Genomic DNA, 72,089 nt, shown 5'->3' on the forward strand with positions numbered 1-72,089 from the left:
TATAATTTGGACAATAATTGACAGATTTTGAAATTTGTAAAAAAAAAACTTTCTCTCATCCTGACCGCGGAAATTAAAAAAATCTGAAAAGTACGAAAAAATCAGACCAATTTTTTTTCAAATTTTTTGCCATAGTTCATACATTTCACATGTCTAGATGTGAAATATAAATATAATTTGGACAATAATTGACAGATTTTGAAATCTGTAAAAAAAAAACTCTCTCATCCTGACCGCGGAAATTAAAAAAATCTGAAAAGTACGAAAAAATCAGACCAATTTTTTTTCAAATTTTTTGCCATAGTTCATACATTTCACATGTCTAGATGTGAAATATAAATATAATTTGGACAATAATTGACAGATTTTGAAATCTGTAAAAAAAAAAACTTTCTCTCATCCTGACCACGAAAATTAAAAAAATCGGAAAAGTACGAAAAAATCAGACCAATTTTTTTTTCACTTTTTTTGCCATAGTTCATACATTTCACATGTCTAGATGTGAAATAAAAATAATTTGGACAATAATTGACAGATTTTTAAATTTTTAAAAAATCTGTCTTTTTTCCTGACCACGGACCTTAAATGAAAACTAAGAAAATCTGAAAAGTACGAAAAAATCAAACCAATTTTTTTTCAAATTTTTTGCCATAGTTCATACCTTTCACATGTCTAGATGTGAAATATAAATATAATTTGGACAATAATTGACAGATTTTGAAATCTGTAAAAAAAAAACTCTCTCATCCTGACCGCGGAAATTAAAAAAATCTGAAAAGTACGAAAAAATCAGACCAATTTTTTTTCAAATTTTTTGCCATAGTTCATACATTTCACATGTCTAGATGTGAAATATAAATATAATTTGGACAATAATTGACAGATTTTGAAATTTGTAAAAAAAAAACTTTCTCTCATCCTGACCGCGGAAATTAAAAAAATCTGAAAAGTACGAAAAAATCAGACCAATTTTTTTTCCCCTTTTTTTTCCATAGTTCATACATTTCACATGTCTAGATGTGAAATATAAATATAATTTGGACAATAATTGACAGATTTTGAAATTTGTAAAAAAAAAACTTTCTCTCATCCTGACCGCGGAAATTAAAAAAATCTGAAAAGTACATAAAAATCAGACCAATTTTTTTTCCCCTTTTTTTTCCATAGTTCATACATTTCACATGTCTAGATGTGAAATATAAATATAATTTGGACAATAATTGACAGATTTTGAAATTTGTAAAAAAAAAACTTTCTCTCATCCTGACCGCGGAAATTAAAAAAATCTGAAAAGTACATAAAAATCAGACCAATTTTTTTTCCCCTTTTTTTTCCATAGTTCATACATTTCACATGTCTAGATGTGAAATATAAATATAATTTGGACAATAATTGACAGATTTTGAAATTTGTAAAAAAAAAACTTTCTCTCATCCTGACCACGAAAATTAAAAAAATCGGAAAAGTACGAAAAAATCAGACCAATTTTTTTTTCACTTTTTTTGCCATAGTTCATACATTTCACATGTCTAGATGTGAAATAAAAATAATTTGGACAATAATTGATAGATTTTTAAATTTTTCAAAAATCTGTCTTTTTTCCTGACCACGGACCTTAAATGAAAACTAAGAAAATCTGAAAAGTACGAAAAAATCAAACCAAATTTCTTTCACTTTTTTTGGCATAGTTCATACATTTCACATGTCTAGATGTGAAGTATAAATATAATTTGGACAATAATTGACAGATTTTGAAATTTGTAAAAAAAAAACTTTCTCTCATCCTGACCGCGGAAATTAAAAAAATCTGAAAAGTACGAAAAAATCAGACCAATTTTTTTTCCCCTTTTTTTTCCATAGTTCATACATTTCACATGTCTAGATGTGAAATATAAATATAATTTGGACAATAATTGACAGATTTTGAAATTTGTAAAAAAAAAACTTTCTCTCATCCTGACCGCGGAAATTAAAAAAATCTGAAAAGTACGAAAAAATCAGACCAATTTTTTTTCCCCTTTTTTTTCCATAGTTCATACATTTCACATGTCTAGATGTGAAATATAAATATAATTTGGACAATAATTGACAGATTTTGAAATTTGTAAAAAAAAAACTTTCTCTCATCCTGACCACGAAAATTAAAAAAATCGGAAAAGTACGAAAAAATCAGACCAATTTTTTTTTCACTTTTTTTGCCATAGTTCATACATTTCACATGTCTAGATGTGAAATAAAAATAATTTGGACAATAATTGATAGATTTTTAAATTTTTCAAAAATCTGTCTTTTTTCCTGACCACGGACCTTAAATGAAAACTAAGAAAATCTGAAAAGTACGAAAAAATCAAACCAAATTTCTTTCACTTTTTTTGGCATAGTTCATACATTTCACATGTCTAGATGTGAAATATAAATATAATTTGGACAATAATTGACAGATTTTGAAATTTGTAAAAAAAAAACTTTCTCTCATCCTGACCGCGGAAATTAAAAAAATCTGAAAAGTACGAAAAAATCAGACCAATTTTTTTTTCACTTTTTTTTCCATAGTTCATACATTTCACATGTCTAGATGTGAAATAAAAATAATTTGGACAATAATTGACAGATTTTTAAATTTTTCAAAAATCTGTCTTTTTTCCTGACCACGGACCTTAAATGAAAACTAAGAAAATCTGAAAAGTACGAAAAAATCAAACCAAATTTCTTTCACTTTTTTTGGCATAGTTCATACATTTCACATGTCTAGATGTGAAATATAAATATAATTTGGACAATAATTGAAAGATTTTGAAATTTGTAAAAAAAAAACTTTCTCTCATCCTGACCGCGGAAATTAAAAAAATCTGAAAAGTACGAAAAAATCAGACCAATTTTTTTTCAAATTTTTTGCCATAGTTCATACATTTCACATGTCTAGATGTGAAATATAAATATAATTTGGACAATAATTGACAGATTTTGAAATCTGTAAAAAAAAAACTCTCTCATCCTGACCGCGGAAATTAAAAAAATCTGAAAAGTACGAAAAAATCAGACCAATTTTTTTTCAAATTTTTTGCCATAGTTCATACATTTCACATGTCTAGATGTGAAATATAAATATAATTTGGACAATAATTGACAGATTTTGAAATCTGTAAAAAAAAAAACTTTCTCTCATCCTGACCACGAAAATTAAAAAAATCGGAAAAGTACGAAAAAATCAGACCAATTTTTTTTTCACTTTTTTTGCCATAGTTCATACATTTCACATGTCTAGATGTGAAATAAAAATAATTTGGACAATAATTGACAGATTTTTAAATTTTTAAAAAATCTGTCTTTTTTCCTGACCACGGACCTTAAATGAAAACTAAGAAAATCTGAAAAGTACGAAAAAATCAAACCAATTTTTTTTCAAATTTTTTGCCATAGTTCATACATTTCACATGTCTAGATGTGAAATATAAATATAATTTGGACAATAATTGACAGATTTTGAAATCTGTAAAAAAAAAACTCTCTCATCCTGACCGCGGAAATTAAAAAAATCTGAAAAGTACGAAAAAATCAGACCAATTTTTTTTCAAATTTTTTGCCATAGTTCATACATTTCACATGTCTAGATGTGAAATATAAATATAATTTGGACAATAATTGACAGATTTTGAAATCTGTAAAAAAACAACTTTCTCTCATCCTGACCGCGGAAATTAAAAAAATCTGAAATGTACGAAAAAATCAGACCAATTTTTTTTTCACTTTTTTTGCCATAGTTCATACATTTCACATGTCTAGATGTGAAATAAAAATAATTTGGACAATAATTGACAGATTTTTAAATTTTTCAAAAATCTGTCTTTTTTCCTGACCACGGACCTTAAATGAAAACTAAGAAAATCTGAAAAGTACGAAAAAATCAAACCAAATTTCTTTCACTTTTTTTGGCATAGTTCATACATTTCACATGTCTAGATGTGAAATATAAATATAATTTGGACAATAATTGACATTTTTTGAAATTTGTAAAAAAAAAAACTTTCTCTCATCCTGACCACGAAAATTAAAAAAATCGGAAAAGTATGAAAAAATCAGACCAATTTTTTTTTCACTTTTTTTGCCATAGTTCATACATTTCACATGTCTAGATGTGAAATAAAAATAATTTGGACAATAATTGACAGATTTTGAAATTTTTCAAAAATCTGTCTTTTTTCCTGACCACGGACCTTAAATGAAAACTAAGAAAATCTGAAAAGTACGAAAAAATCAAACCAAATTTCTTTCACTTTTTTTGGCATAGTTCATACATTTCACATGTCTAGATGTGAAGTATAAATATAATTTGGACAATAATTGACAGATTTTGAAATTTGTAAAAAAAAAACTTTCTCTCATCCTGACCGCGGAAATTAAAAAAATCTGAAAAGTACGAAAAAATCAGACCAATTTTTTTTCCCCTTTTTTTTCCATAGTTCATACATTTCACATGTCTAGATGTGAAATATAAATATAATTTGGACAATAATTGACAGATTTTGAAATTTGTAAAAAAAAAACTTTCTCTCATCCTGACCGCGGAAATTAAAAAAATCTGAAAAGTACATAAAAATCAGACCAATTTTTTTTCCCCTTTTTTTTCCATAGTTCATACATTTCACATGTCTAGATGTGAAATATAAATATAATTTGGACAATAATTGACAGATTTTGAAATTTGTAAAAAAAAAACTTTCTCTCATCCTGACCACGAAAATTAAAAAAATCGGAAAAGTACGAAAAAATCAGACCAATTTTTTTTTCACTTTTTTTGCCATAGTTCATACATTTCACATGTCTAGATGTGAAATAAAAATAATTTGGACAATAATTGATAGATTTTTAAATTTTTCAAAAATCTGTCTTTTTTCCTGACCACGGACCTTAAATGAAAACTAAGAAAATCTGAAAAGTACGAAAAAATCAAACCAAATTTCTTTCACTTTTTTTGGCATAGTTCATACATTTCACATGTCTAGATGTGAAATATAAATATAATTTGGACAATAATTGACAGATTTTGAAATTTGTAAAAAAAAAACTTTCTCTCATCCTGACCGCGGAAATTAAAAAAATCTGAAAAGTACGAAAAAATCAGACCAATTTTTTTTCAAATTTTTTGCCATAGTTCATACATTTCACATGTCTAGATGTGAAATATAAATATAATTTGGACAATAATTGACAGATTTTGAAATTTGTAAAAAAAAGCTTTCTCTCATCCTGACCGCGGAAATTAAAAAAATCTGAAAAGTACGAAAAAATCAGACCAATTTTTTTTCCCCATTTTTTTCCATAGTTCATACATTTCACATGTCTAGATGTGAAATATAAATAATTTGGACAATAATTGACAGATTTTTAAATTTTTCAAAAATCTGTCTTTTTTCCTGACCACGGACCTTAAATGAAAACTAAGAAAATCTGAAAAGTACGAAAAAATCAAACCAAATTTCTTTCACTTTTTTTGGCATAGTTCATACATTTCACATGTCTAGATGTGAAATATAAATATAATTTGGACAATAATTGACATTTTTTGAAATTTGTAAAAAAAAAAACTTTCTCTCATCCTGACCACGAAAATTAAAAAAATCGGAAAAGTACGAAAAAATCAGACCAATTTTTTTTTCACTTTTTTTGCCATAGTTCATACATTTCACATGTCTAGATGTGAAATAAAAATAATTTGGACAATAATTGACAGATTTTTAAATTTTTAAAAAATCTGTCTTTTTTCCTGACCACGGACCTTAAATGAAAACTAAGAAAATCTGAAAAGTACGAAAAAATCAAACCAATTTTTTTTCAAATTTTTTGCCATAGTTCATACATTTCACATGTCTAGATGTGAAATATAAATATAATTTGGACAATAATTGACAGATTTTGAAATCTGTAAAAAAACAACTTTCTCTCATCCTGACCGCGGAAATTAAAAAAATCTGAAATGTACGAAAAAATCAGACCAATTTTTTTTTCACTTTTTTTGCCATAGTTCATACATTTCACATGTCTAGATGTGAAATAAAAATAATTTGGACAATAATTGACAGATTTTTAAATTTTTCAAAAATCTGTCTTTTTTCCTGACCACGGACCTTAAATGAAAACTAAGAAAATCTGAAAAGTACGAAAAAATCAAACCAAATTTCTTTCACTTTTTTTGGCATAGTTCGTACATTTCACATGTCTAGATGTGAAATATAAATATAATTTGGACAATAATTGACATTTTTTGAAATTTGTAAAAAAAAAAACTTTCTCTCATCCTGACCACGAAAATTAAAAAAATCGGAAAAGTATGAAAAAATCAGACCAATTTTTTTTTCACTTTTTTTGCCATAGTTCATACATTTCACATGTCTAGATGTGAAATAAAAATAATTTGGACAATAATTGACAGATTTTGAAATTTTTCAAAAATCTGTCTTTTTTCCTGACCACGGACCTTAAATGAAAACTAAGAAAATCTGAAAAGTACGAAAAAATCAAACCAAATTTCTTTCACTTTTTTTGGCATAGTTCATACATTTCACATGTCTAGATGTGAAGTATAAATATAATTTGGACAATAATTGACAGATTTTGAAATTTGTAAAAAAAAAACTTTCTCTCATCCTGACCGCGGAAATTAAAAAAATCTGAAAAGTACGAAAAAATCAGACCAATTTTTTTTCCCCTTTTTTTTCCATAGTTCATACATTTCACATGTCTAGATGTGAAATATAAATATAATTTGGACAATAATTGACAGATTTTGAAATTTGTAAAAAAAAAACTTTCTCTCATCCTGACCACGAAAATTAAAAAAATCGGAAAAGTACGAAAAAATCAGACCAATTTTTTTTTCACTTTTTTTGCCATAGTTCATACATTTCACATGTCTAGATGTGAAATAAAAATAATTTGGACAATAATTGATAGATTTTTAAATTTTTCAAAAATCTGTCTTTTTTCCTGACCACGGACCTTAAATGAAAACTAAGAAAATCTGAAAAGTACGAAAAAATCAAACCAAATTTCTTTCACTTTTTTTGGCATAGTTCATACATTTCACATGTCTAGATGTGAAATATAAATATAATTTGGACAATAATTGACAGATTTTGAAATCTGTAAAAAAAAAACTCTCTCATCCTGACCGCGGAAATTAAAAAAATCTGAAAAGTACGAAAAAATCAGACCAATTTTTTTTCACATTTTTTGCCATAGTTCATACATTTCACATGTCTAGATGTGAAATATAAATATAATTTGGACAATAATTGACAGATTTTGAAATCTGTAAAAAAACAACTTTCTCTCATCCTGACCGCGGAAATTAAAAAAATCTGAAATGTACGAAAAAATCAGACCAATTTTTTTTTCACTTTTTTTGCCATAGTTCATACATTTCACATGTCTAGATGTGAAATAAAAATAATTTGGACAATAATTGACAGATTTTGAAATTTTTCAAAAATCTGTCTTTTTTCCTGACCACGGACCTTAAATGAAAACTAAGAAAATCTGAAAAGTACGAAAAAATCAAACCAAATTTCTTTCACTTTTTTTGGCATAGTTCATACATTTCACATGTCTAGATGTGAAGTATAAATATAATTTGGACAATAATTGACAGATTTTGAAATTTGTAAAAAAAAAACTTTCTCTCATCCTGACCGCGGAAATTAAAAAAATCTGAAAAGTACGAAAAAATCAGACCAATTTTTTTTCCCCTTTTTTTTCCATAGTTCATACATTTCACATGTCTAGATGTGAAATATAAATATAATTTGGACAATAATTGACAGATTTTGAAATTTGTAAAAAAAAAACTTTCTCTCATCCTGACCACGAAAATTAAAAAAATCGGAAAAGTACGAAAAAATCAGACCAATTTTTTTTTCACTTTTTTTGCCATAGTTCATACATTTCACATGTCTAGATGTGAAATAAAAATAATTTGGACAATAATTGATAGATTTTTAAATTTTTCAAAAATCTGTCTTTTTTCCTGACCACGGACCTTAAATGAAAACTAAGAAAATCTGAAAAGTACGAAAAAATCAAACCAAATTTCTTTCACTTTTTTTGGCATAGTTCATACATTTCACATGTCTAGATGTGAAATATAAATATAATTTGGACAATAATTGACAGATTTTGAAATTTGTAAAAAAAAAACTTTCTCTCATCCTGACCGCGGAAATTAAAAAAATCTGAAAAGTACGAAAAAATCAGACCAATTTTTTTTTCACTTTTTTTGCCATAGTTCATACATTTCACATGTCTAGATGTGAAATAAAAATAATTTGGACAATAATTGACAGATTTTTAAATTTTTCAAAAATCTGTCTTTTTTCCTGACCACGGACCTTAAATGAAAACTAAGAAAATCTGAAAAGTACGAAAAAATCAAACCAAATTTCTTTCACTTTTTTTGGCATAGTTCATACATTTCACATGTCTAGATGTGAAATATAAATATAATTTGGACAATAATTGACAGATTTTGAAATTCGTAAAAAAAAAACTTTCTCTCATCCTGACCGCGGAAATTAAAAAAATCTGAAAAGTACGAAAAAATCAGACCAATTTTTTTTCAAATTTTTTGCCATAGTTCATACATTTCACATGTCTAGATGTGAAATATAAATATAATTTGGACAATAATTGACAGATTTTGAAATCTGTAAAAAAAAACTTTCTCTCATCCTGACCGCGGAAATTAAAAAAATCTGAAAAGTACGAAAAAATCAGACCAATTTTTTTTTCACTTTTTTTGCCATAGTTCATACATTTCACATGTCTAGATGTGAAATAAAAATAATTTGGACAATAATTGATAGATTTTTAAATTTGTCAAAAATCTGTCTTTTTTCCTGACCACGGACCTTAAATGAAAACTAAGAAAATCTGAAAAGTACGAAAAAATCAAACCAAATTTCTTTCACTTTTTTTGGCATAGTTCATACATTTCACATGTCTAGATGTGAAATATAAATATAATTTGGACAATAATTGACATTTTTTGAAATTTGTAAAAAAAAAAACTTTCTCTCATCCTGACCACGAAAATTAAAAAAATCGGAAAAGTACGAAAAAATCAGACCAATTTTTTTTTCACTTTTTTTGCCATAGTTCATACATTTCACATGTCTAGATGTGAAATAAAAATAATTTGGACAATAATTGACAGATTTTTAAATTTTTAAAAAATCTGTCTTTTTTCCTGACCACGGACCTTAAATGAAAACTAAGAAAATCTGAAAAGTACGAAAAAATCAAACCAAATTTCTTTCACTTTTTTTGGCATAGTTCATACATTTCACATGTCTAGATGTGAAATATAAATATAATTTGGACAATAATTGACAGATTTTGAAATTTGTAAAAAAAAAACTTTCTCTCATCCTGACCGCGGAAATTAAAAAAATCTGAAAAGTACGAAAAAATCAGACCAATTTTTTTTCAAATTTTTTGCCATAGTTCATACATTTCACATGTCTAGATGTGAAATATAAATATAATTTGGACAATAATTGACAGATTTTGAAATCTGTAAAAAAAAACTTTCTCTCATCCTGACCGCGGAAATTAAAAAAATCTGAAAAGTACGAAAAAATCAGACCAATTTTTTTTTCACTTTTTTTGCCATAGTTCATACATTTCACATGTCTAGATGTGAAATAAAAATAATTTGGACAATAATTGACAGATTTTTAAATTTGTCAAAAATCTGTCTTTTTTCCTGACCACGGACCTTAAATGAAAACTAAGAAAATCTGAAAAGTACGAAAAAATCAAACCAAATTTCTTTCACTTTTTTTGGCATAGTTCATACATTTCACATGTCTAGATGTGAAATATAAATATAATTTGGACAATAATTGACATTTTTTGAAATTTGTAAAAAAAAAAACTTTCTCTCATCCTGACCACGAAAATTAAAAAAATCGGAAAAGTACGAAAAAATCAGACCAATTTTTTTTTCACTTTTTTTGCCATAGTTCATACATTTCACATGTCTAGATGTGAAATAAAAATAATTTGGACAATAATTGACAGATTTTTAAATTTTTAAAAAATCTGTCTTTTTTCCTGACCACGGACCTTAAATGAAAACTAAGAAAATCTGAAAAGTACGAAAAAATCAAACCAAATTTCTTTCACTTTTTTTGGCATAGTTCATACATTTCACATGTCTAGATGTGAAATATAAATATAATTTGGACAATAATTGACAGATTTTGAAATTTGTAAAAAAAAAACTTTCTCTCATCCTGACCGCGGAAATTAAAAAAATCTGAAAAGTACGAAAAAATCAGACCAATTTTTTTTCAAATTTTTTGCCATAGTTCATACATTTCACATGTCTAGATGTGAAATATAAATATAATTTGGACAATAATTGACAGATTTTGAAATCTGTAAAAAAAAAACTCTCTCATCCTGACCGCGGAAATTAAAAAAATCTGAAAAGTACGAAAAAATCAGACCAATTTTTTTTCAAATTTTTTGCCATAGTTCATACATTTCACATGTCTAGATGTGAAATATAAATATAATTTGGACAATAATTGACAGATTTTGAAATCTGTAAAAAAACAACTTTCTCTCATCCTGACCGCGGAAATTAAAAAAATCTGAAATGTACGAAAAAATCAGACCAATTTTTTTTTCACTTTTTTTGCCATAGTTCATACATTTCACATGTCTAGATGTGAAATAAAAATAATTTGGACAATAATTGACAGATTTTGAAATTTTTCAAAAATCTGTCTTTTTTCCTGACCACGGACCTTAAATGAAAACTAAGAAAATCTGAAAAGTACGAAAAAATCAAACCAAATTTCTTTCACTTTTTTTGGCATAGTTCATACATTTCACATGTCTAGATGTGAAGTATAAATATAATTTGGACAATAATTGACAGATTTTGAAATTTGTAAAAAAAAAACTTTCTCTCATCCTGACCGCGGAAATTAAAAAAATCTGAAAAGTACGAAAAAATCAGACCAATTTTTTTTCCCCTTTTTTTTCCATAGTTCATACATTTCACATGTCTAGATGTGAAATATAAATATAATTTGGACAATAATTGACAGATTTTGAAATTTGTAAAAAAAAAACTTTCTCTCATCCTGACCGCGGAAATTAAAAAAATCTGAAAAGTACGAAAAAATCAGACCAATTTTTTTTCCCCTTTTTTTTCCATAGTTCATACATTTCACATGTCTAGATGTGAAATATAAATATAATTTGGACAATAATTGACAGATTTTGAAATTTGTAAAAAAAAAACTTTCTCTCATCCTGACCACGAAAATTAAAAAAATCGGAAAAGTACGAAAAAATCAGACCAATTTTTTTTTCACTTTTTTTGCCATAGTTCATACATTTCACATGTCTAGATGTGAAATAAAAATAATTTGGACAATAATTGACAGATTTTTAAATTTTTAAAAAATCTGTCTTTTTTCCTGACCACGGACCTTAAATGAAAACTAAGAAAATCTGAAAAGTACGAAAAAATCAAACCAAATTTCTTTCACTTTTTTTGGCATAGTTCATACATTTCACATGTCTAGATGTGAAATATAAATATAATTTGGACAATAATTGACAGATTTTGAAATTTGTAAAAAAAAAACTTTCTCTCATCCTGACCGCGGAAATTAAAAAAATCTGAAAAGTACGAAAAAATCAGACCAATTTTTTTTCAAATTTTTTGCCATAGTTCATACATTTCACATGTCTAGATGTGAAATATAAATATAATTTGGACAATAATTGACAGATTTTGAAATCTGTAAAAAAAAAACTTTCTCTCATCCTGACCGCGGAAATTAAAAAAATCTGAAAAGTACGAAAAAATCAGACCAATTTTTTTTTCACTTTTTTTGCCATAGTTCATACATTTCACATGTCTAGATGTGAAATAAAAATAATTTGGACAATAATTGACAGATTTTTAAATTTTTCAAAAATCTGTCTTTTTTCCTGACCACGGACCTTAAATGAAAACTAAGAAAATCTGAAAAGTACGAAAAAATCAAACCAAATTTCTTTCACTTTTTTTGGCATAGTTCATACATTTCACATGTCTAGATGTGAAATATAAACATAATTTGGACAATAATTGACAGATTTTGAAATTTGTAAAAAAAAAACTTTCTCTCATCCTGACCGCGGAAATTAAAAAAATCTGAAAAGTACGAAAAAATCAGACCAATTTTTTTTTCACTTTTTTTGCCATAGTTCATACATTTCACATGTCTAGATGTGAAATAAAAATAATTTGGACAATAATTGACAGATTTTTAAATTTTTCAAAAATCTGTCTTTTTTCCTGACCACGGACCTTAAATGAAAACTAAGAAAATCTGAAAAGTACGAAAAAATCAAACCAAATTTCTTTCACTTTTTTTGGCATAGTTCATACATTTCACATGTCTAGATGTGAAATATAAATATAATTTGGACAATAATTGACAGATTTTGAAATTTGTAAAAAAAAAACTTTCTCTCATCCTGACCGCGGAAATTAAAAAAATCTGAAAAGTACGAAAAAATCAGACCAATTTTTTTTCAAATTTTTTGCCATAGTTCATACATTTCACATGTCTAGATGTGAAATATAAATATAATTTGGACAATAATTGACAGATTTTGAAATCTGTAAAAAAAAACTTTCTCTCATCCTGACCGCGGAAATTAAAAAAATCTGAAAAGTACGAAAAAATCAGACCAATTTTTTTTTCACTTTTTTTGCCATAGTTCATACATTTCACATGTCTAGATGTGAAATAAAAATAATTTGGACAATAATTGACAGATTTTTAAATTTGTCAAAAATCTGTCTTTTTTCCTGACCACGGACCTTAAATGAAAACTAAGAAAATCTGAAAAGTACGAAAAAATCAAACCAAATTTCTTTCACTTTTTTTGGCATAGTTCATACATTTCACATGTCTAGATGTGAAATATAAATATAATTTGGACAATAATTGACATTTTTTGAAATTTGTAAAAAAAAAAACTTTCTCTCATCCTGACCACGAAAATTAAAAAAATCGGAAAAGTACGAAAAAATCAGACCAATTTTTTTTTCACTTTTTTTGCCATAGTTCATACATTTCACATGTCTAGATGTGAAATAAAAATAATTTGGACAATAATTGACAGATTTTTAAATTTTTAAAAAATCTGTCTTTTTTCCTGACCACGGACCTTAAATGAAAACTAAGAAAATCTGAAAAGTACGAAAAAATCAAACCAAATTTCTTTCACTTTTTTTGGCATAGTTCATACATTTCACATGTCTAGATGTGAAATATAAATATAATTTGGACAATAATTGACAGATTTTGAAATTTGTAAAAAAAAAACTTTCTCTCATCCTGACCGCGGAAATTAAAAAAATCTGAAAAGTACGAAAAAATCAGACCAATTTTTTTTCAAATTTTTTGCCATAGTTCATACATTTCACATGTCTAGATGTGAAATATAAATATAATTTGGACAATAATTGACAGATTTTGAAATCTGTAAAAAAAAAACTTTCTCTCATCCTGACCGCGGAAATTAAAAAAATCTGAAAAGTACGAAAAAATCAGACCAATTTTTTTTCACTTTTTTTGCCATAGTTCATACATTTCACATGTCTAGATGTGAAATAAAAATAATTTGGACAATAATTGACAGATTTTTAAATTTTTCAAAAATCTGTCTTTTTTCCTGACCACGGACCTTAAATGAAAACTAAGAAAATCTGAAAAGTACGAAAAAATCAAACCAAATTTCTTTCACTTTTTTTGGCATAGTTCATACATTTCACATGTCTAGATGTGAAATATAAACATAATTTGGACAATAATTGACATTTTTTGAAATTTGTAAAAAAAAAAACTTTCTCTCATCCTGACCACGAAAATTAAAAAAATCGGAAAAGTATGAAAAAATCAGACCAATTTTTTTTTCACTTTTTTTGCCACAGTTCATACATTTCACATGTCTAGATGTGAAATAAAAATAATTTGGACAATAATTGACAGATTTTGAAATTTTTCAAAAATCTGTCTTTTTTCCTGACCACGGACCTTAAATGAAAACTAAGAAAATCTGAAAAGTACGAAAAAATCAAACCAAATTTCTTTCACTTTTTTTGGCATAGTTCATACATTTCACATGTCTAGATGTGAAGTATAAATATAATTTGGACAATAATTGACAGATTTTGAAATTTGTAAAAAAAAAACTTTCTCTCATCCTGACCGCGGAAATTAAAAAAATCTGAAAAGTACGAAAAAATCAGACCAATTTTTTTTCCCCTTTTTTTTCCATAGTTCATACATTTCACATGTCTAGATGTGAAATAAAAATAATTTGGACAATAATTGACAGATTTTTAAATTTTTCAAAAATCTGTCTTTTTTCCTGACCACGGACCTTAAATGAAAACTAAGAAAATCTGAAAAGTACGAAAAAATCAAACCAAATTTCTTTCACTTTTTTTGGCATAGTTCATACATTTCACATGTCTAGATGTGAAATATAAATATAATTTGGACAATAATTGACAGATTTTGAAATTTGTAAAAAAAAAACTTTCTCTCATCCTGACCGCGGAAATTAAAAAAATCTGAAATGTACGAAAAAATCAGACCAATTTTTTTTTCACTTTTTTTGCCATAGTTCATACATTTCACATGTCTAGATGTGAAATAAAAATAATTTGGACAATAATTGACAGATTTTTAAATTTTTCAAAAATCTGTCTTTTTTCCTGACCACGGACCTTAAATGAAAACTAAGAAAATCTGAAAAGTACGAAAAAATCAAACCAAATTTCTTTCACTTTTTTTGGCATAGTTCATACATTTCACATGTCTAGATGTGAAATATAAATATAATTTGGACAATAATTGACAGATTTTGAAATTTGTAAAAAAAAGCTTTCTCTCATCCTGACCGCGGAAATTAAAAAAATCTGAAAAGTACGAAAAAATCAGACCAATTTTTTTTCCCCTTTTTTTTCCATAGTTCATACATTTCACATGTCTAGATGTGAAATATAAATATAATTTGGACAATAATTGACAGATTTTGAAATCTGTAAAAAAAAAACTTTCTCTCATCCTGACCGCGGAAATTAAAAAAATCTGAAATGTACGAAAAAATCAGACCAATTTTTTTTTCACTTTTTTTGCCATAGTTCATACATTTCACATGTCTAGATGTGAAATAAAAATAATTTGGACAATAATTGACAGATTTTTAAATTTTTCAAAAATCTGTCTTTTTTCCTGACCACGGACCTTAAATGAAAACTAAGAAAATCTGAAAAGTACGAAAAAATCAAACCAAATTTCTTTCACTTTTTTTGGCATAGTTCATACATTTCACATGTCTAGATGTGAAATATAAATATAATTTGGACAATAATTGACAGATTTTGAAATTTGTAAAAAAAAGCTTTCTCTCATCCTGACCGCGGAAATTAAAAAAATCTGAAAAGTACGAAAAAATCAGACCAATTTTTTTTCCCCTTTTTTTTCCATAGTTCATACATTTCACATGTCTAGATGTGAAATATAAATATAATTTGGACAATAATTGACAGATTTTGAAATCTGTAAAAAAAAAACTTTCTCTCATCCTGACCGCGGAAATTAAAAAAATCTGAAATGTACGAAAAAATCAGACCAATTTTTTTTTCACTTTTTTTGCCATAGTTCATACATTTCACATGTCTAGATGTGAAATAAAAATAATTTGGACAATAATTGACAGATTTTGAAATTTGTAAAAAAAAGCTTTCTCTCATCCTGACCGCGGAAATTAAAAAAATCTGAAAAGTACGAAAAAATCAGACCAATTTTTTTTCCCCTTTTTTTTCCATAGTTCATACATTTCACATGTCTAGATGTGAAATATAAATATAATTTGGACAATAATTGACAGATTTTGAAATTTGTAAAAAAAAAACTTTCTCTCATCCTGACCACGAAAATTAAAAAAATCGGAAAAGTACGAAAAAATCAGACCAATTTTTTTTTCACTTTTTTTGCCATAGTTCATACATTTCACATGTCTAGATGTGAAATAAAAATAATTTGGACAATAATTGATAGATTTTTAAATTTTTCAAAAATCTGTCTTTTTTCCTGACCACGGACCTTAAATGAAAACTAAGAAAATCTGAAAAGTACGAAAAAATCAAACCAATTTTTTTTCAAATTTTTTGCCATAGTTCATACATTTCACATGTCTAGATGTGAAATATAAATATAATTTGGACAATAATTGACAGATTTTGAAATCTGTAAAAAAAAAACTTTCTCTCATCCTGACCGCGGAAATTAAAAAAATCTGAAATGTACGAAAAAATCAGACCAATTTTTTTTTCACTTTTTTTGCCATAGTTCATACATTTCACATGTCTAGATGTGAAATAAAAATAATTTGGACAATAATTGACAGATTTTTAAATTTTTCAAAAATCTGTCTTTTTTCCTGACCACGGACCTTAAATGAAAACTAAGAAAATCTGAAAAGTACGAAAAAATCAAACCAAATTTCTTTCACTTTTTTTGGCATAGTTCATACATTTCACATGTCTAGATGTGAAATATAAATATAATTTGGACAATAATTGACAGATTTTGAAATTTGTAAAAAAAAGCTTTCTCTCATCCTGACCGCGGAAATTAAAAAAATCTGAAAAGTACGAAAAAATCAGACCAATTTTTTTTCCCCTTTTTTTTCCATAGTTCATACATTTCACATGTCTAGATGTGAAATATAAATATAATTTGGACAATAATTGACAGATTTTGAAATCTGTAAAAAAAAAACTTTCTCTCATCCTGACCGCGGAAATTAAAAAAATCTGAAATGTACGAAAAAATCAGACCAATTTTTTCTTCACTTTTTTTGCCATAGTTCATACATTTCACATGTCTAGATGTGAAATAAAAATAATTTGGACAATAATTGACAGATTTTTCAATTTTTCAAAAATCTGTCTTTTTTCCTGACCACGGACCTTAAATGAAAACTAAGAAAATCTGAAAAGTACGAAAAAATCAAACCAAATTTCTTTCACTTTTTTTGGCATAGTTCATACATTTCACATGTCTAGATGTGAAATATAAATATAATTTGGACAATAATTGACAGATTTTGAAATTTGTAAAAAAAAGCTTTCTCTCATCCTGACCGCGGAAATTAAAAAAATCTGAAAAGTACGAAAAAATCAGACCAATTTTTTTTCCCCTTTTTTTTCCATAGTTCATACATTTCACATGTCTAGATGTGAAATATAAATATAATTTGGACAATAATTGACAGATTTTGAAATCTGTAAAAAAAAAACTTTCTCTCATCCTGACCGCGGAAATTAAAAAAATCTGAAATGTACGAAAAAATCAGACCAATTTTTTTTTCACTTTTTTTGCCATAGTTCATACATTTCACATGTCTAGATGTGAAATAAAAATAATTTGGACAATAATTGACAGATTTTTAAATTTTTCAAAAATCTGTCTTTTTTCCTGACCACGGACCTTAAATGAAAACTAAGAAAATCTGAAAAGTACGAAAAAATCAAACCAAATTTCTTTCACTTTTTTTGGCATAGTTCATACATTTCACATGTCTAGATGTGAAATATAAATATAATTTGGACAATAATTGACAGATTTTGAAATTTGTAAAAAAAAGCTTTCTCTCATCCTGACCGCGGAAATTAAAAAAATCTGAAAAGTACGAAAAAATCAGACCAATTTTTTTTCCCCTTTTTTTTCCATAGTTCATACATTTCACATGTCTAGATGTGAAATATAAATATAATTTGGACAATAATTGACAGATTTTGAAATCTGTAAAAAAAAAACTTTCTCTCATCCTGACCGCGGAAATTAAAAAAATCTGAAATGTACGAAAAAATCAGACCAATTTTTTTTTCACTTTTTTTGCCATAGTTCATACATTTCACATGTCTAGATGTGAAATAAAAATAATTTGGACAATAATTGACAGATTTTTAAATTTTTCAAAAATCTGTCTTTTTTCCTGACCACGGACCTTAAATGAAAACTAAGAAAATCTGAAAAGTACGAAAAAATCAAACCAAATTTCTTTCACTTTTTTTGGCATAGTTCATACATTTCACATGTCTAGATGTGAAATATAAATATAATTTGGACAATAATTGACAGATTTTGAAATTTGTAAAAAAAAGCTTTCTCTCATCCTGACCGCGGAAATTAAAAAAATCTGAAAAGTACGAAAAAATCAGACCAATTTTTTTTCCCCTTTTTTTTCCATAGTTCATACATTTCACATGTCTAGATGTGAAATATAAATATAATTTGGACAATAATTGACAGATTTTGAAATTTGTAAAAAAAAAACTTTCTCTCATCCTGACCACGAAAATTAAAAAAATCGGAAAAGTACGAAAAAATCAGACCAATTTTTTTTTCACTTTTTTTGCCATAGTTCATACATTTCACATGTCTAGATGTGAAATAAAAATAATTTGGACAATAATTGATAGATTTTTAAATTTTTCAAAAATCTGTCTTTTTTCCTGACCACGGACCTTAAATGAAAACTAAGAAAATCTGAAAAGTACGAAAAAATCAAACCAATTTTTTTTCAAATTTTTTGCCATAGTTCATACATTTCACATGTCTAGATGTGAAATATAAATATAATTTGGACAATAATTGACAGATTTTGAAATCTGTAAAAAAAAAACTTTCTCTCATCCTGACCGCGGAAATTAAAAAAATCTGAAATGTACGAAAAAATCAGACCAATTTTTTTTTCACTTTTTTTGCCATAGTTCATACATTTCACGTGTCTAGATGTGAAATAAAAATAATTTGGACAATAATTGACAGATTTTTAAATTTTTCAAAAATCTGTCTTTTTTCCTGACCACGGACCTTAAATGAAAACTAAGAAAATCTGAAAAGTACGAAAAAATCAAACCAAATTTCTTTCACTTTTTTTGGCATAGTTCATACATTTCACATGTCTAGATGTGAAATATAAATATAATTTGGACAATAATTGACAGATTTTGAAATTTGTAAAAAAAAGCTTTCTCTCATCCTGACCGCGGAAATTAAAAAAATCTGAAAAGTACGAAAAAATCAGACCAATTTTTTTTCCCCTTTTTTTTCCATAGTTCATACATTTCACATGTCTAGATGTGAAATATAAATATAATTTGGACAATAATTGACAGATTTTGAAATCTGTAAAAAAAAAACTTTCTCTCATCCTGACCGCGGAAATTAAAAAAATCTGAAATGTACGAAAAAATCAGACCAATTTTTTCTTCACTTTTTTTGCCATAGTTCATACATTTCACATGTCTAGATGTGAAATAAAAATAATTTGGACAATAATTGACAGATTTTTCAATTTTTCAAAAATCTGTCTTTTTTCCTGACCACGGACCTTAAATGAAAACTAAGAAAATCTGAAAAGTACGAAAAAATCAAACCAAATTTCTTTCACTTTTTTTGGCATAGTTCATACATTTCACATGTCTAGATGTGAAATATAAATATAATTTGGACAATAATTGACAGATTTTGAAATTTGTAAAAAAAAGCTTTCTCTCATCCTGACCGCGGAAATTAAAAAAATCTGAAAAGTACGAAAAAATCAGACCAATTTTTTTTCCCCTTTTTTTTCCATAGTTCATACATTTCACATGTCTAGATGTGAAATATAAATATAATTTGGACAATAATTGACAGATTTTGAAATTTGTAAAAAAAAAACTTTCTCTCATCCTGACCACGAAAATTAAAAAAATCGGAAAAGTACGAAAAAATCAGACCAATTTTTTTTTCACTTTTTTTGCCATAGTTCATACATTTCACATGTCTAGATGTGAAATAAAAATAATTTGGACAATAATTGATAGATTTTTAAATTTTTCAAAAATCTGTCTTTTTTCCTGACCACGGACCTTAAATGAAAACTAAGAAAATCTGAAAAGTACGAAAAAATCAAACCAATTTTTTTTTCACTTTTTTGCCATAGTTCATACATTTCACATGTCTAGATGTGAAATAAAAATAATTTGGACAATAATTGACAGATTTTTAAATTTTTCAAAAATCTGTCTTTTTTCCTGACCACGGACCTTAAATGAAAACTAAGAAAATCTGAAAAGTACGAAAAAATCAAACCAAATTTCTTTCACTTTTTTTGGCATAGTTCATACATTTCACATGTCTAGATGTGAAATATAAATATAATTTGGACAATAATTGACAGATTTTGAAATTTGTAAAAAAAAGCTTTCGCTCATCCTGACCGCGGAAATTAAAAAAATCTGAAAAGTACGAAAAAATCAGACCAATTTTTTTTCCCCTTTTTTTTCCATAGTTCATACATTTCACATGTCTAGATGTGAAATATAAATATAATTTGGACAATAATTGACAGATTTTTAAATTTTTCAAAAATCTGTCTTTTTTCCTGACCACGGACCTTAAATGAAAACTAAGAAAATCTGAAAAGTACGAAAAAATCAAACCAAATTTCTTTCACTTTTTTTGGCATAGTTCATACATTTCACATGTCTAGATGTGAAATATAAATATAATTTGGACAATAATTGACAGATTTTGAAATTTGTAAAAAAAAGCTTTCGCTCATCCTGACCGCGGAAATTAAAAAAATCTGAAAAGTACGAAAAAATCAGACCAATTTTTTTTCCCCTTTTTTTTCCATAGTTCATACATTTCACATGTCTAGATGTGAAATAAAAATAATTTGGACAATAATTGACAGATTTTTAAATTTTTCAAAAATCTGTCTTTTTTCCTGACCACGGACCTTAAATGAAAACTAAGAAAATCTGAAAAGTACGAAAAAATCAAACCAAATTTCTTTCACTTTTTTTGGCATAGTTCATACATTTCACATGTCTAGATGTGAAATATAAATATAATTTGGACAATAATTGACAGATTTTGAAATTTGTAAAAAAAAAACTTTCTCTCATCCTGACCGCGGAAATTAAAAAAATCTGAAATGTACGAAAAAATCAGACCAATTTTTTTTTCACTTTTTTTGCCATAGTTCATACATTTCACATGTCTAGATGTGAAATAAAAATAATTTGGACAATAATTGACAGATTTTTAAATTTTTCAAAAATCTGTCTTTTTTCCTGACCACGGACCTTAAATGAAAACTAAGAAAATCTGAAAAGTACGAAAAAATCAAACCAAATTTCTTTCACTTTTTTTGGCATAGTTCATACATTTCACATGTCTAGATGTGAAATATAAATATAATTTGGACAATAATTGACAGATTTTGAAATTTGTAAAAAAAAGCTTTCTCTCATCCTGACCGCGGAAATTAAAAAAATCTGAAAAGTACGAAAAAATCAGACCAATTTTTTTTCCCCTTTTTTTTCCATAGTTCATACATTTCACATGTCTAGATGTGAAATATAAATATAATTTGGACAATAATTGACAGATTTTGAAATCTGTAAAAAAAAAACTTTCTCTCATCCTGACCGCGGAAATTAAAAAAATCTGAAATGTACGAAAAAATCAGACCAATTTTTTTTTCACTTTTTTTGCCATAGTTCATACATTTCACATGTCTAGATGTGAAATAAAAATAATTTGGACAATAATTGACAGATTTTTAAATTTTTCAAAAATCTGTCTTTTTTCCTGACCACGGACCTTAAATGAAAACTAAGAAAATCTGAAAAGTACGAAAAAATCAAACCAAATTTCTTTCACTTTTTTTGGCATAGTTCATACATTTCACATGTCTAGATGTGAAATATAAATATAATTTGGACAATAATTGACAGATTTTGAAATTTGTAAAAAAAAGCTTTCTCTCATCCTGACCGCGGAAATTAAAAAAATCTGAAAAGTACGAAAAAATCAGACCAATTTTTTTTCCCCTTTTTTTTCCATAGTTCATACATTTCACATGTCTAGATGTGAAATATAAATATAATTTGGACAATAATTGACAGATTTTGAAATCTGTAAAAAAAAAACTTTCTCTCATCCTGACCGCGGAAATTAAAAAAATCTGAAATGTACGAAAAAATCAGACCAATTTTTTTTTCACTTTTTTTGCCATAGTTCATACATTTCACATGTCTAGATGTGAAATAAAAATAATTTGGACAATAATTGACAGATTTTGAAATTTGTAAAAAAAAGCTTTCTCTCATCCTGACCGCGGAAATTAAAAAAATCTGAAAAGTACGAAAAAATCAGACCAATTTTTTTTCCCCTTTTTTTTCCATAGTTCATACATTTCACATGTCTAGATGTGAAATATAAATATAATTTGGACAATAATTGACAGATTTTGAAATTTGTAAAAAAAAAACTTTCTCTCATCCTGACCACGAAAATTAAAAAAATCGGAAAAGTACGAAAAAATCAGACCAATTTTTTTTTCACTTTTTTTGCCATAGTTCATACATTTCACATGTCTAGATGTGAAATAAAAATAATTTGGACAATAATTGATAGATTTTTAAATTTTTCAAAAATCTGTCTTTTTTCCTGACCACGGACCTTAAATGAAAACTAAGAAAATCTGAAAAGTACGAAAAAATCAAACCAATTTTTTTTCAAATTTTTTGCCATAGTTCATACATTTCACATGTCTAGATGTGAAATATAAATATAATTTGGACAATAATTGACAGATTTTGAAATCTGTAAAAAAAAAACTTTCTCTCATCCTGACCGCGGAAATTAAAAAAATCTGAAATGTACGAAAAAATCAGACCAATTTTTTTTTCACTTTTTTTGCCATAGTTCATACATTTCACATGTCTAGATGTGAAATAAAAATAATTTGGACAATAATTGACAGATTTTTAAATTTTTCAAAAATCTGTCTTTTTTCCTGACCACGGACCTTAAATGAAAACTAAGAAAATCTGAAAAGTACGAAAAAATCAAACCAAATTTCTTTCACTTTTTTTGGCATAGTTCATACATTTCACATGTCTAGATGTGAAATATAAATATAATTTGGACAATAATTGACAGATTTTGAAATTTGTAAAAAAAAGCTTTCTCTCATCCTGACCGCGGAAATTAAAAAAATCTGAAAAGTACGAAAAAATCAGACCAATTTTTTTTCCCCTTTTTTTTCCATAGTTCATACATTTCACATGTCTAGATGTGAAATATAAATATAATTTGGACAATAATTGACAGATTTTGAAATCTGTAAAAAAAAAACTTTCTCTCATCCTGACCGCGGAAATTAAAAAAATCTGAAATGTACGAAAAAATCAGACCAATTTTTTCTTCACTTTTTTTGCCATAGTTCATACATTTCACATGTCTAGATGTGAAATAAAAATAATTTGGACAATAATTGACAGATTTTTCAATTTTTCAAAAATCTGTCTTTTTTCCTGACCACGGACCTTAAATGAAAACTAAGAAAATCTGAAAAGTACGAAAAAATCAAACCAAATTTCTTTCACTTTTTTTGGCATAGTTCATACATTTCACATGTCTAGATGTGAAATATAAATATAATTTGGACAATAATTGACAGATTTTGAAATTTGTAAAAAAAAGCTTTCTCTCATCCTGACCGCGGAAATTAAAAAAATCTGAAAAGTACGAAAAAATCAGACCAATTTTTTTTCCCCTTTTTTTTCCATAGTTCATACATTTCACATGTCTAGATGTGAAATATAAATATAATTTGGACAATAATTGACAGATTTTGAAATCTGTAAAAAAAAAACTTTCTCTCATCCTGACCGCGGAAATTAAAAAAATCTGAAATGTACGAAAAAATCAGACCAATTTTTTTTTCACTTTTTTTGCCATAGTTCATACATTTCACATGTCTAGATGTGAAATAAAAATAATTTGGACAATAATTGACAGATTTTTAAATTTTTCAAAAATCTGTCTTTTTTCCTGACCACGGACCTTAAATGAAAACTAAGAAAATCTGAAAAGTACGAAAAAATCAAACCAAATTTCTTTCACTTTTTTTGGCATAGTTCATACATTTCACATGTCTAGATGTGAAATATAAATATAATTTGGACAATAATTGACAGATTTTGAAATTTGTAAAAAAAAGCTTTCTCTCATCCTGACCGCGGAAATTAAAAAAATCTGAAAAGTACGAAAAAATCAGACCAATTTTTTTTCCCCTTTTTTTTCCATAGTTCATACATTTCACATGTCTAGATGTGAAATATAAATATAATTTGGACAATAATTGACAGATTTTGAAATCTGTAAAAAAAAAACTTTCTCTCATCCTGACCGCGGAAATTAAAAAAATCTGAAATGTACGAAAAAATCAGACCAATTTTTTTTTCACTTTTTTTGCCATAGTTCATACATTTCACATGTCTAGATGTGAAATAAAAATAATTTGGACAATAATTGACAGATTTTTAAATTTTTCAAAAATCTGTCTTTTTTCCTGACCACGGACCTTAAATGAAAACTAAGAAAATCTGAAAAGTACGAAAAAATCAAACCAAATTTCTTTCACTTTTTTTGGCATAGTTCATACATTTCACATGTCTAGATGTGAAATATAAATATAATTTGGACAATAATTGACAGATTTTGAAATTTGTAAAAAAAAGCTTTCTCTCATCCTGACCGCGGAAATTAAAAAAATCTGAAAAGTACGAAAAAATCAGACCAATTTTTTTTCCCCTTTTTTTTCCATAGTTCATACATTTCACATGTCTAGATGTGAAATATAAATATAATTTGGACAATAATTGACAGATTTTGAAATTTGTAAAAAAAAAACTTTCTCTCATCCTGACCACGAAAATTAAAAAAATCGGAAAAGTACGAAAAAATCAGACCAATTTTTTTTTCACTTTTTTTGCCATAGTTCATACATTTCACATGTCTAGATGTGAAATAAAAATAATTTGGACAATAATTGATAGATTTTTAAATTTTTCAAAAATCTGTCTTTTTTCCTGACCACGGACCTTAAATGAAAACTAAGAAAATCTGAAAAGTACGAAAAAATCAAACCAATTTTTTTTCAAATTTTTTGCCATAGTTCATACATTTCACATGTCTAGATGTGAAATATAAATATAATTTGGACAATAATTGACAGATTTTGAAATCTGTAAAAAAAAAACTTTCTCTCATCCTGACCGCGGAAATTAAAAAAATCTGAAATGTACGAAAAAATCAGACCAATTTTTTTTTCACTTTTTTTGCCATAGTTCATACATTTCACGTGTCTAGATGTGAAATAAAAATAATTTGGACAATAATTGACAGATTTTTAAATTTTTCAAAAATCTGTCTTTTTTCCTGACCACGGACCTTAAATGAAAACTAAGAAAATCTGAAAAGTACGAAAAAATCAAACCAAATTTCTTTCACTTTTTTTGGCATAGTTCATACATTTCACATGTCTAGATGTGAAATATAAATATAATTTGGACAATAATTGACAGATTTTGAAATTTGTAAAAAAAAGCTTTCTCTCATCCTGACCGCGGAAATTAAAAAAATCTGAAAAGTACGAAAAAATCAGACCAATTTTTTTTCCCCTTTTTTTTCCATAGTTCATACATTTCACATGTCTAGATGTGAAATATAAATATAATTTGGACAATAATTGACAGATTTTGAAATCTGTAAAAAAAAAACTTTCTCTCATCCTGACCGCGGAAATTAAAAAAATCTGAAATGTACGAAAAAATCAGACCAATTTTTTCTTCACTTTTTTTGCCATAGTTCATACATTTCACATGTCTAGATGTGAAATAAAAATAATTTGGACAATAATTGACAGATTTTTCAATTTTTCAAAAATCTGTCTTTTTTCCTGACCACGGACCTTAAATGAAAACTAAGAAAATCTGAAAAGTACGAAAAAATCAAACCAAATTTCTTTCACTTTTTTTGGCATAGTTCATACATTTCACATGTCTAGATGTGAAATATAAATATAATTTGGACAATAATTGACAGATTTTGAAATTTGTAAAAAAAAGCTTTCTCTCATCCTGACCGCGGAAATTAAAAAAATCTGAAAAGTACGAAAAAATCAGACCAATTTTTTTTCCCCTTTTTTTTCCATAGTTCATACATTTCACATGTCTAGATGTGAAATATAAATATAATTTGGACAATAATTGACAGATTTTGAAATTTGTAAAAAAAAAACTTTCTCTCATCCTGACCACGAAAATTAAAAAAATCGGAAAAGTACGAAAAAATCAGACCAATTTTTTTTTCACTTTTTTTGCCATAGTTCATACATTTCACATGTCTAGATGTGAAATAAAAATAATTTGGACAATAATTGATAGATTTTTAAATTTTTCAAAAATCTGTCTTTTTTCCTGACCACGGACCTTAAATGAAAACTAAGAAAATCTGAAAAGTACGAAAAAATCAAACCAATTTTTTTTTCACTTTTTTGCCATAGTTCATACATTTCACATGTCTAGATGTGAAATAAAAATAATTTGGACAATAATTGACAGATTTTTAAATTTTTCAAAAATCTGTCTTTTTTCCTGACCACGGACCTTAAATGAAAACTAAGAAAATCTGAAAAGTACGAAAAAATCAAACCAAATTTCTTTCACTTTTTTTGGCATAGTTCATACATTTCACATGTCTAGATGTGAAATATAAATATAATTTGGACAATAATTGACAGATTTTGAAATTTGTAAAAAAAAGCTTTCGCTCATCCTGACCGCGGAAATTAAAAAAATCTGAAAAGTACGAAAAAATCAGACCAATTTTTTTTCCCCTTTTTTTTCCATAGTTCATACATTTCACATGTCTAGATGTGAAATATAAATATAATTTGGACAATAATTGACAGATTTTTAAATTTTTCAAAAATCTGTCTTTTTTCCTGACCACGGACCTTAAATGAAAACTAAGAAAATCTGAAAAGTACGAAAAAATCAAACCAAATTTCTTTCACTTTTTTTGGCATAGTTCATACATTTCACATGTCTAGATGTGAAATATAAATATAATTTGGACAATAATTGACAGATTTTGAAATTTGTAAAAAAAAGCTTTCGCTCATCCTGACCGCGGAAATTAAAAAAATCTGAAAAGTACGAAAAAATCAGACCAATTTTTTTTCCCCTTTTTTTTCCATAGTTCATACATTTCACATGTCTAGATGTGAAATATAAATATAATTTGGACAATAATTGACAGATTTTGAAATTTGTAAAAAAAAAACTTTCTCTCATCCTGACCACGAAAATTAAAAAAATCGGAAAAGTACGAAAAAATCAGACCAATTTTTTTTTCACTTTTTTTGCCATAGTTCATACATTTCACATGTCTAGATGTGAAATAAAAATAATTTGGACAATAATTGATAGATTTTTAAATTTTTCAAAAATCTGTCTTTTTTCCTGACCACGGACCTTAAATGAAAACTAAGAAAATCTGAAAAGTACGAAAAAATCAAACCAAATTTCTTTCACTTTTTTTGGCATAGTTCATACATTTCACATGTCTAGATGTGAAATATAAATATAATTTGGACAATAATTGACAGATTTTGAAATTTGTAAAAAAAAGCTTTCTCTCATCCTGACCGCGGAAATTAAAAAAATCTGAAAAGTACGAAAAAATCAGACCAATTTTTTTTCCCCTTTTTTTTCCATAGTTCATACATTTCACATGTCTAGATGTGAAATATAAATATAATTTGGACAATAATTGACAGATTTTTAAATTTTTCAAAAATCTGTCTTTTTTTCCTGACCACGGACCTTAAATGAAAACTAAGAAAATCTGAAAAGTACGAAAAAATCAAACCAAATTTCTTTCACTTTTTTTGGCATAGTTCATACATTTCACATGTCTAGATGTGAAATATAAATATAATTTGGACAATAATTGACAGATTTTGAAATTTGTAAAAAAAAGCTTTCGCTCATCCTGACCGCGGAAATTAAAAAAATCTGAAAAGTACGAAAAAATCAGACCAATTTTTTTTCCCCTTTTTTTGCCATAGTTCATACATTTCACATGTCTAGATGTGAAATAAAAATAATTTGGACAATAATTGACAGATTTTTAAATTTTTCAAAAATCTGTCTTTTTTCCTGACCACGGACCTTAAATGAAAACTAAGAAAATCTGAAAAGTACGAAAAAATCAAACCAAATTTCTTTCACTTTTTTTGGCATAGTTCATACATTTCACATGTCTAGATGTGAAATATAAATATAATTTGGACAATAATTGACAGATTTTGAAATTTGTAAAAAAAAGCTTTCGCTCATCCTGACCGCGGAAATTAAAAAAATCTGAAAAGTACGAAAAAATCAGACCAATTTTTTTTCCCCTTTTTTTTCCATAGTTCATACATTTCACATGTCTAGATGTGAAATATAAATATAATTTGGACAATAATTGACAGATTTTGAAATTTGTAAAAAAAAAAACTTTCTCTCATCCTGACCACGAAAATTAAAAAAATCGGAAAAGTACGAAAAAATCAGACCAATTTTTTTTTCACTTTTTTTGCCATAGTTCATACATTTCACATGTCTAGATGTGAAATAAAAATAATTTGGACAATAATTGATAGATTTTTAAATTTTGCAAAAATCTGTCTTTTTTCCTGACCACGGACCTTAAATGAAAACTAAGAAAATCTGAAAAGTACGAAAAAATCAAACCAATTTTTTTTCAAATTTTTTGCCATAGTTCATACATTTCACATGTCTAGATGTGAAATATAAATATAATTTGGACAATAATTGACAGATTTTGAAATTTGTACAAAAAAGCTTTCGCTCATCCTGACCGCGGAAATTAAAAAAATCTGAAAAGTACGAAAAAATCAGACCAATTTTTTTTCCCCTTTTTTTTTTCCATAGTTCATACATTTCACATGTCTAGATGTGAAATATAAATATAATTTGGACAATAATTGACAGATTTTTAAATTTTTCAAAAATCTGTCTTTTTTCCTGACCACGGACCTTAAATGAAAACTAAGAAAATCTGAAAAGTACGAAAAAATCAAACCAAATTTCTTTCACTTTTTTTGGCATAGTTCATACATTTCACATGTCTAGATGTGAAATATAAATATAATTTGGACAATAATTGACAGATTTTGAAATTTGTAAAAAAAAGCTTTCGCTCATCCTGACCGCGGAAATTAAAAAAATCTGAAAAGTACGAAAAAATCAGACCAATTTTTTTTCCCCTTTTTTTTCCATAGTTCATACATTTCACATGTCTAGATGTGAAATATAAATATAATTTGGACAATAATTGACAGATTTTGAAATTTGTAAAAAAAAAACTTTCTCTCATCCTGACCACGAAAATTAAAAAAATCGGAAAAGTACGAAAAAATCAGACCAATTTTTTTTTCACTTTTTTTGCCATAGTTCATACATTTCACATGTCTAGATGTGAAATAAAAATAATTTGGACAATAATTGATAGATTTTTAAATTTTTCAAAAATCTGTCTTTTTTCCTGACCACGGACCTTAAATGAAAACTAAGAAAATCTGAAAAGTACGAAAAAATCAAACCAAATTTCTTTCACTTTTTTTGGCATAGTTCATACATTTCACATGTCTAGATGTGAAATATAAATATAATTTGGACAATAATTGACAGATTTTGAAATTTGTAAAAAAAAGCTTTCGCTCATCCTGACCGCGGAAATTAAAAAAATCTGAAAAGTACGAAAAAATCAGACCAATTTTTTTTCCCCTTTTTTTTCCATAGTTCATACATTTCACATGTCTAGATGTGAAATATAAATATAATTTGGACAATAATTGACAGATTTTTAAATTTTTCAAAAATCTGTCTTTTTTCCTGACCACGGACCTTAAATGAAAACTAAGAAAATCTGAAAAGTACGAAAAAATCAAACCAAATTTCTTTCACTTTTTTTGGCATAGTTCATACATTTCACATGTCTAGATGTGAAATATAAATATAATTTGGACAATAATTGACAGATTTTGAAATTTGTAAAAAAAAGCTTTCGCTCATCCTGACCGCGGAAATTAAAAAAATCTGAAAAGTACGAAAAAATCAGACCAATTTTTTTTCCCCTTTTTTTTCCATAGTTCATACATTTCACATGTCTAGATGTGAAATATAAATATAATTTGGACAATAATTGACAGATTTTGAAATTTGTAAAAAAAAAACTTTCTCTCATCCTGACCACGAAAATTAAAAAAATCGGAAAAGTACGAAAAAATCAGACCAATTTTTTTTTCACTTTTTTTGCCATAGTTCATACATTTCACATGTCTAGATGTGAAATAAAAATAATTTGGACAATAATTGATAGATTTTTAAATTTTTCAAAAATCTGTCTTTTTTCCTGACCACGGACCTTAAATGAAAACTAAGAAAATCTGAAAAGTACGAAAAAATCAAACCAATTTTTTTTCAAATTTTTTGCCATAGTTCATACATTTCACATGTCTAGATGTGAAATATAAATATAATTTGGACAATAATTGACAGATTTTGAAATCTGTACAAAAAAAACTTTCTCTCATCCTGACCGCGGAAATTAAAAAAATCTGAAATGTACGAAAAAATCAGACCAATTTTTTTTTCACTTTTTTTGCCATAGTTCATACATTTCACATGTCTAGATGTGAAATAAAAATAATTTGGACAATAATTGACAGATTTTTAAATTTTTCAAAAATCTGTCTTTTTTCCTGACCACGGACCTTAAATGAAAACTAAGAAAATCTGAAAAGTACGAAAAAATCAAACCAAATTTCTTTCACTTTTTTTGGCATAGTTCATACATTTCACATGTCTAGATGTGAAATATAAATATAATTTGGACAATAATTGACAGATTTTGAAATCTGTAAAAAAAAAACTTTCTCTCATCCTGACCGCGGAAATTAAAAAAATCTGAAATGTACGAAAAAATCAGACCAATTTTTTCTTCACTTTTTTTGCCATAGTTCATACATTTCACATGTCTAGATGTGAAATAAAAATAATTTGGACAATAATTGACAGATTTTTCAATTTTTCAAAAATCTGTCTTTTTTCCTGACCACGGACCTTAAATGAAAACTAAGAAAATCTGAAAAGTACGAAAAAATCAAACCAAATTTCTTTCACTTTTTTTGGCATAGTTCATACATTTCACATGTCTAGATGTGAAATATAAATATAATTTGGACAATAATTGACAGATTTTGAAATTTGTAAAAAAAAGCTTTCTCTCATCCTGACCGCGGAAATTAAAAAAATCTGAAAAGTACGAAAAAATCAGACCAATTTTTTTTCCCCTTTTTTTTCCATAGTTCATACATTTCACATGTCTAGATGTGAAATATAAATATAATTTGGACAATAATTGACAGATTTTGAAATTTGTAAAAAAAAAACTTTCTCTCATCCTGACCACGAAAATTAAAAAAATCGGAAAAGTACGAAAAAATCAGACCAATTTTTTTTTCACTTTTTTTGCCATAGTTCATACATTTCACATGTCTAGATGTGAAATAAAAATAATTTGGACAATAATTGATAGATTTTTAAATTTTTCAAAAATCTGTCTTTTTTCCTGACCACGGACCTTAAATGAAAACTAAGAAAATCTGAAAAGTACGAAAAAATCAAACCAATTTTTTTTCAAATTTTTTGCCATAGTTCATACATTTCACATGTCTAGATGTGAAATATAAATATAATTTGGACAATAATTGACAGATTTTGAAATCTGTACAAAAAAAACTTTCTCTCATCCTGACCGCGGAAATTAAAAAAATCTGAAATGTACGAAAAAATCAGACCAATTTTTTTTTCACTTTTTTTGCCATAGTTCATACATTTCACATGTCTAGATGTGAAATAAAAATAATTTGGACAATAATTGACAGATTTTTAAATTTTTCAAAAATCTGTCTTTTTTCCTGACCACGGACCTTAAATGAAAACTAAGAAAATCTGAAAAGTACGAAAAAATCAAACCAAATTTCTTTCACTTTTTTTGGCATAGTTCATACATTTCACATGTCTAGATGTGAAATATAAATATAATTTGGACAATAATTGACAGATTTTGAAATTTGTAAAAAAAAGCTTTCTCTCATCCTGACCGCGGAAATTAAAAAAATCTGAAAAGTACGAAAAAATCAGACCAATTTTTTTTCCCCTTTTTTTTCCATAGTTCATACATTTCACATGTCTAGATGTGAAATATAAATATAATTTGGACAATAATTGACAGATTTTGAAATCTGTAAAAAAAAAACTTTCTCTCATCCTGACCGCGGAAATTAAAAAAATCTGAAATGTACGAAAAAATCAGACCAATTTTTTCTTCACTTTTTTTGCCATAGTTCATACATTTCACATGTCTAGATGTGAAATAAAAATAATTTGGACAATAATTGACAGATTTTTCAATTTTTCAAAAATCTGTCTTTTTTCCTGACCACGGACCTTAAATGAAAACTAAGAAAATCTGAAAAGTACGAAAAAATCAAACCAAATTTCTTTCACTTTTTTTGGCATAGTTCATACATTTCACATGTCTAGATGTGAAATATAAATATAATTTGGACAATAATTGACAGATTTTGAAATTTGTAAAAAAAAGCTTTCTCTCATCCTGACCGCGGAAATTAAAAAAATCTGAAAAGTACGAAAAAATCAGACCAATTTTTTTTCCCCTTTTTTTTCCATAGTTCATACATTTCACATGTCTAGATGTGAAATATAAATATAATTTGGACAATAATTGACAGATTTTGAAATTTGTAAAAAAAAAACTTTCTCTCATCCTGACCACGAAAATTAAAAAAATCGGAAAAGTACGAAAAAATCAGACCAATTTTTTTTTCACTTTTTTTGCCATAGTTCATACATTTCACATGTCTAGATGTGAAATAAAAATAATTTGGACAATAATTGATAGATTTTTAAATTTTTCAAAAATCTGTCTTTTTTCCTGACCACGGACCTTAAATGAAAACTAAGAAAATCTGAAAAGTACGAAAAAATCAAACCAATTTTTTTTTCACTTTTTTGCCATAGTTCATACATTTCACATGTCTAGATGTGAAATAAAAATAATTTGGACAATAATTGACAGATTTTTAAATTTTTCAAAAATCTGTCTTTTTTCCTGACCACGGACCTTAAATGAAAACTAAGAAAATCTGAAAAGTACGAAAAAATCAAACCAAATTTCTTTCACTTTTTTTGGCATAGTTCATACATTTCACATGTCTAGATGTGAAATATAAATATAATTTGGACAATAATTGACAGATTTTGAAATTTGTAAAAAAAAGCTTTCGCTCATCCTGACCGCGGAAATTAAAAAAATCGGAAAAGTACGAAAAAATCAGACCAATTTTTTTTTCACTTTTTTTGCCATAGTTCATACATTTCACATGTCTAGATGTGAAATAAAAATAATTTGGACAATAATTGATAGATTTTTAAATTTTTCAAAAATCTGTCTTTTTTCCTGACCACGGACCTTAAATGAAAACTAAGAAAATCTGAAAAGTACGAAAAAATCAAACCAATTTTTTTTCAAATTTTTTGCCATAGTTCATACATTTCACATGTCTAGATGTGAAATATAAATATAATTTGGACAATAATTGACAGATTTTGAAATCTGTACAAAAAAAACTTTCTCTCATCCTGACCGCGGAAATTAAAAAAATCTGAAATGTACGAAAAAATCAGACCAATTTTTTTTTCACTTTTTTTGCCATAGTTCATACATTTCACATGTCTAGATGTGAAATAAAAATAATTTGGACAATAATTGACAGATTTTTAAATTTTTCAAAAATCTGTCTTTTTTCCTGACCACGGACCTTAAATGAAAACTAAGAAAATCTGAAAAGTACGAAAAAATCAAACCAAATTTCTTTCACTTTTTTTGGCATAGTTCATACATTTCACATGTCTAGATGTGAAATATAAATATAATTTGGACAATAATTGACAGATTTTGAAATTTGTAAAAAAAAGCTTTCTCTCATCCTGACCGCGGAAATTAAAAAAATCTGAAAAGTACGAAAAAATCAGACCAATTTTTTTTCCCCTTTTTTTTCCATAGTTCATACATTTCACATGTCTAGATGTGAAATATAAATATAATTTGGACAATAATTGACAGATTTTGAAATCTGTAAAAAAAAAACTTTCTCTCATCCTGACCGCGGAAATTAAAAAAATCTGAAATGTACGAAAAAATCAGACCAATTTTTTCTTCACTTTTTTTGCCATAGTTCATACATTTCACATGTCTAGATGTGAAATAAAAATAATTTGGACAATAATTGACAGATTTTTCAATTTTTCAAAAATCTGTCTTTTTTCCTGACCACGGACCTTAAATGAAAACTAAGAAAATCTGAAAAGTACGAAAAAATCAAACCAAATTTCTTTCACTTTTTTTGGCATAGTTCATACATTTCACATGTCTAGATGTGAAATATAAATATAATTTGGACAATAATTGACAGATTTTGAAATTTGTAAAAAAAAGCTTTCTCTCATCCTGACCGCGGAAATTAAAAAAATCTGAAAAGTACGAAAAAATCAGACCAATTTTTTTTCCCCTTTTTTTTCCATAGTTCATACATTTCACATGTCTAGATGTGAAATATAAATATAATTTGGACAATAATTGACAGATTTTGAAATTTGTAAAAAAAAAACTTTCTCTCATCCTGACCACGAAAATTAAAAAAATCGGAAAAGTACGAAAAAATCAGACCAATTTTTTTTTCACTTTTTTTGCCATAGTTCATACATTTCACATGTCTAGATGTGAAATAAAAATAATTTGGACAATAATTGATAGATTTTTAAATTTTTCAAAAATCTGTCTTTTTTCCTGACCACGGACCTTAAATGAAAACTAAGAAAATCTGAAAAGTACGAAAAAATCAAACCAATTTTTTTTTCACTTTTTTGCCATAGTTCATACATTTCACATGTCTAGATGTGAAATAAAAATAATTTGGACAATAATTGACAGATTTTTAAATTTTTCAAAAATCTGTCTTTTTTCCTGACCACGGACCTTAAATGAAAACTAAGAAAATCTGAAAAGTACGAAAAAATCAAACCAAATTTCTTTCACTTTTTTTGGCATAGTTCATACATTTCACATGTCTAGATGTGAAATATAAATATAATTTGGACAATAATTGACAGATTTTGAAATTTGTAAAAAAAAGCTTTCGCTCATCCTGACCGCGGAAATTAAAAAAATCTGAAAAGTACGAAAAAATCAGACCAATTTTTTTTCCCCTTTTTTTTCCATAGTTCATACATTTCACATGTCTAGATGTGAAATATAAATATAATTTGGACAATAATTGACAGATTTTTAAATTTTTCAAAAATCTGTCTTTTTTCCTGACCACGGACCTTAAATGAAAACTAAGAAAATCTGAAAAGTACGAAAAAATCAAACCAAATTTCTTTCACTTTTTTTGGCATAGTTCATACATTTCACATGTCTAGATGTGAAATATAAATATAATTTGGACAATAATTGACAGATTTTGAAATTTGTAAAAAAAAGCTTTCGCTCATCCTGACCGCGGAAATTAAAAAAATCTGAAAAGTACGAAAAAATCAGACCAATTTTTTTTCCCCTTTTTTTTCCATAGTTCATACATTTCACATGTCTAGATGTGAAATATAAATATAATTTGGACAATAATTGACAGATTTTGAAATTTGTAAAAAAAAAACTTTCTCTCATCCTGACCACGAAAATTAAAAAAATCGGAAAAGTACGAAAAAATCAGACCAATTTTTTTTTCACTTTTTTTGCCATAGTTCATACATTTCACATGTCTAGATGTGAAATAAAAATAATTTGGACAATAATTGATAGATTTTTAAATTTTTCAAAAATCTGTCTTTTTTCCTGACCACGGACCTTAAATGAAAACTAAGAAAATCTGAAAAGTACGAAAAAATCAAACCAAATTTCTTTCACTTTTTTTGGCATAGTTCATACATTTCACATGTCTAGATGTGAAATATAAATATAATTTGGACAATAATTGACAGATTTTGAAATTTGTAAAAAAAAGCTTTCTCTCATCCTGACCGCGGAAATTAAAAAAATCTGAAAAGTACGAAAAAATCAGACCAATTTTTTTTCCCCTTTTTTTTCCATAGTTCATACATTTCACATGTCTAGATGTGAAATATAAATATAATTTGGACAATAATTGACAGATTTTTAAATTTTTCAAAAATCTGTCTTTTTTCCTGACCACGGACCTTAAATGAAAACTAAGAAAATCTGAAAAGTACGAAAAAATCAAACCAAATTTCTTTCACTTTTTTTGGCATAGTTCATACATTTCACATGTCTAGATGTGAAATATAAATATAATTTGGACAATAATTGACAGATTTTGAAATTTGTAAAAAAAAGCTTTCGCTCATCCTGACCGCGGAAATTAAAAAAATCTGAAAAGTACGAAAAAATCAGACCAATTTTTTTTCCCCTTTTTTTTCCATAGTTCATACATTTCACATGTCTAGATGTGAAATATAAATATAATTTGGACAATAATTGACAGATTTTGAAATTTGTAAAAAAAAAACTTTCTCTCATCCTGACCACGAAAATTAAAAAAATCGGAAAAGTACGAAAAAATCAGACCAATTTTTTTTTCACTTTTTTTGCCATAGTTCATACATTTCACATGTCTAGATGTGAAATAAAAATAATTTGGACAATAATTGATAGATTTTTAAATTTTTCAAAAATCTGTCTTTTTTCCTGACCACGGACCTTAAATGAAAACTAAGAAAATCTGAAAAGTACGAAAAAATCAAACCAATTTTTTTTCAAATTTTTTGCCATAGTTCATACATTTCACATGTCTAGATGTGAAATATAAATATAATTTGGACAATAATTGACAGATTTTGAAATCTGTACAAAAAAAACTTTCTCTCATCCTGACCGCGGAAATTAAAAAAATCTGAAATGTACGAAAAAATCAGACCAATTTTTTTTTCACTTTTTTTGCCATAGTTCATACATTTCACATGTCTAGATGTGAAATAAAAATAATTTGGACAATAATTGACAGATTTTTAAATTTTTCAAAAATCTGTCTTTTTTCCTGACCACGGACCTTAAATGAAAACTAAGAAAATCTGAAAAGTACGAAAAAATCAAACCAAATTTCTTTCACTTTTTTTGGCATAGTTCATACATTTCACATGTCTAGATGTGAAATATAAATATAATTTGGACAATAATTGACAGATTTTGAAATTTGTAAAAAAAAGCTTTCTCTCATCCTGACCGCGGAAATTAAAAAAATCTGAAAAGTACGAAAAAATCAGACCAATTTTTTTTCCCCTTTTTTTTCCATAGTTCATACATTTCACATGTCTAGATGTGAAATATAAATATAATTTGGACAATAATTGACAGATTTTTAAATTTTTCAAAAATCTGTCTTTTTTTCCTGACCACGGACCTTAAATGAAAACTAAGAAAATCTGAAAAGTACGAAAAAATCAAACCAAATTTCTTTCACTTTTTTTGGCATAGTTCATACATTTCACATGTCTAGATGTGAAATATAAATATAATTTGGACAATAATTGACAGATTTTGAAATTTGTAAAAAAAAGCTTTCGCTCATCCTGACCGCGGAAATTAAAAAAATCTGAAAAGTACGAAAAAATCAGACCAATTTTTTTTCCCCTTTTTTTGCCATAGTTCATACATTTCACATGTCTAGATGTGAAATAAAAATAATTTGGACAATAATTGACAGATTTTTAAATTTTTCAAAAATCTGTCTTTTTTCCTGACCACGGACCTTAAATGAAAACTAAGAAAATCTGAAAAGTACGAAAAAATCAAACCAAATTTCTTTCACTTTTTTTGGCATAGTTCATACATTTCACATGTCTAGATGTGAAATATAAATATAATTTGGACAATAATTGACAGATTTTGAAATTTGTAAAAAAAAGCTTTCGCTCATCCTGACCGCGGAAATTAAAAAAATCTGAAAAGTACGAAAAAATCAGACCAATTTTTTTTCCCCTTTTTTTTCCATAGTTCATACATTTCACATGTCTAGATGTGAAATATAAATATAATTTGGACAATAATTGACAGATTTTGAAATTTGTAAAAAAAAAAACTTTCTCTCATCCTGACCACGAAAATTAAAAAAATCGGAAAAGTACGAAAAAATCAGACCAATTTTTTTTTCACTTTTTTTGCCATAGTTCATACATTTCACATGTCTAGATGTGAAATAAAAATAATTTGGACAATAATTGATAGATTTTTAAATTTTGCAAAAATCTGTCTTTTTTCCTGACCACGGACCTTAAATGAAAACTAAGAAAATCTGAAAAGTACGAAAAAATCAAACCAAATTTCTTTCACTTTTTTTGGCATAGTTCATACATTTCACATGTCTAGATGTGAAATATAAATATAATTTGGACAATAATTGACAGATTTTGAAATTTGTAAAAAAAAGCTTTCTCTCATCCTGACCGCGGAAATTAAAAAAATCTGAAAAGTACGAAAAAATCAGACCAATTTTTTTTCCCCTTTTTTTTTCCATAGTTCATACATTTCACATGTCTAGATGTGAAATATAAATATAATTTGGACAATAATTGACAGATTTTTAAATTTTTCAAAAATCTGTCTTTTTTTCCTGACCACGGACCTTAAATGAAAACTAAGAAAATCTGAAAAGTACGAAAAAATCAAACCAAATTTCTTTCACTTTTTTTGGCATAGTTCATACATTTCACATGTCTAGATGTGAAATATAAATATAATTTGGACAATAATTGACAGATTTTGAAATTTGTAAAAAAAAGCTTTCGCTCATCCTGACCGCGGAAATTAAAAAAATCTGAAAAGTACGAAAAAATCAGACCAATTTTTTTTCCCCTTTTTTTGCCATAGTTCATACATTTCACATGTCTAGATGTGAAATAAAAATAATTTGGACAATAATTGACAGATTTTTAAATTTTTCAAAAATCTGTCTTTTTTCCTGACCACGGACCTTAAATGAAAACTAAGAAAATCTGAAAAGTACGAAAAAATCAAACCAAATTTCTTTCACTTTTTTTGGCATAGTTCATACATTTCACATGTCTAGATGTGAAATATAAATATAATTTGGACAATAATTGACAGATTTTGAAATTTGTAAAAAAAAGCTTTCTCTCATCCTGACCGCGGAAATTAAAAAAATCTGAAAAGTACGAAAAAATCAGACCAATTTTTTTTCCCCTTTTTTTTCCATAGTTCATACATTTCACATGTCTAGATGTGAAATATAAATATAATTTGGACAATAATTGACAGATTTTGAAATTTGTAAAAAAAAAAACTTTCTCTCATCCTGACCACGAAAATTAAAAAAATCGGAAAAGTACGAAAAAATCAGACCAATTTTTTTTTCACTTTTTTTGCCATAGTTCATACATTTCACATGTCTAGATGTGAAATAAAAATAATTTGGACAATAATTGATAGATTTTTAAATTTTGCAAAAATCTGTCTTTTTTCCTGACCACGGACCTTAAATGAAAACTAAGAAAATCTGAAAAGTACGAAAAAATCAAACCAATTTTTTTTTCACTTTTTTGCCATAGTTCATACATTTCACATGTCTAGATGTGAAATAAAAATAATTTGGACAATAATTGACAGATTTTGAAATTTGTAAAAAAAAGCTTTCGCTCATCCTGACCGCGGAAATTAAAAAAATCTGAAAAGTACGAAAAAATCAGACCAATTTTTTTTCCCCTTTTTTTTCCATAGTTCATACATTTCACATGTCTAGATGTGAAATATAAATATAATTTGGACAATAATTGACAGATTTTTAAATTTTTCAAAAATCTGTCTTTTTTCCTGACCACGGACCTTAAATGAAAACTAAGAAAATCTGAAAAGTACGAAAAAATCAAACCAAATTTCTTTCACTTTTTTTGGCATAGTTCATACATTTCACATGTCTAGATGTGAAATATAAATATAATTTGGACAATAATTGACAGATTTTGAAATTTGTAAAAAAAAGCTTTCGCTCATCCTGACCGCGGAAATTAAAAAAATCTGAAAAGTACGAAAAAATCAGACCAATTTTTTTTCCCCTTTTTTTTCCATAGTTCATACATTTCACATGTCTAGATGTGAAATATAAATATAATTTGGACAATAATTGACAGATTTTGAAATTTGTAAAAAAAAAACTTTCTCTCATCCTGACCACGAAAATTAAAAAAATCGGAAAAGTACGAAAAAATCAGACCAATTTTTTTTTCACTTTTTTTGCCATAGTTCATACATTTCACATGTCTAGATGTGAAATAAAAATAATTTGGACAATAATTGATAGATTTTGAAATTTTGCAAAAATCTGTCTTTTTTCCTGACCACGGACCTTAAATGAAAACTAAGAAAATCTGAAAAGTACGAAAAAATCAAACCAATTTTTTTTCAAATTTTTTGCCATAGTTCATACATTTCACATGTCTAGATGTGAAATATAAATATAATTTGGACAATAATTGACAGATTTTGAAATCTGTACAAAAAAAACTTTCTCTCATCCTGACCGCGGAAATTAAAAAAATCTGAAATGTACGAAAAAATCAGACCAATTTTTTTTTCACTTTTTTTGCCATAGTTCATACATTTCACATGTCTAGATGTGAAATAAAAATAATTTGGACAATAATTGACAGATTTTTAAATTTTTCAAAAATCTGTCTTTTTTCCTGACCACGGACCTTAAATGAAAACTAAGAAAATCTGAAAAGTACGAAAAAATCAAACCAAATTTCTTTCACTTTTTTTGGCATAGTTCATACATTTCACATGTCTAGATGTGAAATATAAATATAATTTGGACAATAATTGACAGATTTTGAAATTTGTAAAAAAAAGCTTTCTCTCATCCTGACCGCGGAAATTAAAAAAATCTGAAAAGTACGAAAAAATCAGACCAATTTTTTTTCCCCTTTTTTTTCCATAGTTCATACATTTCACATGTCTAGATGTGAAATATAAATATAATTTGGACAATAATTGACAGATTTTTAAATTTGTAAAAAAAAAACTTTCTCTCATCCTGACCACGAAAATTAAAAAAATCGGAAAAGTACGAAAAAATCAGACCAATTTTTTTTTCACTTTTTTTGCCATAGTTCATACATTTCACATGTCTAGATGTGAAATAAAAATAATTTGGACAATAATTGATAGATTTTTAAATTTTGCAAAAATCTGTCTTTTTTCCTGACCACGGACCTTAAATGAAAACTAAGAAAATCTGAAAAGTACGAAAAAATCAAACCAATTTTTTTTTCACTTTTTTGCCATAGTTCATACATTTCACATGTCTAGATGTGAAATAAAAATAATTTGGACAATAATTGACAGATTTTGAAATTTGTAAAAAAAAGCTTTCGCTCATCCTGACCGCGGAAATTAAAAAAATCTGAAAAGTACGAAAAAATCAGACCAATTTTTTTTCCCCTTTTTTTTCCATAGTTCATACATTTCACATGTCTAGATGTGAAATATAAATATAATTTGGACAATAATTGACAGATTTTTAAATTTTTCAAAAATCTGTCTTTTTTCCTGACCACGGACCTTAAATGAAAACTAAGAAAATCTGAAAAGTACGAAAAAATCAAACCAAATTTCTTTCACTTTTTTTGGCATAGTTCATACATTTCACATGTCTAGATGTGAAATATAAATATAATTTGGACAATAATTGACAGATTTTGAAATTTGTAAAAAAAAGCTTTCGCTCATCCTGACCGCGGAAATTAAAAAAATCTGAAAAGTACGAAAAAATCAGACCAATTTTTTTTCCCCTTTTTTTTCCATAGTTCATACATTTCACATGTCTAGATGTGAAATATAAATATAATTTGGACAATAATTGACAGATTTTGAAATTTGTAAAAAAAAAACTTTCTCTCATCCTGACCACGAAAATTAAAAAAATCGGAAAAGTACGAAAAAATCAGACCAATTTTTTTTTCACTTTTTTTGCCATAGTTCATACATTTCACATGTCTAGATGTGAAATAAAAATAATTTGGACAATAATTGATAGATTTTGAAATTTTGCAAAAATCTGTCTTTTTTCCTGACCACGGACCTTAAATGAAAACTAAGAAAATCTGAAAAGTACGAAAAAATCAAACCAATTTTTTTTCAAATTTTTTGCCATAGTTCATACATTTCACATGTCTAGATGTGAAATATAAATATAATTTGGACAATAATTGACAGATTTTGAAATCTGTACAAAAAAAACTTTCTCTCATCCTGACCGCGGAAATTAAAAAAATCTGAAATGTACGAAAAAATCAGACCAATTTTTTTTTCACTTTTTTTGCCATAGTTCATACATTTCACATGTCTAGATGTGAAATAAAAATAATTTGGACAATAATTGACAGATTTTTAAATTTTTCAAAAATCTGTCTTTTTTCCTGACCACGGACCTTAAATGAAAACTAAGAAAATCTGAAAAGTACGAAAAAATCAAACCAAATTTCTTTCACTTTTTTTGGCATAGTTCATACATTTCACATGTCTAGATGTGAAATATAAATATAATTTGGACAATAATTGACAGATTTTGAAATTTGTAAAAAAAAGCTTTCTCTCATCCTGACCGCGGAAATTAAAAAAATCTGAAAAGTACGAAAAAATCAGACCAATTTTTTTTCCCCTTTTTTTTCCATAGTTCATACATTTCACATGTCTAGATGTGAAATATAAATATAATTTGGACAATAATTGACAGATTTTTAAATTTTTCAAAAATCTGTCTTTTTTTCCTGACCACGGACCTTAAATGAAAACTAAGAAAATCTGAAAAGTACGAAAAAATCAAACCAAATTTCTTTCACTTTTTTTGGCATAGTTCATACATTTCACATGTCTAGATGTGAAATATAAATATAATTTGGACAATAATTGACAGATTTTGAAATTTGTAAAAAAAAGCTTTCGCTCATCCTGACCGCGGAAATTAAAAAAATCTGAAAAGTACGAAAAAATCAGACCAATTTTTTTTCCCCTTTTTTTGCCATAGTTCATACATTTCACATGTCTAGATGTGAAATAAAAATAATTTGGACAATAATTGACAGATTTTTAAATTTTTCAAAAATCTGTCTTTTTTCCTGACCACGGACCTTAAATGAAAACTAAGAAAATCTGAAAAGTACGAAAAAATCAAACCAAATTTCTTTCACTTTTTTGGCATAGTTCATACATTTCACATGTCTAGATGTGAAATATAAATATAATTTGGACAATAATTGACAGATTTTGAAATTTGTAAAAAAAAGCTTTCTCTCATCCTGACCGCGGAAATTAAAAAAATCTGAAAAGTACGAAAAAATCAGACCAATTTTTTTTCCCCTTTTTTTTCCATAGTTCATACATTTCACATGTCTAGATGTGAAATATAAATATAATTTGGACAATAATTGACAGATTTTGAAATTTGTAAAAAAAAAACTTTCTCTCATCCTGACCACGAAAATTAAAAAAATCGGAAAAGTACGAAAAAATCAGACCAATTTTTTTTTCACTTTTTTTGCCATAGTTCATACATTTCACATGTCTAGATGTGAAATAAAAATAATTTGGACAATAATTGATAGATTTTTAAATTTTGCAAAAATCTGTCTTTTTTCCTGACCACGGACCTTAAATGAAAACTAAGAAAATCTGAAAAGTACGAAAAAATCAAACCAATTTTTTTTTCACTTTTTTGCCATAGTTCATACATTTCACATGTCTAGATGTGAAATAAAAATAATTTGGACAATAATTGACAGATTTTGAAATTTGTAAAAAAAAGCTTTCGCTCATCCTGACCGCGGAAATTAAAAAAATCTGAAAAGTACGAAAAAATCAGACCAATTTTTTTTCCCCTTTTTTTTCCATAGTTCATACATTTCACATGTCTAGATGTGAAATATAAATATAATTTGGACAATAATTGACAGATTTTTAAATTTTTCAAAAATCTGTCTTTTTTCCTGACCACGGACCTTAAATGAAAACTAAGAAAATCTGAAAAGTACGAAAAAATCAAACCAAATTTCTTTCACTTTTTTTGGCATAGTTCATACATTTCACATGTCTAGATGTGAAATATAAATATAATTTGGACAATAATTGACAGATTTTGAAATTTGTAAAAAAAAGCTTTCGCTCATCCTGACCGCGGAAATTAAAAAAATCTGAAAAGTACGAAAAAATCAGACCAATTTTTTTTCCCCTTTTTTTTCCATAGTTCATACATTTCACATGTCTAGATGTGAAATATAAATATAATTTGGACAATAATTGACAGATTTTTAAATTTTTCAAAAATCTGTCTTTTTTCCTGACCACGGACCTTAAATGAAAACTAAGAAAATCTGAAAAGTACGAAAAAATCAAACCAAATTTCTTTCACTTTTTTTGGCATAGTTCATACATTTCACATGTCTAGATGTGAAATATAAATATAATTTGGACAATAATTGACAGATTTTGAAATTTGTAAAAAAAAGCTTTCTCTCATCCTGACCGCGGAAATTAAAAAAATCTGAAAAGTACGAAAAAATCAGACCAATTTTTTTTCCCCTTTTTTTTCCATAGTTCATACATTTCACATGTCTAGATGTGAAATAAAAATAATTTGGACAATAATTGACAGATTTTTAAATTTTTCAAAAATCTGTCTTTTTTCCTGACCACGGACCTTAAATGAAAACTAAGAAAATCTGAAAAGTACGAAAAAATCAAACCAAATTTCTTTCACTTTTTTGGCATAGTTCATACATTTCACATGTCTAGATGTGAAATATAAATATAATTTGGACAATAATTGACAGATTTTGAAATTTGTAAAAAAAAGCTTTCTCTCATCCTGACCGCGGAAATTAAAAAAATCTGAAAAGTACGAAAAAATCAGACCAATTTTTTTTCCCCTTTTTTTTCCATAGTTCATACATTTCACATGTCTAGATGTGAAATATAAATATAATTTGGACAATAATTGACAGATTTTGAAATTTGTAAAAAAAAAACTTTCTCTCATCCTGACCACGAAAATTAAAAAAATCGGAAAAGTACGAAAAAATCAGACCAATTTTTTTTTCACTTTTTTTGCCATAGTTCATACATTTCACATGTCTAGATGTGAAATAAAAATAATTTGGACAATAATTGATAGATTTTTAAATTTTGCAAAAATCTGTCTTTTTTCCTGACCACGGACCTTAAATGAAAACTAAGAAAATCTGAAAAGTACGAAAAAATCAAACCAATTTTTTTTTCACTTTTTTGCCATAGTTCATACATTTCACATGTCTAGATGTGAAATAAAAATAATTTGGACAATAATTGACAGATTTTGAAATTTGTAAAAAAAAGCTTTCGCTCATCCTGACCGCGGAAATTAAAAAAATCTGAAAAGTACGAAAAAATCAGACCAATTTTTTTTCCCCTTTTTTTTCCATAGTTCATACATTTCACATGTCTAGATGTGAAATATAAATATAATTTGGACAATAATTGACAGATTTTTAAATTTTTCAAAAATCTGTCTTTTTTCCTGACCACGGACCTTAAATGAAAACTAAGAAAATCTGAAAAGTACGAAAAAATCAAACCAAATTTCTTTCACTTTTTTTGGCATAGTTCATACATTTCACATGTCTAGATGTGAAATATAAATATAATTTGGACAATAATTGACAGATTTTGAAATTTGTAAAAAAAAGCTTTCGCTCATCCTGACCGCGGAAATTAAAAAAATCTGAAAAGTACGAAAAAATCAGACCAATTTTTTTTCCCCTTTTTTTTCCATAGTTCATACATTTCACATGTCTAGATGTGAAATATAAATATAATTTGGACAATAATTGACAGATTTTTAAATTTTTCAAAAATCTGTCTTTTTTCCTGACCACGGACCTTAAATGAAAACTAAGAAAATCTGAAAAGTACGAAAAAATCAAACCAAATTTCTTTCACTTTTTTTGGCATAGTTCATACATTTCACATGTCTAGATGTGAAATATAAATATAATTTGGACAATAATTGACAGATTTTGAAATTTGTAAAAAAAAGCTTTCTCTCATCCTGACCGCGGAAATTAAAAAAATCTGAAAAGTACGAAAAAATCAGACCAATTTTTTTTCCCCTTTTTTTTCCATAGTTCATACATTTCACATGTCTAGATGTGAAATATAAATATAATTTGGACAATAATTGACAGATTTTGAAATCTGTAAAAAAAAAACTTTCATCCTGACCGCGGAAATTAAAAAAATCTGAAAAGTACGAAAAAATCAGACCAATTTTTTTTTCACTTTTTTTGCCATAGTTCATACATTTCACATGTCTAGATGTGAAATAAAAATAATTTTGACAATAATTGACAGATTTTGAAATTTTTCAAAAATCTGTCTTTTTTCCTGACCACGGACCTTAAATGAAAACTAAGAAAATCTGAAAAGTACGAAAAAATCAAACCAAATTTCTTTCACTTTTTTTGGCATAGTTCATACATTTCACATGTCTAGATGTGAAATATAAATATAATTTGGACAATAATTGACAGATTTTGAAATTTGTAAAAAAAAGCTTTCTCTCATCCTGACCGCGGAAATTAAAAAAATCTGAAAAGTACGAATAAATCAGACCAATTTTTTTTCCCCTTTTTTTTCCATAGTTCATACATTTCACATGTCTAGATGTGAAATATAAATATAATTTGGACAATAATTGACAGATTTTGAAATTTGTAAAAAAAAAACTTTCTCTCATCCTGACCACGAAAATTAAAAAAATCGGAAAAGTACGAAAAAATCAGACCAATTTTTTTTTCACTTTTTTTGCCATAGTTCATACATTTCACATGTCTAGATGTGAAATAAAAATAATTTGGACAATAATTGATAGATTTTTAAATTTTGCAAAAATCTGTCTTTTTTCCTGACCACGGACCTTAAATGAAAACTAAGAAAATCTGAAAAGTACGAAAAAATCAAACCAATTTTTTTTTCACTTTTTTGCCATAGTTCATACATTTCACATGTCTAGATGTGAAATAAAAATAATTTGGACAATAATTTACAGATTTTTAAATTTTTCAAAAATCTGTCTTTTTTCCTGACCACGGACCTTAAATGAAAACTAAGAAAATCTGAAAAGTACGAAAAAATCAAACCAAATTTCTTTCACTTTTTTTGGCATAGTTCATACATTTCACATGTCTAGATGTGAAATATAAATATAATTTGGACAATAATTGACAGATTTTGAAATTTGTAAAAAAAAGCTTTCGCTCATCCTGACCGCGGAAATTAAAAAAATCTGAAAAGTACGAAAAAATCAGACCAATTTTTTTTCCCCTTTTTTTTCCATAGTTCATACATTTCACATGTCTAGATGTGAAATATAAATATAATTTGGACAATAATTGACAGATTTTTAAATTTTTCAAAAATCTGTCTTTTTTCCTGACCACGGACCTTAAATGAAAACTAAGAAAATCTGAAAAGTACGAGAAAATCAAACCAAATTTCTTTCACTTTTTTTGGCATAGTTCATACATTTCACATGTCTAGATGTGAAATATAAATATAATTTGGACAATAATTGACAGATTTTTAAATTTTTCAAAAATCTGTCTTTTTTCCTGACCACGGACCTTAAATGAAAACTAAGAAAATCTGAAAAGTACGAAAAAATCAAACCAAATTTCTTTCAATTTTTTTGGCATAGTTCATACATTTCACATGTCTAGATGTGAAATATAAATATAATTTGGACAATAATTGACAGATTTTGAAATTTGTAAAAAAAAGCTTTCTCTCATCCTGACCGCGGAAATTAAAAAAATCTGAAAAGTACGAAAAAATCAGACCAATTTTTTTTCCCCTTTTTTTTCCATAGTTCATACATTTCACATGTCTAGATGTGAAATATAAATATAATTTGGACAATAATTGACAGATTTTGAAATCTGTAAAAAAAAATCTTTCATCCTGACCGCGGAAATTAAAAAAATCTGAAATGTACGAAAAAATCAGACCAATTTTTTTTTCACTTTTTTTGCCATAGTTCATACATTTCACATGTCTAGATGTGAAATAAAAATAATTTGGACAATAATTGACAGATTTTTAAATTTTTCAAAAATCTGTCTTTTTTCCTGACCACGGACCTTAAATGAAAACTAAGAAAATCTGAAAAGTACGAAAAAATCAAACCAAATTTCTTTCACTTTTTTTGGCATAGTTCATACATTTCACATGTCTAGATGTGAAATATAAATATAATTTGGACAATAATTGACAGATTTTGAAATTTGTAAAAAAAAGCTTTCTCTCATCCTGACCGCGGAAATTAAAAAAATCTGAAAAGTACGAAAAAATCAGACCAATTTTTTTTGCCCTTTTTTTTCCATAGTTCATACATTTCACATGTCTAGATGTGAAATATAAATATAATTTGGACAATAATTGACAGATTTTGAAATTTGTAAAAAAAAAACTTTCTCTCATCCTGACCACGAAAATTAAAAAAATCGGAAAAGTACGAAAAAATCAGACCAATTTTTTTTCCACTTTTTTTGCCATAGTTCATACATTTCACATGTCTAGATGTGAAATAAAAATAATTTGGACAATAATTGATAGATTTTTAAATTTTTCAAAAATCTGTCTTTTTTCCTGACCACGGACCTTAAATGAAAACTAAGAAAATCTGAAAAGTACGAAAAAATCAAACCAATTTTTTTTTCACTTTTTTGCCATAGTTCATACATTTCACATGTCTAGATGTGAAATATAAATATAATTTGGACAATAATTGACAGATTTTGAAATCTGTAAAAAAAAAACTTTCTCTCATCCTGACCGCGGAAATTAAAAAAATCTGAAAAGTACGAAAAAATCAGACCAATTTTTTTTTCACTTTTTTTGCCATAGTTCATACATTTCACATGTCTAGATGTGAAATAAAAATAATTTGGACAATAATTGACAGATTTTTAAATTTTTCAAAAATCTGTCTTTTTTCCTGACCACGGACCTTAAATGAAAACTAAGAAAATCTGAAAAGTACGAAAAAATCAAACCAAATTTCTTTCACTTTTTTTGGCATAGTTCATACATTTCACATGTCTAGATGTGAAATATAAATATAATTTGGACAATAATTGACAGATTTTGAAATTTGTAAAAAAAAAACTTTCTCTCATCCTGACCGCGGAAATTAAAAAAATCTGAAAAGTACGAAAAAATCAGACCAATTTTTTTTTCACTTTTTTTGCCATAGTTCATACATTTCACATGTCTAGATGTGAAATAAAAATAATTTTGACAATAATTAACAGATTTTGAAATTTTTCAAAAATCTGTCTTTTTTCCTGACCACGGACCTTAAATGAAAACTAAGAAAATCTGAAAAGTACGAAAAACTCAAACCAATTTTTTTTTCACTTTTTTGCCATAGTTCATACATTTCACATGTCTAGATGTGAAATATAAATATAATTTGGACAATAATTGACAGATTTTGAAATCTGTAAAAAAAAAACTTTCTCTCATCCTGACCGCGGAAATTAAAAAAATCTGAAATGTACGAAAAAATCAGACCAATTTTTTTTTCACTTTTTTTGCCATAGTTCATACATTTCACATGTCTAGATGTGAAATAAAAATAATTTGGACAATAATTGACAGATTTTTAAATTTTTCAAAAATCTGTCTTTTTTCCTGACCACGGACCTTAAATGAAAACTAAGAAAATCTGAAAAGTACGAAAAAATCAAACCAAATTTCTTTCACTTTTTTTGGCATAGTTCATACATTTCACATGTCTAGATGTGAAATATAAATATAATTTGGACAATAATTGACAGATTTTGAAATTTTTCAAAAATCTGTCTTTTTTCCTGACCACGGACCTTAAATGAAAACTAAGAAAATCTGAAAAGTACGAAAAAATCAAACCAAATTTCTTTCAATTTTTTTGGCATAGTTCATACATTTCACATGTCTAGATGTGAAATATAAATATAATTTGGACAATAATTGACAGATTTTGAAATTTGTAAAAAAAAGCTTTCTCTCATCCTGACCGCGGAAATTAAAAAAATCTGAAAAGTACGAAAAAATCAGACCAATTTTTTTTCCCCTTTTTTTTCCATAGTTCATACATTTCACATGTCTAGATGTGAAATATAAATATAATTTGGACAATAATTGACAGATTTTGAAATCTGTAAAAAAAAAACTTTCATCCTGACCGCGGAAATTAAAAAAATCTGAAATGTACGAAAAAATCAGACCAATTTTTTTTTCACTTTTTTTGCCATAGTTCATACATTTCACATGTCTAGATGTGAAATAAAAATAATTTGGACAATAATTGACAGATTTTTAAATTTTTCAAAAATCTGTCTTTTTTCCTGACCACGGACCTTAAATGAAAACTAAGAAAATCTGAAAAGTACGAAAAAATCAAACCAAATTTCTTTCACTTTTTTTGGCATAGTTCATACATTTCACATGTCTAGATGTGAAATATAAATATAATTTGGACAATAATTGACAGATTTTGAAATTTGTAAAAAAAAGCTTTCTCTCATCCTGACCGCGGAAATTAAAAAAATCTGAAAAGTACGAAAAAATCAGACCAATTTTTTTTGCCCTTTTTTTTCCATAGTTCATACATTTCACATGTCTAGATGTGAAATATAAATATAATTTGGACAATAATTGACAGATTTTGAAATTTGTAAAAAAAAAACTTTCTCTCATCCTGACCACGAAAATTAAAAAAATCGGAAAAGTACGAAAAAATCAGACCAATTTTTTTTCCACTTTTTTTGCCATAGTTCATACATTTCACATGTCTAGATGTGAAATAAAAATAATTTGGACAATAATTGATAGATTTTTAAATTTTTCAAAAATCTGTCTTTTTTCCTGACCACGGACCTTAAATGAAAACTAAGAAAATCTGAAAAGTACGAAAAAATCAAACCAATTTTTTTTTCACTTTTTTGCCATAGTTCATACATTTCACATGTCTAGATGTGAAATAAAAATAATTTGGACAATAATTGACAGATTTTTAAATTTTTCAAAAATCTGTCTTTTTTCCTGACCACGGACCTTAAATGAAAACTAAGAAAATCTGAAAAGTACGAAAAAATCAAACCAAATTTCTTTCACTTTTTTTGGCATAGTTCATACATTTCACATGTCTAGATGTGAAATATAAATATAATTTGGACAATAATTGACATTTTTTGAAATTTGTAAAAAAAAAACTTTCTCTCATCCTGACCGCGGAAATTAAAAAAATCTGAAAAGTACGAAAAAATCAGACCAATTTTTTTTTCACTTTTTTTGCCATAGTTCATACATTTCACATGTCTAGATGTGAAATAAAAATAATTTGGCCAATAATTGACAGATTTTGAAATTTTTCAAAAATCTGTCTTTTTTCCTGACCACGGACCTTAAATGAAAACTAAGAAAATCTGAAAAGTACGAAAAAATTAAACCAATTTTTTTTTCACTTTTTTGCCATAGTTCATACATTTCACATGTCTAGATGTGAAATAAAAATAATTTGGCCAATAATTGACAGATTTTGAAATTTTTCAAAAATCTGTCTTTTTTCCTGACCACGGACCTTAAATGAAAACTAAGAAAATCTGAAAAGTACGAAAAAATCAAACCAATTTTTTTTCAAATTTTTTGCCATAGTTCATACATTTCACATGTCTAGATGTGAAATATAAATATAATTTGGACAATAATTGACAGATTTTGAAATCTGTAAAAAAAAAACTTTCTCTCATCCTGACCGCGGAAATTAAAAAAATCTGAAAAGTACGAAAAAATCAGACCAATTTTTTTTTCACTTTTTTTGCCATAGTTCATACATTTCACATGTCTAGATGTGAAATAAAAATAATTTGGACAATAATTGACAGATTTTTAAATTTTTCAAAAATCTGTCTTTTTTCCTGACCACGGACCTTAAATGAAAACTAAGAAAATCTGAAAAGTACGAAAAAATCAAACCAAATTTCTTTCACTTTTTTTGGCATAGTTCATACATTTCACATGTCTAGATGTGAAATATAAATATAATTTGGACAATAATTGACAGATTTTGAAATTTGTAAAAAAAAAACTTTCTCTCATCCTGACCGCGGAAATTAAAAAAATCTGAAAAGTACGAAAAAATCAGACCAATTTTTTTTTCACTCTTTTTGCCATAGTTCATACATTTCACATGTCTAGATGTGAAATAAAAATAATTTTGACAATAATTAACAGATTTTGAAATTTTTCAAAAATCTGTCTTTTTTCCTGACCACGGACCTTAAATGAAAACTAAGAAAATCTGAAAAGTACGAAAAACTCAAACCAATTTTTTTTTCACTTTTTTGCCATAGTTCATACATTTCACATGTCTAGATGTGAAATATAAATATAATTTGGACAATAATTGACAGATTTTGAAATCTGTAAAAAAAAAACTTTCTCTCATCCTGACCGCGGAAATTAAAAAAATCTGAAATGTACGAAAAAATCAGACCAATTTTTTTTTCACTTTTTTTGCCATAGTTCATACATTTCACATGTCTAGATGTGAAATAAAAATAATTTGGACAATAATTGACAGATTTTTAAATTTTTCAAAAATCTGTCTTTTTTCCTGACCACGGACCTTAAATGAAAACTAAGAAAATCTGAAAAGTACGAAAAAATCAAACCAAATTTCTTTCACTTTTTTTGGCATAGTTCATACATTTCACATGTCTAGATGTGAAATATAAATATAATTTGGACAATAATTGACAGATTTTGAAATTTGTAAAAAAAAAACTTTCTCTCATCCTGACCGCGGAAATTAAAAAAATCTGAAAAGTACGAAAAAATCAGACCAATTTTTTTTTCACTTTTTTTGCCATAGTTCATACATTTCACATGTCTAGATGTGAAATAAAAATAATTTGGACAATAATTGACAGATTTTGAAATTTTTCAAAAATCTGTCTTTTTTCCTGACCACGGACCTTAAATGAAAACTAAGAAAATCTGAAAAGTACGAAAAAATTAAACCAATTTTTTTTTCACTTTTTTGCCATAGTTCATACATTTCACATGTCTAGATGTGAAATAAAAATAATTTGGCCAATAATTGACAGATTTTGAAATTTTTTAAAAATCTGTCTTTTTTCCTGACCACGGACCTTAAATGAAAACTAAGAAAATCTGAAAAGTACGAAAAAATCAAACCAATTTTTTTTCAAATTTTTTGCCATAGTTCATACATTTCACATGTCTAGATGTGAAATAAAAGTAATTTGGACAATAATTGACAGATTTTGAAATTTTTCAAAAATCTGTCTTTTTTCCTGACCACGGACCTTAAATGAAAACTAAGAAAATCTGAAAAGTACGAAAAAATCAAACCAATTTTTTTTCAAATTTTTTGCCATAGTTCATACATTTCACATGTCTAGATGTGAAATATAAATATAATTTGGACAATAATTGACAGATTTTGAAATCTGTAAAAAAAAAACTTTCTCTCATCCTGACCGCGGAAATTAAAAAAATCTGAAAAGTACGAAAAAATCAGACCAATTTTTTTTTCACTTTTTTTGCCATAGTTCATACATTTCACATGTCTAGATGTGAAATAAAAATAATTTGGACAATAATTGACAGATTTTGAAATTTTTCAAAAATCTGTCTTTTTTCCTGACCACGGACCTTAAATGAAAACTAAGAAAATCTGAAAAGTACGAAAAACTCAAACCAATTTTTTTTTCACTTTTTTGCCATAGTTCATACATTTCACATGTCTAGATGTGAAATATAAATATAATTTGGACAATAATTGACAGATTTTGAAATCTGTAAAAAAAAAACTTTCTCTCATCCTGACCGCGGAAATTAAAAAAATCTGAAAAGTACGAAAAAATCAGACCAATTTTTTTTTCACTTTTTTTGCCATAGTTCATACATTTCACATGTCTAGATGTGAAATAAAAATAATTTGGACAATAATTGACAGATTTTTAAATTTTTCAAAAATCTGTCTTTTTTCCTGACCACGGACCTTAAATGAAAACTAAGAAAATCTGAAAAGTACGAAAAACTCAAACCAATTTTTTTTTCACTTTTTTGCCATAGTTCATACATTTCACATGTCTAGATGTGAAATATAAATATAATTTGGACAATAATTGACAGATTTTGAAATCTGTAAAAAAAAAACTTTCTCTCATCCTGACCGCGGAAATTAAAAAAATCTGAAATGTACGAAAAAATCAGACCAATTTTTTTTTCACTTTTTTTGCCATAGTTCATACATTTCACATGTCTAGATGTGAAATAAAAATAATTTGGACAATAATTGACAGATTTTTAAATTTTTCAAAAATCTGTCTTTTTTCCTGACCACGGACCTTAAATGAAAACTAAGAAAATCTGAAAAGTACGAAAAAATCAAACCAAATTTCTTTCACTTTTTTTGGCATAGTTCATACATTTCACATGTCTAGATGTGAAATATAAATATAATTTGGACAATAATTGACAGATTTTGAAATTTGTAAAAAAAAAACTTTCTCTCATCCTGACCGCGGAAATTAAAAAAATCTGAAAAGTACGAAAAAATCAGACCAATTTTTTTTTCACTTTTTTTGCCATAGTTCATACATTTCACATGTCTAGATGTGAAATAAAAATAATTTGGCCAATAATTGACAGATTTTGAAATTTTTTAAAAATCTGTCTTTTTTCCTGACCACGGACCTTAAATGAAAACTAAGAAAATCTGAAAAGTACGAAAAAATCAAACCAATTTTTTTTCAAATTTTTTGCCATAGTTCATACATTTCACATGTCTAGATGTGAAATAAAAGTAATTTGGACAATAATTGACAGATTTTGAAATTTTTCAAAAATCTGTCCTTTTTCCTGACCACGGACCTTAAATGAAAACTAAGAAAATCTGAAAAGTACGAAAAAATCAAACCAATTTTTTTTCAAATTTTTTGCCATAGTTCATACATTTCACATGTCTAGATGTGAAATATAAATATAATTTGGACAATAATTGACAGATTTTGAAATCTGTAAAAAAAAAACTTTCTCTCATCCTGACCGCGGAAATTAAAAAAATCTGAAAAGTACGAAAAAATCAGACCAATTTTTTTTTCACTTTTTTTGCCATAGTTCATACATTTCACATGTCTAGATGTGAAATAAAAATAATTTGGACAATAATTGACAGATTTTGAAATTTTTCAAAAATCTGTCTTTTTTCCTGACCACGGACCTTAAATGAAAACTAAGAAAATCTGAAAAGTACGAAAAACTCAAACCAATTTTTTTTTCACTTTTTTGCCATAGTTCATACATTTCACATGTCTAGATGTGAAATATAAATATAATTTGGACAATAATTGACAGATTTTGAAATCTGTAAAAAAAAAACTTTCTCTCATCCTGACCGCGGAAATTAAAAAAATCTGAAAAGTACGAAAAAATCAGACCAATTTTTTTTTCACTTTTTTTGCCATAGTTCATACATTTCACATGTCTAGATGTGAAATAAAAATAATTTGGACAATAATTGACAGATTTTTAAATTTTTCAAAAATCTGTCTTTTTTCCTGACCACGGACCTTAAATGAAAACTAAGAAAATCTGAAAAGTACGAAAAACTCAAACCAATTTTTTTTTCACTTTTTTGCCATAGTTCATACATTTCACATGTCTAGATGTGAAATATAAATATAATTTGGACAATAATTGACAGATTTTGAAATCTGTAAAAAAAAAACTTTCTCTCATCCTGACCGCGGAAATTAAAAAAATCTGAAATGTACGAAAAAATCAGACCAATTTTTTTTTCACTTTTTTTGCCATAGTTCATACATTTCACATGTCTAGATGTGAAATAAAAATAATTTGGACAATAATTGACAGATTTTTAAATTTTTCAAAAATCTGTCTTTTTTCCTGACCACGGACCTTAAATGAAAACTAAGAAAATCTGAAAAGTACGAAAAAATCAAACCAAATTTCTTTCACTTTTTTTGGCATAGTTCATACATTTCACATGTCTAGATGTGAAATATAAATATAATTTGGACAATAATTGACAGATTTTGAAATTTGTAAAAAAAAAACTTTCTCTCATCCTGACCGCGGAAATTAAAAAAATCTGAAAAGTACGAAAAAATCAGACCAATTTTTTTTTCACTTTTTTTGCCATAGTTCATACATTTCACATGTCTAGATGTGAAATAAAAATAATTTGGACAATAATTGACAGATTTTGAAATTTTTCAAAAATCTGTCTTTTTTCCTGACCACGGACCTTAAATGAAAACTAAGAAAATCTGAAAAGTACGAAAAAATTAAACCAATTTTTTTTTCACTTTTTTGCCATAGTTCATACATTTCACATGTCTAGATGTGAAATAAAAATAATTTGGCCAATAATTGACAGATTTTGAAATTTTTCAAAAATCTGTCTTTTTTCCTGACCACGGACCTTAAATGAAAACTAAGAAAATCTGAAAAGTACGAAAAAATCAAACCAATTTTTTTTCAAATTTTTTGCCATAGTTCATACATTTCACATGTCTAGATGTGAAATAAAAGTAATTTGGACAATAATTGACAGATTTTGAAATTTTTCAAAAATCTGTCTTTTTTCCTGACCACGGACCTTAAATGAAAACTAAGAAAATCTGAAAAGTACGAAAAAATCAAACCAATTTTTTTTCAAATTTTTTGCCATAGTTCATACATTTCACATGTCTAGATGTGAAATATAAATATAATTTGGACAATAATTGACAGATTTTGAAATCTGTAAAAAAAAAACTTTCTCTCATCCTGACCGCGGAAATTAAAAAAATCTGAAAAGTACGAAAAAATCAGACCAATTTTTTTTTCACTTTTTTTGCCATAGTTCATACATTTCACATGTCTAGATGTGAAATAAAAATAATTTGGACAATAATTGACAGATTTTGAAATTTTTCAAAAATCTGTCTTTTTTCCTGACCACGGACCTTAAATGAAAACTAAGAAAATCTGAAAAGTACGAAAAACTCAAACCAATTTTTTTTTCACTTTTTTGCCATAGTTCATACATTTCACATGTCTAGATGTGAAATATAAATATAATTTGGACAATAATTGACAGATTTTGAAATCTGTAAAAAAAAAACTTTCTCTCATCCTGACCGCGGAAATTAAAAAAATCTGAAAAGTATGAAAAAATCAGACCAATTTTTTTTTCACTTTTTTTGCCATAGTTCATACATTTCACATGTCTAGATGTGAAATAAAAATAATTTGGACAATAATTGACAGATTTTGAAATTTTTCAAAAATCTGTCTTTTTTCCTGACCACGGACCTTAAATGAAAACTAAGAAAATCTGAAAAGTACGAAAAAATTAAACCAATTTTTTTTTCACTTTTTTGCCATAGTTCATACATTTCACATGTCTAGATGTGAAATAAAAATAATTTGGCCAATAATTGACAGATTTTGAAATTTTTCAAAAATCTGTCTTTTTTCCTGACCACGGACCTTAAATGAAAACTAAGAAAATCTGAAAAGTACGAAAAAATCAAACCAATTTTTTTTCAAATTTTTTGCCATAGTTCATACATTTCACATGTCTAGATGTGAAATAAAAGTAATTTGGACAATAATTGACAGATTTTGAAATTTTTCAAAAATCTGTCTTTTTTCCTGACCACGGACCTTAAATGAAAACTAAGAAAATCTGAAAAGTACGAAAAAATCAAACCAATTTTTTTTCAAATTTTTTGCCATAGTTCATACATTTCACATGTCTAGATGTGAAATATAAATATAATTTGGACAATAATTGACAGATTTTGAAATCTGTAAAAAAAAAACTTTCTCTCATCCTGACCGCGGAAATTAAAAAAATCTGAAAAGTACGAAAAAATCAGACCAATTTTTTTTTCACTTTTTTTGCCATAGTTCATACATTTCACATGTCTAGATGTGAAATAAAAATAATTTGGACAATAATTGACAGATTTTGAAATTTTTCAAAAATCTGTCTTTTTTCCTGACCACGGACCTTAAATGAAAACTAAGAAAATCTGAAAAGTACGAAAAACTCAAACCAATTTTTTTTTCACTTTTTTGCCATAGTTCATACATTTCACATGTCTAGATGTGAAATATAAATATAATTTGGACAATAATTGACAGATTTTGAAATCTGTAAAAAAAAAACTTTCTCTCATCCTGACCGCGGAAATTAAAAAAATCTGAAAAGTATGAAAAAATCAGACCAATTTTTTTTTCACTTTTTTTGCCATAGTTCATACATTTCACATGTCTAGATGTGAAATAAAAATAATTTGGACAATAATTGACAGATTTTGAAATTTTTCAAAAATCTGTCTTTTTTCCTGACCACGGACCTTAAATGAAAACTAAGAAAATCTGAAAAGTACGAAAAAATTAAACCAATTTTTTTTTCACTTTTTTGCCATAGTTCATACATTTCACATGTCTAGATGTGAAATAAAAATAATTTGGCCAATAATTGACAGATTTTGAAATTTTTCAAAAATCTGTCTTTTTTCCTGACCACGGACCTTAAATGAAAACTAAGAAAATCTGAAAAGTACGAAAAAATCAAACCAATTTTTTTTCAAATTTTTTGCCATAGTTCATACATTTCACATGTCTAGATGTGAAATAAAAGTAATTTGGACAATAATTGACAGATTTTGAAATTTTTCAAAAATCTGTCTTTTTTCCTGACCACGGACCTTAAATGAAAACTAAGAAAATCTGAAAAGTACGAAAAAATCAAACCAATTTTTTTTCAAATTTTTTGCCATAGTTCATACATTTCACATGTCTAGATGTGAAATATAAATATAATTTGGACAATAATTGACAGATTTTGAAATCTGTAAAAAAAAAACTTTCTCTCATCCTGACCGCGGAAATTAAAAAAATCTGAAAAGTACGAAAAAATCAGACCAATTTTTTTTTCACTTTTTTTGCCATAGTTCATACATTTCACATGTCTAGATGTGAAATAAAAATAATTTGGACAATAATTGACAGATTTTGAAATTTTTCAAAAATCTGTCTTTTTTCCTGACCACGGACCTTAAATGAAAACTAAGAAAATCTGAAAAGTACGAAAAAATTAAACCAATTTTTTTTTCACTTTTTTGCCATAGTTCATACATTTCACATGTCTAGATGTGAAATAAAAATAATTTGGCCAATAATTGACAGATTTTGAAATTTTTCAAAAATCTGTCTTTTTTCCTGACCACGGACCTTAAATGAAAACTAAGAAAATCTGAAAAGTACGAAAAAATCAAACCAATTTTTTTTCAAATTTTTTGCCATAGTTCATACATTTCACATGTCTAGATGTGAAATAAAAGTAATTTGGACAATAATTGACAGATTTTGAAATTTTTCAAAAATCTGTCTTTTTTCCTGACCACGGACCTTAAATGAAAACTAAGAAAATCTGAAAAGTACGAAAAAATCAAACCAATTTTTTTTCAAATTTTTTGCCATAGTTCATACATTTCACATGTCTAGATGTGAAATATAAATATAATTTGGACAATAATTGACAGATTTTGAAATCTGTAAAAAAAAAACTTTCTCTCATCCTGACCGCGGAAATTAAAAAAATCTGAAAAGTACGAAAAAATCAGACCAATTTTTTTTTCACTTTTTTTGCCATAGTTCATACATTTCACATGTCTAGATGTGAAATAAAAATAATTTGGACAATAATTGACAGATTTTGAAATTTTTCAAAAATCTGTCTTTTTTCCTGACCACGGACCTTAAATGAAAACTAAGAAAATCTGAAAAGTACGAAAAACTCAAACCAATTTTTTTTTCACTTTTTTGCCATAGTTCATACATTTCACATGTCTAGATGTGAAATATAAATATAATTTGGACAATAATTGACAGATTTTGAAATCTGTAAAAAAAAAAACTTTCTCTCATCCTGACCGCGGAAATTAAAAAAATCTGAAAAGTACGAAAAAATCAGACCAATTTTTTTTTCACTTTTTTGCCATAGTTCATACATTTCACATGTCTAGATGTGAAATAAAAATAATTTGGACAATAATTGACAGATTTTTAAATTTTTCAAAAATCTGTCTTTTTTCCTGACCACGGACCTTAAATGAAAACTAAGAAAATCTGAAAAGTACGAAAAACTCAAACCAATTTTTTTTTCACTTTTTTGCCATAGTTCATACATTTCACATGTCTAGATGTGAAATATAAATATAATTTGGACAATAATTGACAGATTTTGAAATCTGTAAAAAAAAAACTTTCTCTCATCCTGACCGCGGAAATTAAAAAAATCTGAAATGTACGAAAAAATCAGACCAATTTTTTTTTCACTTTTTTTGCCATAGTTCATACATTTCACATGTCTAGATGTGAAATAAAAATAATTTGGACAATAATTGACAGATTTTTAAATTTTTCAAAAATCTGTCTTTTTTCCTGACCACGGACCTTAAATGAAAACTAAGAAAATCTGAAAAGTACGAAAAAATCAAACCAAATTTCTTTCACTTTTTTTGGCATAGTTCATACATTTCACATGTCTAGATGTGAAATATAAATATAATTTGGACAATAATTGACAGATTTTGAAATTTTTCAAAAATCTGTCTTTTTTCCTGACCACGGACCTTAAATGAAAACTAAGAAAATCTGAAAAGTACGAAAAAATCAAACCAATTTTTTTTCAAATTTTTTGCCATAGTTCATACATTTCACATGTCTAGATGTGAAATAAAAGTAATTTGGACAATAATTGACAGATTTTGAAATTTTTCAAAAATCTGTCTTTTTTCCTGACCACGGACCTTAAATGAAAACTAAGAAAATCTGAAAAGTACGAAAAAATCAAACCAATTTTTTTTCAAATTTTTTGCCATAGTTCATACATTTCACATGTCTAGATGTGAAATATAAATATAATTTGGACAATAATTGACAGATTTTGAAATCTGTAAAAAAAAAACTTTCTCTCATCCTGACCGCGGAAATTAAAAAAATCTGAAAAGTACGAAAAAATCAGACCAATTTTTTTTTCACTTTTTTTGCCATAGTTCATACATTTCACATGTCTAGATGTGAAATAAAAATAATTTGGACAATAATTGACAGATTTTGAAATTTTTCAAAAATCTGTCTTTTTTCCTGACCACGGACCTTAAATGAAAACTAAGAAAATCTGAAAAGTACGAAAAACTCAAACCAATTTTTTTTTCACTTTTTTGCCATAGTTCATACATTTCACATGTCTAGATGTGAAATATAAATATAATTTGGACAATAATTGACAGATTTTGAAATCTGTAAAAAAAAAACTTTCTCTCATCCTGACCGCGGAAATTAAAAAAATCTGAAAAGTACGAAAAAATCAGACCAATTTTTTTTTCACTTTTTTTGCCATAGTTCATACATTTCACATGTCTAGATGTGAAATAAAAATAATTTGGACAATAATTGACAGATTTTTAAATTTTTCAAAAATCTGTCTTTTTTCCTGACCACGGACCTTAAATGAAAACTAAGAAAATCTGAAAAGTACGAAAAAATCAAACCAAATTTCTTTCACTTTTTTTGGCATAGTTCATACATTTCACATGTCTAGATGTGAAATATAAATATAATTTGGACAATAATTGACAGATTTTGAAATTTGTAAAAAAAAAACTTTCTCTCATCCTGACCGCGGAAATTAAAAAAATCTGAAAAGTACGAAAAAATCAGACCAATTTTTTTTTCACTTTTTTTGCCATAGTTCATACATTTCACATGTCTAGATGTGAAATAAAAATAATTTGGACAATAATTGATAGATTTTTAAATTTTGCAAAAATCTGTCTTTTTTCCTGACCACGGACCTTAAATGAAAACTAAGAAAATCTGAAAAGTACGAAAAAATCAAACCAATTTTTTTTTCACTTTTTTGCCATAGTTCATACATTTCACATGTCTAGATGTGAAATAAAAATAATTTGGACAATAATTGACAGATTTTTAAATTTTTCAAAAATCTGTCTTTTTTCCTGACCACGGACCTTAAATGAAAACTAAGAAAATCTGAAAAGTACGAAAAAATCAAACCAAATTTCTTTCACTTTTTTTGGCATAGTTCATACATTTCACATGTCTAGATGTGAAATATAAATATAATTTGGACAATAATTGACAGATTTTGAAATTTGTAAAAAAAAGCTTTCGCTCATCCTGACCGCGGAAATTAAAAAAATCTGAAAAGTACGAAAAAATCAGACCAATTTTTTTTTCACTTTTTTTTCCATAGTTCATACATTTCACATGTCTAGATGTGAAATATAAATATAATTTGGACAATAATTGACAGATTTTTAAATTTTTCAAAAATCTGTCTTTTTTCCTGACCACGGACCTTAAATGAAAACTAAGAAAATCTGAAAAGTACGAAAAAATCAAACCAAATTTCTTTCACTTTTTTTGGCATAGTTCATACATTTCACATGTCTAGATGTGAAATATAAATATAATTTGGACAATAATTGACAGATTTTGAAATTTGTAAAAAAAAGCTTTCGCTCATCCTGACCGCGGAAATTAAAAAAATCTGAAAAGTACGAAAAAATCAGACCAATTTTTTTTCCCCTTTTTTTTCCATAGTTCATACATTTCACATGTCTAGATGTGAAATATAAATATAATTTGGACAATAATTGACAGATTTTTAAATTTTTCAAAAATCTGTCTTTTTTCCTGACCACGGACCTTAAATGAAAACTAAGAAAATCTGAAAAGTACGAAAAAATCAAACCAAATTTCTTTCACTTTTTTTGGCATAGTTCATACATTTCACATGTCTAGATGTGAAATATAAATATAATTTGGACAATAATTGACAGATTTTGAAATTTGTAAAAAAAAAACTTTCTCTCATCCTGACCGCGGAAATTAAAAAAATCTGAAAAGTACGAAAAAATCAGACCAATTTTTTTTTCACTTTTTTTGCCATAGTTCATACATTTCACATGTCTAGATGTGAAATAAAAATAATTTGGACAATAATTGACAGATTTTGAAATTTTTCAAAAATCTGTCTTTTTTCCTGACCACGGACCTTAAATGAAAACTAAGAAAATCTGAAAAGTACGAAAAAATTAAACCAATTTTTTTTTCACTTTTTTGCCATAGTTCATACATTTCACATGTCTAGATGTGAAATAAAAATAATTTGGCCAATAATTGACAGATTTTGAAATTTTTCAAAAATCTGTCTTTTTTCCTGACCACGGACCTTAAATGAAAACTAAGAAAATCTGAAAAGTACGAAAAAATCAAACCAATTTTTTTTCAAATTTTTTGCCATAGTTCATACATTTCACATGTCTAGATGTGAAATAAAAGTAATTTGGACAATAATTGACAGATTTTGAAATTTTTCAAAAATCTGTCTTTTTTCCTGACCACGGACCTTAAATGAAAACTAAGAAAATCTGAAAAGTACGAAAAAATCAAACCAATTTTTTTTCAAATTTTTTGCCATAGTTCATACATTTCACATGTCTAGATGTGAAATATAAATATAATTTGGACAATAATTGACAGATTTTGAAATCTGTAAAAAAAAAACTTTCTCTCATCCTGACCGCGGAAATTAAAAAAATCTGAAAAGTACGAAAAAATCAGACCAATTTTTTTTTCACTTTTTTTGCCATAGTTCATACATTTCACATGTCTAGATGTGAAATAAAAATAATTTGGACAATAATTGACAGATTTTGAAATTTTTCAAAAATCTGTCTTTTTTCCTGACCACGGACCTTAAATGAAAACTAAGAAAATCTGAAAAGTACGAAAAACTCAAACCAATTTTTTTTTCACTTTTTTGCCATAGTTCATACATTTCACATGTCTAGATGTGAAATATAAATATAATTTGGACAATAATTGACAGATTTTGAAATCTGTAAAAAAAAAACTTTCTCTCATCCTGACCGCGGAAATTAAAAAAATCTGAAAAGTACGAAAAAATCAGACCAATTTTTTTTTCACTTTTTTTGCCATAGTTCATACATTTCACATGTCTAGATGTGAAATAAAAATAATTTGGACAATAATTGACAGATTTTTAAATTTTTCAAAAATCTGTCTTTTTTCCTGACCACGGACCTTAAATGAAAACTAAGAAAATCTGAAAAGTACGAAAAAATCAAACCAAATTTCTTTCACTTTTTTTGGCATAGTTCATACATTTCACATGTCTAGATGTGAAATATAAATATAATTTGGACAATAATTGACAGATTTTGAAATTTGTAAAAAAAAAACTTTCTCTCATCCTGACCGCGGAAATTAAAAAAATCTGAAAAGTACGAAAAAATCAGACCAATTTTTTTTTCACTTTTTTTGCCATAGTTCATACATTTCACATGTCTAGATGTGAAATAAAAATAATTTGGACAATAATTGATAGATTTTTAAATTTTGCAAAAATCTGTCTTTTTTCCTGACCACGGACCTTAAATGAAAACTAAGAAAATCTGAAAAGTACGAAAAAATCAAACCAATTTTTTTTTCACTTTTTTGCCATAGTTCATACATTTCACATGTCTAGATGTGAAATAAAAATAATTTGGACAATAATTGACAGATTTTTAAATTTTTCAAAAATCTGTCTTTTTTCCTGACCACGGACCTTAAATGAAAACTAAGAAAATCTGAAAAGTACGAAAAAATCAAACCAAATTTCTTTCACTTTTTTTGGCATAGTTCATACATTTCACATGTCTAGATGTGAAATATAAATATAATTTGGACAATAATTGACAGATTTTGAAATTTGTAAAAAAAAGCTTTCGCTCATCCTGACCGCGGAAATTAAAAAAATCTGAAAAGTACGAAAAAATCAGACCAATTTTTTTTTCACTTTTTTTTCCATAGTTCATACATTTCACATGTCTAGATGTGAAATATAAATATAATTTGGACAATAATTGACAGATTTTTAAATTTTTCAAAAATCTGTCTTTTTTCCTGACCACGGACCTTAAATGAAAACTAAGAAAATCTGAAAAGTACGAAAAAATCAAACCAAATTTCTTTCACTTTTTTTGGCATAGTTCATACATTTCACATGTCTAGATGTGAAATATAAATATAATTTGGACAATAATTGACAGATTTTGAAATTTGTAAAAAAAAGCTTTCGCTCATCCTGACCGCGGAAATTAAAAAAATCTGAAAAGTACGAAAAAATCAGACCAATTTTTTTTCCCCTTTTTTTTCCATAGTTCATACATTTCACATGTCTAGATGTGAAATATAAATATAATTTGGACAATAATTGACAGATTTTTAAATTTTTCAAAAATCTGTCTTTTTTCCTGACCACGGACCTTAAATGAAAACTAAGAAAATCTGAAAAGTACGAAAAAATCAAACCAAATTTCTTTCACTTTTTTTGGCATAGTTCATACATTTCACATGTCTAGATGTGAAATATAAATATAATTTGGACAATAATTGACAGATTTTGAAATTTGTAAAAAAAAAACTTTCTCTCATCCTGACCGCGGAAATTAAAAAAATCTGAAAAGTACGAAAAAATCAGACCAATTTTTTTTTCACTTTTTTTGCCATAGTTCATACATTTCACATGTCTAGATGTGAAATAAAAATAATTTGGACAATAATTGACAGATTTTGAAATTTTTCAAAAATCTGTCTTTTTTCCTGACCACGGACCTTAAATGAAAACTAAGAAAATCTGAAAAGTACGAAAAAATTAAACCAATTTTTTTTTCACTTTTTTGCCATAGTTCATACATTTCACATGTCTAGATGTGAAATAAAAATAATTTGGCCAATAATTGACAGATTTTGAAATTTTTCAAAAATCTGTCTTTTTTCCTGACCACGGACCTTAAATGAAAACTAAGAAAATCTGAAAAGTACGAAAAAATCAAACCAATTTTTTTTCAAATTTTTTGCCATAGTTCATACATTTCACATGTCTAGATGTGAAATAAAAGTAATTTGGACAATAATTGACAGATTTTGAAATTTTTCAAAAATCTGTCTTTTTTCCTGACCACGGACCTTAAATGAAAACTAAGAAAATCTGAAAAGTACGAAAAAATCAAACCAATTTTTTTTCAAATTTTTTGCCATAGTTCATACATTTCACATGTCTAGATGTGAAATATAAATATAATTTGGACAATAATTGACAGATTTTGAAATCTGTAAAAAAAAAACTTTCTCTCATCCTGACCGCGGAAATTAAAAAAATCTGAAAAGTACGAAAAAATCAGACCAATTTTTTTTTCACTTTTTTTGCCATAGTTCATACATTTCACATGTCTAGATGTGAAATAAAAATAATTTGGACAATAATTGACAGATTTTGAAATTTTTCAAAAATCTGTCTTTTTTCCTGACCACGGACCTTAAATGAAAACTAAGAAAATCTGAAAAGTACGAAAAACTCAAACCAATTTTTTTTTCACTTTTTTGCCATAGTTCATACATTTCACATGTCTAGATGTGAAATATAAATATAATTTGGACAATAATTGACAGATTTTGAAATCTGTAAAAAAAAAACTTTCTCTCATCCTGACCGCGGAAATTAAAAAAATCTGAAAAGTACGAAAAAATCAGACCAATTTTTTTTTCACTTTTTTTGCCATAGTTCATACATTTCACATGTCTAGATGTGAAATAAAAATAATTTTGACAATAATTGACAGATTTTGAAATTTTTCAAAAATCTGTCTTTTTTCCTGACCACGGACCTTAAATGAAAACTAAGAAAATCTGAAAAGTACGAAAAAATCAAACCAAATTTCTTTCACTTTTTTTGGCATAGTTCATACATTTCACATGTCTAGATGTGAAATATAAATATAATTTGGACAATAATTGACAGATTTTGAAATTTGTAAAAAAAAGCTTTCTCTCATCCTGACCGCGGAAATTAAAAAAATCTGAAAAGTACGAATAAATCAGACCAATTTTTTTTCCCCTTTTTTTTCCATAGTTCATACATTTCACATGTCTAGATGTGAAATATAAATATAATTTGGACAATAATTGACAGATTTTGAAATTTGTAAAAAAAAAACTTTCTCTCATCCTGACCACGAAAATTAAAAAAATCGGAAAAGTACGAAAAAATCAGACCAATTTTTTTTTCACTTTTTTTGCCATAGTTCATACATTTCACATGTCTAGATGTGAAATAAAAATAATTTGGACAATAATTGATAGATTTTTAAATTTTGCAAAAATCTGTCTTTTTTCCTGACCACGGACCTTAAATGAAAACTAAGAAAATCTGAAAAGTACGAAAAAATCAAACCAATTTTTTTTTCACTTTTTTGCCATAGTTCATACATTTCACATGTCTAGATGTGAAATAAAAATAATTTGGACAATAATTGACAGATTTTTAAATTTTTCAAAAATCTGTCTTTTTTCCTGACCACGGACCTTAAATGAAAACTAAGAAAATCTGAAAAGTACGAAAAAATCAAACCAAATTTCTTTCACTTTTTTTGGCATAGTTCATACATTTCACATGTCTAGATGTGAAATATAAATATAATTTGGACAATAATTGACAGATTTTGAAATTTGTAAAAAAAAGCTTTCGCTCATCCTGACCGCGGAAATTAAAAAAATCTGAAAAGTACGAAAAAATCAGACCAATTTTTTTTTCACTTTTTTTTCCATAGTTCATACATTTCACATGTCTAGATGTGAAATATAAATATAATTTGGACAATAATTGACAGATTTTTAAATTTTTCAAAAATCTGTCTTTTTTCCTGACCACGGACCTTAAATGAAAACTAAGAAAATCTGAAAAGTACGAAAAAATCAAACCAAATTTCTTTCACTTTTTTTGGCATAGTTCATACATTTCACATGTCTAGATGTGAAATATAAATATAATTTGGACAATAATTGACAGATTTTGAAATTTGTAAAAAAAAGCTTTCGCTCATCCTGACCGCGGAAATTAAAAAAATCTGAAAAGTACGAAAAAATCAGACCAATTTTTTTTCCCCTTTTTTTTCCATAGTTCATACATTTCACATGTCTAGATGTGAAATATAAATATAATTTGGACAATAATTGACAGATTTTTAAATTTTTCAAAAATCTGTCTTTTTTCCTGACCACGGACCTTAAATGAAAACTAAGAAAATCTGAAAAGTACGAAAAAATCAAACCAAATTTCTTTCACTTTTTTTGGCATAGTTCATACATTTCACATGTCTAGATGTGAAATATAAATATAATTTGGACAATAATTGACAGATTTTGAAATTTGTAAAAAAAAAACTTTCTCTCATCCTGACCGCGGAAATTAAAAAAATCTGAAAAGTACGAAAAAATCAGACCAATTTTTTTTTCACTTTTTTTGCCATAGTTCATACATTTCACATGTCTAGATGTGAAATAAAAATAATTTGGACAATAATTGACAGATTTTGAAATTTTTCAAAAATCTGTCTTTTTTCCTGACCACGGACCTTAAATGAAAACTAAGAAAATCTGAAAAGTACGAAAAAATTAAACCAATTTTTTTTTCACTTTTTTGCCATAGTTCATACATTTCACATGTCTAGATGTGAAATAAAAATAATTTGGCCAATAATTGACAGATTTTGAAATTTTTCAAAAATCTGTCTTTTTTCCTGACCACGGACCTTAAATGAAAACTAAGAAAATCTGAAAAGTACGAAAAAATCAAACCAATTTTTTTTCAAATTTTTTGCCATAGTTCATACATTTCACATGTCTAGATGTGAAATAAAAGTAATTTGGACAATAATTGACAGATTTTGAAATTTTTCAAAAATCTGTCTTTTTTCCTGACCACGGACCTTAAATGAAAACTAAGAAAATCTGAAAAGTACGAAAAAATCAAACCAATTTTTTTTCAAATTTTTTGCCATAGTTCATACATTTCACATGTCTAGATGTGAAATATAAATATAATTTGGACAATAATTGACAGATTTTGAAATCTGTAAAAAAAAAACTTTCTCTCATCCTGACCGCGGAAATTAAAAAAATCTGAAAAGTACGAAAAAATCAGACCAATTTTTTTTTCACTTTTTTTGCCATAGTTCATACATTTCACATGTCTAGATGTGAAATAAAAATAATTTGGACAATAATTGACAGATTTTGAAATTTGTAAAAAAAAGCTTTCGCTCATCCTGACCGCGGAAATTAAAAAAATCTGAAAAGTACGAAAAAATCAGACCAATTTTTTTTTCACTTTTTTTTCCATAGTTCATACATTTCACATGTCTAGATGTGAAATATAAATATAATTTGGACAATAATTGACAGATTTTTAAATTTTTCAAAAATCTGTCTTTTTTCCTGACCACGGACCTTAAATGAAAACTAAGAAAATCTGAAAAGTACGAAAAAATCAAACCAAATTTCTTTCACTTTTTTTGGCATAGTTCATACATTTCACATGTCTAGATGTGAAATATAAATATAATTTGGACAATAATTGACAGATTTTGAAATTTGTAAAAAAAAGCTTTCGCTCATCCTGACCGCGGAAATTAAAAAAATCTGAAAAGTACGAAAAAATCAGACCAATTTTTTTTCCCCTTTTTTTTCCATAGTTCATACATTTCACATGTCTAGATGTGAAATATAAATATAATTTGGACAATAATTGACAGATTTTTAAATTTTTCAAAAATCTGTCTTTTTTCCTGACCACGGACCTTAAATGAAAACTAAGAAAATCTGAAAAGTACGAAAAAATCAAACCAAATTTCTTTCACTTTTTTTGGCATAGTTCATACATTTCACATGTCTAGATGTGAAATATAAATATAATTTGGACAATAATTGACAGATTTTGAAATTTGTAAAAAAAAAACTTTCTCTCATCCTGACCGCGGAAATTAAAAAAATCTGAAAAGTACGAAAAAATCAGACCAATTTTTTTTTCACTTTTTTTGCCATAGTTCATACATTTCACATGTCTAGATGTGAAATAAAAATAATTTGGACAATAATTGACAGATTTTGAAATTTTTCAAAAATCTGTCTTTTTTCCTGACCACGGACCTTAAATGAAAACTAAGAAAATCTGAAAAGTACGAAAAAATTAAACCAATTTTTTTTTCACTTTTTTGCCATAGTTCATACATTTCACATGTCTAGATGTGAAATAAAAATAATTTGGCCAATAATTGACAGATTTTGAAATTTTTCAAAAATCTGTCTTTTTTCCTGACCACGGACCTTAAATGAAAACTAAGAAAATCTGAAAAGTACGAAAAAATCAAACCAATTTTTTTTCAAATTTTTTGCCATAGTTCATACATTTCACATGTCTAGATGTGAAATAAAAGTAATTTGGACAATAATTGACAGATTTTGAAATTTTTCAAAAATCTGTCTTTTTTCCTGACCACGGACCTTAAATGAAAACTAAGAAAATCTGAAAAGTACGAAAAAATCAAACCAATTTTTTTTCAAATTTTTTGCCATAGTTCATACATTTCACATGTCTAGATGTGAAATATAAATATAATTTGGACAATAATTGACAGATTTTGAAATCTGTAAAAAAAAAACTTTCTCTCATCCTGACCGCGGAAATTAAAAAAATCTGAAAAGTACGAAAAAATCAGACCAATTTTTTTTTCACTTTTTTTGCCATAGTTCATACATTTCACATGTCTAGATGTGAAATAAAAATAATTTGGACAATAATTGACAGATTTTGAAATTTTTCAAAAATCTGTCTTTTTTCCTGACCACGGACCTTAAATGAAAACTAAGAAAATCTGAAAAGTACGAAAAACTCAAACCAATTTTTTTTTCACTTTTTTGCCATAGTTCATACATTTCACATGTCTAGATGTGAAATATAAATATAATTTGGACAATAATTGACAGATTTTGAAATCTGTAAAAAAAAAACTTTCTCTCATCCTGACCGCGGAAATTAAAAAAATCTGAAAAGTACGAAAAAATCAGACCAATTTTTTTTTCACTTTTTTTGCCATAGTTCATACATTTCACATGTCTAGATGTGAAATAAAAATAATTTTGACAATAATTGACAGATTTTGAAATTTTTCAAAAATCTGTCTTTTTTCCTGACCACGGACCTTAAATGAAAACTAAGAAAATCTGAAAAGTACGAAAAAATCAAACCAAATTTCTTTCACTTTTTTTGGCATAGTTCATACATTTCACATGTCTAGATGTGAAATATAAATATAATTTGGACAATAATTGACAGATTTTGAAATTTGTAAAAAAAAGCCTTCTCTCATCCTGACCGCGGAAATTAAAAAAATCTGAAAAGTACGAATAAATCAGACCAATTTTTTTTCCCCTTTTTTTTCCATAGTTCATACATTTCACATGTCTAGATGTGAAATATAAATATAATTTGGACAATAATTGACAGATTTTGAAATTTGTAAAAAAAAAACTTTCTCTCATCCTGACCACGAAAATTAAAAAAATCGGAAAAGTACGAAAAAATCAGACCAATTTTTTTTTCACTTTTTTTGCCATAGTTCATACATTTCACATGTCTAGATGTGAAATAAAAATAATTTGGACAATAATTGATAGATTTTTAAATTTTGCAAAAATCTGTCTTTTTTCCTGACCACGGACCTTAAATGAAAACTAAGAAAATCTGAAAAGTACGAAAAAATCAAACCAATTTTTTTTTCACTTTTTTGCCATAGTTCATACATTTCACATGTCTAGATGTGAAATAAAAATAATTTG

This window comes from Alosa sapidissima, unplaced genomic scaffold (assembly GCF_018492685.1).
Source record: "Alosa sapidissima isolate fAloSap1 unplaced genomic scaffold, fAloSap1.pri scaffold_48_ctg1, whole genome shotgun sequence".
Lineage (NCBI taxonomy): Eukaryota > Metazoa > Chordata > Actinopteri > Clupeiformes > Clupeidae > Alosa > Alosa sapidissima.